Source organism: Peromyscus maniculatus, chromosome 14, assembly GCF_049852395.1.
Source record: "Peromyscus maniculatus bairdii isolate BWxNUB_F1_BW_parent chromosome 14, HU_Pman_BW_mat_3.1, whole genome shotgun sequence".
NCBI classification, from domain to species: Eukaryota; Metazoa; Chordata; class Mammalia; order Rodentia; family Cricetidae; genus Peromyscus; species Peromyscus maniculatus.
The window spans coordinates 72350167-72422255 of NC_134865.1; the positions used below are offsets into that span (position 1 = coordinate 72350167).

The window sequence follows — 72089 nt, forward strand, 5'->3', positions numbered from 1 at the left end:
AATACTGTTTTAATAAGGTGTCACATAATGCTCCTTGGGTGTTTATTTAGGTACCACCACTTACAGCTTAAACTGGTATTCCAAAGGGCATATGTTGAAAAAGGAAAGAAAGAAAAGAAACATACAATTAATACAATTTCTCTTACTCTTCACTTTTCTTTTTATTATTCAAAAGTCAAGTATTACTTTTAAATCATCCATCCTCAATTTTGATTTAATGTACCGTCATTTCTCCAAGATATGAAATTTCTGAATCTCTTTGGAATACTAATTTCATGTTTCTAGGTTTAACAAAACTGTCGAAGTTTTAAATTCCATTCTATTTCCCTGAAATCTCAAGACAGATGCTGATGCAAATTTTAATATAAAATATTTAGTCACAAAATAGTATTGCTTTTTTATGCACATAGTTGTAAGATTACTTTGCTTTTGTCAATAAAAACTATACCATCTTTCATAAAACTCTAAACAAATTAAGAACTGTGATGTAGAACACAAATTACACATGTAAAGCAGGTGCCAGCACGTTAGGCTATATTACATCAAAAATGTTTTAATGGTCCCAAATATATATATTCAACAACTAATCATACACTCAGGGGGAGAAAAACAAAACAAACAAACTGAAACAAAAAGAAAAATTATGACACAAATGACCACATCTAGAATTCCACTCAATCTTTAATCAAGTAGGGACAAATCCCCACCTTAAAAAAAAAAAAAATCTGCAGTTTGAAGGGCAAAGGGAACAGATTAAAAAAAGGATACTTTATTTTGCCCCTCCCCCACAGAGGTTTCCCAAACCTGTTGTAGCTTGACTAAAATGTTCAGAATGTACGGTTTTAAAGGCAGGTCTCTTTAAACAAAGAAACTGCTGGCATTCTTTACTAGTGAGGAACTATGGCAGAAAGACCCATTCTTCTACGTCTCAAACATGGTCCAAGAAAGCAAGTTCTGATTGTAGCAACTGACCAGTCAATCCAGAGTTCCACTGACAAAACCCCTGCCCTGTTGGCTTTTGATTTCCATTTCCTTCCCTGAGAAAAGGGCAATATGTGGTCCAAGCCGGAGAGCTCACAGGCTTATGTCTTCCCCCTAACTGCACGGCATCCCCCTCCTCCTGCTCCATTGAATTGGCACTTGATGAGCAGAAGTCCAGTGTGCTGCTGATTCATGTCAGTCACTCACAAGAGACCACTGCGCTTTGATGTGGACTTTGTAGGGGGGAGGGGTAAAGAACCAGTTTTGTCAACAGGTACTGATCACAGGCAGTTGCTAATATTAGGACTCAAATTTCGCTTTCTTTGACAGTGGTAGCGTGTCTTCCTTGTCTTCATCCTCATCATCATCTTCATCATCATCGGGATAATCTACCAGACCCACGAGTCCTCCCTGTTCAGAAAAAAACACTGCATTTTAAAATACAAGTGTTAAACCCAGAAAAAGTACAGGCCTAATGGCAGCATGCTGAAAGCCATTCTATTTTTATGTATATTTTATTTTGGTTTTTCGAGACAGGGTTTCTCTGTACAGTTTGGTGCCTGTCCTGGAGCTCTCTCTGTAGACCAGGCTGGCCTCGAACCCACAGAGATCCACCTGGCTCGGCCTCCTGAGTGCTGGGATTAAAGGCATGCGCCGCAACCACCCGGCTTATGTATATTTTAAATGTTCGTACTTTTAAGGTTCTTTTAAGCTATTAAAAATTAAAACAGTAACAACAAAAAAATTACATACTATTAGAAAACGACCCAGTTAACAGATATCACTGAAAAATGGCTTATGACTAACAGATTTTAAATGGCACTGGGGACTGAACCCAGGGCTTCATTTGTCTCAAGTCAATGGTTCTACTACTGCTACACATCCAGCCCTCATTTTTACTTTTTGAGCCAGGGTCTCACTTAAGTTGCCCAGGCAGGCCTTGAACTAGCAATCTTCTTTTCTCAGTCTCCAAAGGAGCTAGGATTATTGGCCTGCACTACAATGGCTGGCTCAAATTTACCTCAAAATAAAATCTAAAATGGTATGTATCAACATGCAGAAGACAGATCACTCAAAATGGAGGCAGATAGGAAGTAGTTCTATGATCTCTCTGTCACTCTCTTTTGGATTTCCTTTTCAGCCTACTTCTCCAACTCCTACAGTACAATCTGACTATGAAAATCCCTAGTACTCTGCTCTCAGCCTACAGCTTCATCTCAACACCTCTGACTCAGCCTTAGCCAGTGTCAATGAAATGAGACTGTGGGATGGCACAGCAGGTGAGGGGACTTTCTACCAAGCCCAATGACCTAAGCTTGACCCACATGGTGGAAGGGAGAGTTGATTCCTTCAAGTTGCCCTCTGACCCCCACATGTGCTGTGTTATGTCCACACACACAAATGTACTTTAAAAAAGAACAAAAGGGACTGGATGGCACTATGGATTTAATTAGTCTGGTCTAACTGCTATTAGTTTTATGTACATTGGGGGAAGGCATGCTTAAGTAGCAAAAGCCACCAAATGAATGCTTTTATTAAAGAGATGTTGTCTACATATTCAGTATCAGAATTTTATTCCTTCTTATATGAAATGTTAGCGATAGTAGTTAACCTAAAAAAAAACAACAAAACAAAACAAAACCAATCAAACAACAAACAGAAAACTCCTGCTTCCCCTCCCAAGTTTTGAGCTGGTTTCTAATTGGGAAAGGTAATAAAGATAGTGAACAACATCAAAGAGACTGAACTTTGCACTGGACACGCTGATGTGAGCTCAGGTAGTGGTTGTGACGAGGTCTCACCCTCTAGTCCACAGCAGTTAGCTAGTTCCAGAAGAGAGAAGCAAAGAGCAAACCCAGGTACACCGACCACTGAGAAAGCTTAAAGCATGGTAGAGAAGGGCCAGCACATGGGGAGTGAGAAGTGTACCTTTGTGGTAATAGCTGCCGTCTGAGATGTACTCTTAGGGACGGATCCAGGAGAGCCCGGAGAGCCTGGGGACCCAGGTGACCCTGGAGAGCCAGGAAGGCTTGCTGCCGACGACTGGCTGCTGAGGTTAGTCTTTGTCCCACTAGACAGGGAGAGTTTGAAACTTGGGCTCTGTCGTCCAGAAAGATTAGTTTTCAGAAGCACCTCCTTTTCTTCACTTTCTTTCACTAAAAAGGAGAGTGTAAAATAGTTGTCACTCACTGTTTTCTGAATTCCTCCAAATGAAGTGACACTAGAAAACAATTAACTAGCTTACTTCTTTGCTCAGGAGCAACTCTTGACATCCAACCTATGAACAAAGCCTATCCAAGTACTAAATGCTATTATCCAGCAAATTTGACAATGCAGAAATATGACCTTCGGTATCACATTTAGTATGTGTACCCTCCATCAAACTCTTTTCCTTACACTAGGAAAACTCAGCATACACCTTCCCATGGTCAGCAATTCAGCCATGTCCTGTAGGTCTCTGAATTGTCATCTTATGTTCTGAGTAGATACTAATCATTTTCTCAAGAAATAAAGACCTGGGCGGAGAGAGCCTCACTTTCCCTTGCCCACTGTTTCAACATACATTTCTTCCTTTCCATGAATTTACTGATTGGATCCATGATATCATCATCATTCTTAGTTTTGTCAGATGGAGACACCACAGCTTCTCCATCTTCCATGTCATCTTCATCTGTGTTAAACCACATCTCTTCTTCATCTTCTAGAGTTCTGGCATCTCGTCGATATCGATGATTCCTCAAGATGGACCGCATGCTATGAGAAAATGGAAGGCTGTAAAGGGATTGAGGTAAACAAGGTACTGGGCCTGATCCCTGACACCACCAAAGCCAAATGCCAAATCACACTGGAACAAATGCCTAAGTAAAAGACAGACTGCATCAAATCTGATATAAGCTGGTATATTCAAACTTCATATTTCTAAAATACTTTTTATAGCTCAATTATTAAACCTGTTAACATTGGGAGTTAAGTAATTATTGCACAGATTATAAATCATACTACAAAGGCTAGATAGAAATTGCACAGTAGTTAGGAGCTGTGTTCAATTCCCAGCATCCAACAGCAGCTCACAACAATTTGTATCTCTACTCCCAGGGGATCCAACACCCTCTTCTGTCCTCTGTGGCTATCAAGCATACACCTACCTGGTAGTCACACAGATATACATGCAGACAAACCATATATATATATTAAGAAAATAATGGAAGCCGGGCGGTGGTGGCGCACGCCTTTAATCCCAGCACTCGGGAGGCAGAGCCAGGCGGATCTCTGTGAGTTCGAGGCTAGCCTGGGCTACCAAGTGAGCTCCAGGAAAGGCGCAAAGCTACGCAGAGAAACCCTGTCTCAAAAAAAAAAAAAAAAAAAAACCAAAAAAAAAAAAAAAAAAAAAGAAAATAATGGGACTGGGTGGTGGTGGTGCATGCCTTTAATCCCAGGACTTGAGAGGAAGAGGCAGCAGGCGGATCTCTGTGAGTTGAGGCCAGGCTGGTCTACAAAGCAAGTTCCAGGGACTGTTACACAGAGAAGTTTGTCTTGAAAACCAAACCAAACCAAACCAAATAAACAAAACAAAATTAATGGGGGGGGGGGGGGCGGGGGGACGGAGGACGAGGGGGTACGGGACGAGATACAACAACCCACACTGTAAATGTGAATCTAGTTATTTAGGAAGGTACATGGTATTTTAAATAATCTATACTTTAAAAAAATCAATTAGTAGACAGGCCCGGCGGCAGAGACAAGCAGACGCAGGTAGGCCTGCGGCGGCGGCCCGCGGAGATAGACGGGCCCAGCAGCAGCCCGCTGAGGTAGACGGGCCCAGCGGCGGCAGCCGACAGAGATATTCAGGCCCGGCGGCGGTCCACAGAGGTAGACAGGCCCGGTGGCGAAGACAAGCAGACGCAGGTAGGCCTGTGGCGGCGGCCTGTGGAGGAAGACGGGCCCAGCGGCAGCCCGCTGAGGTAGACGTGCAGCGGCCGACAGGGACATTCAGGCCCGGTGGCGGCCCCCAGAGGCAGACAGACCCAGCGGCAGCTGACAGGGACATACAGGCCCGGCGGCGGACCGCAGACGTAAACAGGCCCAGGGACGGAGACAAGCAGACACAGCTTGGAACAGGGACGCCCCTAACCCCAACATCTGGGGAAGAAGTTATCTCCGTGGGTCAGAACCAGAACGAATCTGAACACTCCGTCTGAGGACAACCCAGGGCCCAGCTGCTGATCCTGTGAAACCCAACAACTTGGAGGTGTTGGTGAGACTACCCTGCTCAGCTGAAACCCATCTGGGAGAGGATTCAGATGCCTACAGTTTAAAGTCTGAAGAAACAAGATCAGCTGAGGAGTTGACAAATGAACAAAAAGTGACCTGAGAACACAGAAGAAGGCGCTACCCAGACACCAAACCAGATCACCATAATCATAAGTATATAATTCACCGATCGAAATCAGCTGCCCCTGAAGAAATAGGCCAAAAGCACCAATTTAACCAAGAACCCCTACTAAACCAAGACTAAAAATTAGAACAAGAGAGGCACTCTCAGACACAGACACCACCTGCACCTCACAGAGGAAGAGATGAGTAGGCGCCAGTGCAAAAATACAGGCAACAACATAAAGACCTATATGGCAACATCAGAACCTAGTGTTTCTACACCTGCAAGACCTAAACATACCATGACAGAAGAAACAGAAGAAATCAACCCTAAAAATGACATTAAGAAGATGATAGAGGCCCTTAAAGAAGAAATAAAACATTCCCTCAATGAGGAAATAAAAACTTTCCTTAAAGAGGAATTGAAAAACTACCTTAAAGAGGAAATAAAAACTTTCCTTAAAGAGGAAATAAAAAACTCCCTTAAAGAGGAAATAAAAACTTCCCTTAAAGAGGAAATGAAAAACTCCATTAAAGAGGAAATAAAAAACTCCCTTAAAGAAATGGAAGAAAAAACGAACAAAAAATGTCCTGGAGGAGGTGGGAATGGAGGGTGAGCTGGGGGTAAGGGGAGGGCGTGGGAGGGGGGAGAATAGGGGAACCCATGGCTGATATGTAGAACTGAATGGTATTGTAAAATAAAAAATATATATCACAAAAAAAAAAAAAGAATGCAGATAGCACAGAAAAAAAAAAAAGTTCACTGAGAAAAGAACCCCTGTACTCAGAAAAAAAAAAAAATCAATTAAGATAATATTCTGATCATGTAAAACCTCACTGCTGTATCAGTTTATATTGGTGTCTAAAGATCTTACTTTCAGAAACAAACAAGCAAAACTAACAGTTGCCCAGAGTAAAGGTGCGTTCTACTAAGTAGGATAAACCTGAGTTTGAGCCCCCAGAACCCACATGCTGGAAGAAGAGAACTAACTCCTACAAGTTATCCTGAAACAATCCTGTCCCGCCCCTCCCCATCACAGTATACATGTGTGTGAACACACATGCATGCATAAAAGGTGTTAAAGAAAAAGAAGACAACAGCAATTCCTCCACTCCTTGCAGTTCCTGTACATGTCTTCTCATCTTCTTTCTACAACCCAAATACTGCCAAGAAAGCCAACACCACCCAATCTACTGCTGAACCAAGAACATGTTCAAATACGTAGTAACTTACCTGTCGAGTTTGGGGTTGTCTTGCCTTTCTCTTTGTTGTTCAAACCTCAATTTTAATCCTTTAAAAGTTTGCACATAATCTACATCTTCTAGTGCTTTCCAATAATTTTCAATTACATGGGCAGTTAATGATTTTATATCTTCCTACAGAAAGAATTGTAATGAAATAAATCAGATCCAAAAATACCACTTTAACAAGATAAAATGAGGCTTTACTGTAGTAATTTCTAAGACTCACCAAAAGTTTAATTTTATAAAGTTAGCATACAATTTTAAAAACAGTCAAACAACAAAAATGGGAACAGCATATGCTTGTTATACTGGCTCCTTCAATAGTCTTTTGGGGTATCTGGGAAATGTCCACAGGTGTTCCCAGATTGTATGTCCAAGCCCCACTCTAGTGATTCTGGTTCCCCAAGACTGGACACAGAGGCACACACCTGCAATCCCAACACTTATAAGGCTTGAGGCAGGAGAATGGTCATGAGACTGAGGCCAGCCTAAACTGTAGAGCAAGACCCACCCTAATCTCAAAAACATACTAAAGAACAGAAAAAGTCAAGTTCTGGAGATGGACTTCTGTGGCAGTTGTGCAGTAACATAAACATACTACCCTTAGAGGATATATTTTATAATAATGAAAATGACAAGCATGAGAAGTTCTGTATATCTTATCACAATTCTTTTTGTTTGAGACAGGGTCTGAGGAGTACTAGGATTACACACTGAGCCTCCACAGCCAGCATATTTATCACAGCTCTATAAAGCATGCCAGATAGTTTTGCACACCTATTATTTGGAGTTTTTTATTGGTCTAAATTCAATTACTCTTATGTTTTTGGTAGTATGGTTCTTAAAGAAAATCTTTCTCACACACTCTCAAGACAAAGACAGATACTCAAGTTTCTCAATTTAAAACCAAAATCCTAATATAAGAAGACAGAACCTACCACTCTAATAAATTCAAACATTTCTATTATGGCGGAGTTCATCAGATTGTAACGAGATCCATTGTTGAGAAATGCTTTGACTACAGGTTCAAATAAAAAACTTTTCATTATGTAGCGGTTATAAAATTCATCTTTTAATCCAATGATTTTTCTCTTAAATCGGAGGGCACCTGAAACACAGAGGTATTGCTGTTTAATGTTCTACATCTTGGGAGTCAACAAACATCAGAACTTATGAACAGACACAAGTATTCTCCATTCTTAACTGTGTGCAGGTATATGAACCTGAACACAGGGATCTTAAGAGTGCTGTAAGAAAAGGCATTCTCAAACAGTGTGTGCTGGTAGGTTGTGGAAGTCATGCCTATAATTCTAACACTTCGGAGGCTGAGGTGGGAGGACTGTCTAGAGTTCAAGGCCAATGGGGGCCATGTAGTGAGATCTAGGACACCCCTCCTCCCCACAACCACCACCACCACCAACAACAACAACAAAAAGGTAGTGTATGTTATCATAGAACACAAGTCTTAGAAAGCCAGAAAAGTTCTGGTAATACATCAATCACTATTGGCCAAAATGAAGTTTATAGCTAAGGTAAGGAATGAGATTACCATATTATTTAAGGGGACAATATTTTCATCATACCACTTTGAATACATTTTAAATCACCTAAAAAAAAGAAAGAAAAGAAAGAAAAAAAAAAGGCATTTTTTTTTTTTTTTTTAAAAAAAGGGCAATCCACTGTACTGTAATTTGATTTTCAAATTTTTGGATACTCTTACTATTTCATAGAGTTCATGGATTTATAATGGTTTATTTGTAGATGTGGTTAAAAAAGGACAACAAACCACAAAAATCTGCATGCCCCGAAAATTGCCTTCCCATGGTTTAGATATAAATTTAGGTTGTTTTAAAATTCGGTCCTCTACTCTCATTGTAGCGAGTATGCTTTTTAATGTTCCCTTTAATAATTAATTAGGCTTTAACTTACAGATTAGTAGATATATATTTGCATCTTGAGGTATGGGGAGTTACTTAAGTCACCATTCATCAAGATCCAAATATACTCAGACAGCTAGACTTCAGCAAAACCCTCTTTAACCTATATGGAATTATCAGTAAGTTAATGCCCCAATTACTGTAAACAGTTCAAAAAAGCATACTCACTTCACGCAGTCACATCGTCTTCGGTTGGCAAGATTAAATATTGTGTTTGTATTTTGGTTTCTTTGGAGATCATGGAAGTGGCTCGTTAAATTGCCAATTTGTTATTAATCAAGTCCTTCATGAGCAGGTAGCCAGGCAACCATGCTGACACGGTTTCTGGGTGGGAAGGCAGAGGAGTAAAGCAGCTCAATTTTTCTTTAGTTGGCACAAAGAGGTCCACAAGTGAATGCCCAATTAGGTACAGTTGGTTAGAAACTGCCTTAACAATCCAACTTATTTAAGAGTGTATCTTCATAAAGAAACACTCTGGGCAGGGAGTTTCAAAATAGTTTAAAGAGTATTAACTGCGTTTTATTTTTAATCTACTGAAAAAATGTAAAAACATAAGTATGGTGAAGACATTTTAAGCAGTAAGAGGCATTGTTCTGTGTGGGGAGTGAAGGCTGACAAGGGTTTATTTCTAAAACAGTGAATTCTCTTGGGTTGGCTGGCAAAAGAACTTAAGTGAGACCGTTCCACTTGTTTAGACAAAAATTAACACTTAAAAAGCTCATGCTAATTTGTAAATTTTAAACTTTCAAAAAGCAAGAACTATTATTCTAAGATTTGGTAATCTAACTCTGCAGGCTTTGTGGAGACTTGTGTCCTATCAAAACATCACATTAACCCCAATGCTACATATGCAATTCCTAGGTATGGGCAAAGAATCTACCACCTTCCCAGAATCCAGTGAGGCCAGGACATGCAGATGACACCCTTAACCCCTCCCTTAAAAGCACATCTTCCCAGAAAGTGCTGATCTAGATAGAAGGTAGGTCTAGGTGGTTTATTTATTTATTTTTTGGCCTTCCTCTCTTATATCCATTTGTCCTGATTTACATCAATAATTACTTCTGTTTAAAATCACCCCTGCCTCAAAAATATCCAAATACTATTATTCTTTGCTACTGAACAGCAAGTTGTTTTCCACATTTTATCAGTCAATTCTATAAAGTCCAGTCATTCAAAGGAGATTAGAGAAAGCTCCTAGTTATGCCCAATTGGCATAACCAAAGCATTTTCAACGTAATGTGCACTCTGGTTCCACTCACAACGGCACTAATCTTCACTATAACAGGCCAGGATTCTCTTGTGTTCAGTTTTAAAGACTTTTTTTTTTGTAGTACATGACACGAGATTTCATGGAGTAAGTCTGAGACTCATTACCACACGTGGAACTAATAATAGAAGCTTTGTAGCAAAATTCTGCCTGCCCCCCTTCTATTGATGCTGAGGATTGAAGCCAGGGCCTCCTGATGTTAGCATGCCAGGTAAGCACTCTACCACTGAGCTGCCTCTGACCCTACCCTACAATAAAGCTTTAAAAGAAAATCATTCTTTTTATGGAGTTCTGTTTCTGTTCTCCATTTACTATGTGTGGGAGGGGGAATGTTCGTGCCATGGCTCATATGTGGAGATTAGACAACAGCTTTTAGGAGTTTAGTCTTCTCCCACCATTGTAGGCTCAAGGGACCAAACTTAGCAGCAAGCCGCTTCTAACTACCAATCTATCTCCCCAGCCTCAATTCAACACTTTTTAAACAACAATACCTAGTCAACATAAAAGTACCCAAAGTCTTAAAAAGGCACAGTACATAGATGAATGGAACTTGTTATCTATCTTGTACTCATTTTAGAAAGGACTGTGGGTCTTACCTACAAACTTGCTTAGTTGTATTTAAAAATGATAAATACTAATTAAAAACAAACACATAAAATATAGAATTCCTGGGGCTGGAGAGAGGGCTCAAAAGTTAAGAGCACTGGTTGCTCTTCTGGAGGTCCTGAGCTCAATTCCCAGCAACCATATGCTGGCTCACAACAATCTATAACTACTGTCTTTTCTACTTACGTGTGTATTTAACTTATAAAATTCTTTCTGAAATAGTATACCTAACTTTTTATTTCAATGCATACTTTTCTCAGAAGAACCACAAATCTTTTGTTTGGAGAAAGGGTTTCTCCGTGTAGCTTTGTGTGTTCTGGAACTCACTCTGTAGACCAGGTTGGCCTTGAACTCAGAGATCCACCTGCCTCTGCCTCCTGAGTGCTGGGATTAAAGATGTGTGCCACCAATACCCAGCTTAAAGCCAGTCTTTATAAAAGGATTATTACTGATGACTGCTATTGTCAGAGATGCTCTAATCCCGAAGTCTGGGAATAGAGGCCCGCTGTGAATAGTTAGGTTTCAAAGTAACTTGTCCCCGTTATAAAATACATACAGAATATACCTAAGATAGAATAGCAGTTTCCAGTATGATCTTCATCATGTAAATCGATTCTCTATGCAGTTCTTACTGGATTACAATACTACAAGCAAAAAAGACAAAGGGAATGCCTAAACTTTTTTCTAGGCCTTTTCTTTTAGCTTCCATGTCCTGACATTTTCCACCTGGACTAAAGTTTCCCATCTATAGCAAAACACACTGCGTTCTATACTTACCATCTTAATTGCACATTCAATTAACAATGTCACTTTCTCTTATGAACAAGACAACTCAAGTTAACACCTCTGTGAAAACTTCCTAATCTGATTGACCTAGAACAAGTTGTTATTACTATGTTGCTCTAAGTACAGTTCTTTTTTTTTTTTTTTTTTTTTTTTTTTGAGACAGGGGTTTCTCTGTGTAGCTTTGGTGCCTGTCCTAGATCTCGCTCTGTAGACCAGGCTGGCCTCGAACTCATAGAGATCCGCCTGCCTCTTCTAAGTACAGTTCTTATTAAGTTGGATTTTGATTTTCACATGACACTCTCCTAAAAACTATGAAAACAAAACTACTAATTATAAATGTCATGTCATTAACTCTAAGACTTACCTTAGTTTGAGAGGATAAATATATCAAGATGTGCATCTCAGATTCAATGAAATATAATTGTAGTTTGTGTTTAATCTCTTTTCTTTCTTTTTCCCCCCTGGAGACAGGTTCTCTTTATGTAGCTACTACTAGCCTTGAATTCACAGACATATTCTGTCTTTGGAATACCAGAGCTACAGGTGGAGTCACCATATCTGGCTATTTTCTTTGTTGAAATAAAACTATTTAAACTTATCTGTTTCATTTCCCAAACTCTTTTCCCCACATATATACAAAACTCTTTATGGTGACTTGAAAGAACTTGGCCTTGGTATTATCACCTCTCCTATGGTAAGTATATGGAGAAATGTTTTTATGTGTACTATGTTCTGCCTACATGTATGCCTATATACCATGTGTGTGCCTGGTACCCGGAGGCCAGAAGAGGGCATCAGATTGCCTCCTAACTGGAGAAAAGACAGTAATGAATTGTCACATGGGTGCTGGGAATCAAACTCGGGTTCTCTGGAAGACCATCCAGTGTTCTTAACCAGTGAGTCATCTTTCTAATCCCTTAAAGCCCTTCTTTGTATGTGCCAAGCTCACTGGTGGAAGATGATTTATTTGCTATAGTCTCATTAGTAATACAGAAGCTATAACTAAAGTAAAATTTAGTATTCTAAATTAGTGCAAAATGAATCCAATATTCTCTTCAGGTTGTAAAAAGACATATTCCAAACTCATGTATATATTACAAATGTGTCAAGTAAAGAAACATGACAAGTGGAAACTTAAATGAAACATGAAGCCTTAAAACAACAAAACCCAACTTACCTTTAAAAGCCAATTGGCAAGTTACTTGGCAGTAAGCATCTCAGCCACCAGTATCTCTAAATTTGGTCAGTCAACTGACCAATAACTACAGTTTAGATATGCAAACTCATTGCCTAAGAAGTCTGGCTACAAGATAAGATTTATTTATGTACTTTTTGTATATGAGTACTCTGTATGTATGTATGCACATCAGAAGAGGGCATCAGATTCCATTACAGATGGTTATGAGCCACCATGTGGGTGCTGGGAATTGAACTCAGGACCTCTGGAAGAGCATTCGGTGATCTTAACTGCTGAGCCATCTCTTAGGTCCAATAAATACCCCCCCCACACAGGTTTTCTCTGTAACAGCTCTGGCTGTCCTGGAATTGATTTGTAGATCGGTCTGGCCTTGAACTCACAGAGATCCTGCTATCTGCCTGTGATTAAAGGTATATACCACCACCGCCCAGATTAACCTACTTTTAATTTAAAAGTATGTTTTACTATAACAAAATGAGGTCTTAACACTGAATGTCAGCTTTAAAAAAAAAAAAAAAGTATAGGGGGGCTGGAGAGATGGCTCAGATGTTAAGAGCACTGACTGTTCTTCCAGAGGTCCTGAGTTCAATTCCCAGCAACCACATGGTGGCTCACAACCATCTATAATGAGATCTGGTGCCCTCTTCTGACGGGCAGGCAGAACATAATAAATAAACAAACAAACAAACAAACAAACGAAAGTATAACTAAGACTAATCTTAAAAAAAAAGAAGAATCTTGTTAAAACTTCCCTGCTTTTGGGCTAGGGATGTAGTGTAGTGGTCAAGGTATTGGGCTCAATTTCTAGCACCATGCACACAAACAAAAATTTCTATGTGTAAAGCTAGGAATGGTAGCTTACACCTGTAACCTCAGCACTCAGCTGAGGCATGAGGATTGCTGTGAGCTTAAAGCCAGTTTGGGTTGCAGAATGACTATTGATAAAAGAGATAAAACAATAAAAAACAAAACAAAAACCACACAGAAAGTAAAGAAAATTATCTGTAGCTATGAAACAGTTCCCTAACTTTCTCCATAAAGATCCACATGTACATATTTCAGGCTCTGTGAAATATATATAGTCTCTGTAGTATTGTCTGTTTAGTTTTTATTAAATCATCTTTCAGTTTGTTAAGTTGCACAAAAGATAGGCTGCTGGTAGTCTGGTTAAACTTACCACTTGAACTAGCAGATACCTTCTAGCCACTCCACTTTGTGTGAACACCTGCCAAACTACATCACAGGGAGCAGAGCTTGTATTAAGATCCTAGGTCCCCAACAACCCCCACCCCCAAGTCAGTATTATTCTCAGCAATGAGCTTTAAAGCTACGAACAGGATAATATAGAAAGATAATAAATAATTCTTTAAGAAGCACTTACATAATGCCAAGAAAGCATGCTTGGAGGCCATAAGAACTAGTACTCTGCGAAGGATGTCCTTGTTGATAATATAGTTCTTTATGTGGTAGGTATGGTGCTCCACACAAAATGTTAGCAACTCCAATACAAGTGCCAGTAACTGTGCAGTTTGAAAGTCATCTAGAATAAGCAAAGCATGATCAGATGTATGTCGAACAGACAATAAACAGTCTAAGAAATGACACCACACACCTTTCACCCTCGGTGTCACCTGTCTTCTTCCACTACTTCACTGGGCTCTGGGCTTTCTTCACTACTCACAGTGCACTCCTAACACAATTATCATTTCTGATAAATCCTTACTCTTTAAAGTCAGCAAGTCTCTCCTAAGTATTTTATTTTTCATTCCTATCACTTAGCCCCCTCAGAATATGGCATAATCCCTTCTACAAGGTCTTAGTAAATGCTGGGTGGCTTGAACGTGTGAATTTGGAAGCAGACCTCAAATTTTACCAAATACAAAGAAATATAGAAAGAAGCAAAAGGACATTTCAAAATTTGATTTCTAAGGTCACACAAGAGTTTATCTAAACACACCTTTAATCCTAGCACTGGAGAGGCAGAGGCCAGTGGATGTCTGTATGTTCAAGGCCAGCCTGGTCTACACAGTGAGTCAGGGCTATGTAAAAAAACTTTCTCAAGAAGAAAAAAAAGGTAAAAAGAACAAACATTTATTTAGTACATCAACACTACTACAGTTTCTACTAATGCCATGAATTATACTTACTATTAATAGAGTATGCTTTAAAATAAACATACTACATTGTGAATTTATAAGGGAAAATAAAGTATGGATTCCTAGATAGAGCTTCAATGGCAATTTCCCAAGGATGACTCTGAAACTACCCCTTAAATACACACACTTAAGCGCAAATTCTAAGGAATAAATTTTAATAGTTTGCCACGTACCATGGCACACACCTGTGACCCCAGTATTGCAGAGGCCAAAAAAGGAAGGTTCTAAGCTTGAGGCCAGCATAGATCCCATAGCATAAACAAAATCCAACATGAAAACAAATACTTTCTTTTTTTTTTTTGTTTTGTTTTTTGGTTTTTCAAGACAGGGTTTCTCTGTGTAGCTTTGCGCCTTTCCTGGAACTCACTTGGTAGCTCAGGCTGGCCTCGAACTCACAGGGATCTGCCTGCCTCTGCCTCCCGAGTGCTGGGATTAAAGGCATGCGCCACCACTGCTACAAATACTTTCTTTTATATGTTTTTGTTAACTGTGATTATCGTGCTCTTAAACAAATTTCACCTCAAAAATCTTTTGAAAATACATGGTTAAATCTCAAGCTACTAAAGATTGTTACTTCCTTCTTAGGGTGTATCCTGCTGCCCCTGCTTCTGTTCCTTCCTTCATAGACTTTCATTCACTTTATGTGCATTAGGGTGTTTTTTTGTTTGTTTGTTTTGTTTTTTTGCCTGCAAATAATTTTATGCACCATGCATGTGCAGTGCCCATGGGGGCCAGGAGAGAGTGGTAATGCCCTGGGACTGAGCCGCAGTGTGGGTCCTCTGGAAGAGCAGCCAGTGCTCTTAAGAGCTCAGTTCTCTCTCTAGCCCCAATATTTTAAATCTAGACTCTACTCAACACCAGCTTTTTGAGTTTGACAATTCAAGAAAGCTACGAACCTGTATTATCTTACCTTTACTAGGCTTGTCTTCTGTTGTATTTGCTAGTAAGGGAGCAGTGAGAACATGCATACAGTGCTTGTAGAAGAAACCCAGAAATTCAGTCTTTTCTGTTTTCTAAGGAATCAAAAATACTTAGATGAACTTAAACTGTACTGGTTTCTACCAGCAATAGAAAACATACTGCTATGAGAAAGAAGCAATAGCCATGGCTTACATTGGCAGTGGCTAGCATGTTCTCTGGGTCAACTAAAGTTCGAAGCAGGCCCATAAGTTGGACTGCTCCTCCAAGCTCAGGATCTGTATCACAAATCATATGTTCTATAATGAGGTTGATGAGCAAAATATCCTGGTGATAAAAATACACATAATACAGATTACTAAGACACATTATAGCATTACAACTAAATCTAGTTGTCTTGTTAACGTCAAACAAACTAGAATGACTATTCTATTTAACAGGGTAGATGGAAATGTTTCTTTCCCCTAAGGGATGGTACAGACATTAAATAGTACCAAACAACAACAACAACAACATAATTAAGTTTCTTTTCCTATTATTTCTTTTTTCTCTTTTAAGACAGGGTCTCACTATGTAGCTCTGGCTGCCCTGGAACTCACAGGCTGCTACCCACTCTCCAACTCAGAGAACTGCCTCCCAAGTGCATTTACCTCCCAAGTGCTGGGATTAAAGGCGTGTGCCACTACCTCTGGACTTTTCTATTATCTTTAAACTTGTCTGATTAAAGGAAAAAAAATCATAAAGGTCAGACGGTGTTAAAACATGTTTTGCTTCTCTAATAACTTCATCTACTATCTGCAGAAAGCTCATGGACTTTACACTCATGTCTTCAAACTAAGAATACTTGGAATTTATAAAGCTGCTTTGCTTTCATTGCATTTACTTTTAGTTTTCTTTTATGTTTGACATAATAGCAGTTTTCCATTTGTGGAAATGATAAATTGAGTAAAGTAGAGACTGGAGTGTACACAACAGTAATATATTATGTGGATTTCAAATGTCCAAGAAAACCAAAATTCTGGTTTTCCTAAGGACCTTTTAGGGCTGCTGTTTTTGGCCCAGAGGATAAATAAAAACTGAGGGATACAGTGAGCAAACTCCTTCTGCTTGTCTATGTATGCAGTGGTAAGACAGACAAGGACAAAGAAAATGCAGACACTACATGGAAATGATTGGCAAGTGAAATCCAGAGGCCTAATGCATGTTCATGGAGTGTGAAGATGCACAGGCATATCTGCTCACCAGTGGTTACAGGGCCTACAAGAACAGCCTTTAGTTTTAATTACTCAAGATATTCAGGTTCTCAAGATAGGACTATTTCATAGAAGAAAAATGTGATTATGATTCAATAATTCATGGTACATTTCTGCACGTAATCTAGCAAGATAATTTTAAAAACAAACCACAAATAAAGACATTACTAGGGATTTAACTTCAAACTAGGAGTATATTTTTTTAAAAGTAACAAAAACTATGTTTCATTTTGTAACACTGCAAGCTGAAATTCTGCAAATTCCCCTCACCCAAAGGAGACATAAATTTCCTCTTCTCAAGGAATTCAAGATAGCTTATCTTTTTTTTTTGTTTGTTTGTCTTTCAAGACAGGGTTTCTCTGTGTAGTTTTGGTGCCTGTCCTGGGTCTCGATCTGTAGATCTCACAGAGATCCGACTAGGATTAAAGGTTTGTGCCACAGCCGCCTGGTGGCTTATCTATTCTTATGTAAAAAGTGGCTTCCAAAAAATTAGGAGAAAGGAGAAACAAAACAAAACAAAACAAAACAAAACAAAACAAAACCAGAACCATTGCTTTAGTAAAACAAAGTAGAAGAGTACATACAATCAGGGCTTCTATACACATTGTGTACCACAAAATTCAATCTACACCACCAAGACAGTCTAAGATTTTTTTGAAGTCCGTTTGCCTATTCTAATTTCTAATTAAATACCAGCACAGTTTCTCTAAGTGTCCAGGACAATAACTTGTTTTTACTGTTATAAGGAAACACTTCCTACTACATGTCAGGGGCTATATTTTATCTTTATTCTTGATTCTGAGAACCACCTATAGCAGTGTAAGTGCTTTCCAATGCAAGTTAGTCACAGTTCTACAGACAGACGGGTCAACTGATTTCAGGGTTTAAATAAGACAATATAGCCACGTCAGCTTCATAATTTAAAAAGTTGACATCAAATACAATAAATTTATAAACTAAGGCAGGAGCAAATTAAGGGGAAGAATGTGAGCCATTTGACACTGGCTACACTTCCCCAAGAGCAGTAGTTTAAATCTTAAAAATATATAACCCCAGCTATAGGCTCCTATGCATAAATACTTACTATTAGTGTAAATAATATTTACCTTGCTGGTTATTTTTTGCTCTGTTAACTTCTTACTTACATCATCATTCTGTTGTGCCTCCTGCATGACAAACTCTCGTACCATGGATGGATTATATTCAACCAAGTATGAGAATATATCAGTAGCAGCACTTCGCACCTGTGTATCATCCATACCCTACAGAGAAAAAGTACCATTCTCTTACAATCATAAAAATGTGGAACTTCATCAATGAAATTATCTAAAACCTGACAAAAGAAATTGTCATAAAGCACTGCAACATAAAAGAAACATCAAAATGGTTGCTGGGGGGAGCTATTTTCCTGGTGGTATAGCCTCTGAAAAGTCGTTCAATGCTCCAGCAAACAACAACTTATCTACACTCACTTACATAAGCAACCCTAATTAAAAAGGAAGGAAAGAAGAAGGGAGGGAGGGATGGAGGGAGGGAGACATGAAAATAAGAGAGATAGTAGTAGGTTAGTGGTGATGCACTCATTTAATCCTGGCACTATGGAGGAAGAAGCAAGCAGGTAGATCTGAGTTTGAGGCCAGCCTGGGCTACAGAGTGAGGTTCAGGAAAGGCAGAAAGCTACAGAGACACCCTGTCTCAAAAACCAAAAAGGATGGGGGACCATGATCACAATACACTGTATAAAATAATCAGATTTTTAACAATTTATCTAAGGGCTAGGGAGATTGCTCAGTGGATAGAGCACTTACCAAAAAAGCCTAAAAACCTGAGTTTAAATCCCAAGAGGAACCCATGCAAAGCCAGGGATGATAGTGTCCACATGTGTTACCCCAATGTTTCTATGGCAAGATGAGAGATGAAGACAGGAGAATCTATGAAAGCACCTAACCTAGCTAACATGCAGTATATAACAACAAAAAAAAGCAAGAGACCCTCAATCAAACAGAATGGAAGGCAAGGATTGATACCCAAGTAGTGCAATGACCTCTACATGCTCAGTGGCTTGTGACCATACTTACCGCCACAAACCAACTTCATGAAGGAAGGCAGCACACACAGTAATGTCAAAGGACAAATCTTAGAGGAGGCAAGGTCTTCCTTGTGTCTGCAGCAGTGCTGCATACTCAGGCTAGCTGTCCTGAGAGTTTCTGGACACATCTGTCTCAGACTCCAACCTTACCATGAGTTCTAGTATTACAGAATTCTCTCACCCTTCCTCCATAATATAAAAATGATACCACATTCAGCTTTTGACACGGGTATCATTTTTACCAGCTGACCCACTCCCCAGTCTCCTTAAGACATATTTAAAAACTTTTTTGGGGTGTGTGTATGTTTGGTTTTTTTTTGTGTGTGTAACAGGGTTTCTCTGTATAGCTCTGGCTGTACTGGAACTCACTCTGTAGATTAGGCTGGCCTCCCCTGTCTCTCTAGTGCTGGGATTAATTTTATATTATTTGAGTGTGTGTGTATACATATAAAAAATAATATTATTAATATTAACAACAACAACAATATATAATTTTAAGACAGGCAATCTTTGTGTAGCCCTGGGGAACTTTTTTGTTTTTAAAAAATTAAAAAACAAAAAAAAAAGCTGGGTGGTGGTGGTAGTGGCGGCAGTGGCGCCTTTAATCTCAGCACTCGGGAGGCAGGTGGGTCTCTGTGAGTTTGAGGCCAGCCTGCTCTACAAAATTCCAGACAGCCAAGGCTACATAAAAAAAAGGGGGGGTGGGGGAAGGAGGGAGGGAGGAGGAAAGGGGGGGAGAGAGGGGGAGAGGGAGAGGGAGAAGGAGGGAGAGAGAGGGAGAGAGAGAGAGAGAGAGAGAGAGAGAGAGAGAGAGAGAGAGAGAGAGAGAGAGAGAGAGAGAGAGAGAGACTGAGAAAGAATAAGCGGGTACCTGGGAAGGAGGAAAGGGAAAAGTGATATAATTGCAAACACTAAAATTGTCCAACACCACATCCAGTTTTGATCTGGTTTCATATGGGTAGTTCAGAATGGAGAGAAGCAAACTTACAAGGATGACTTCTAAAGCTGGTAATATGCCCATGTTTGACAAAGTCTTGAAAAAAGCATCTCTGTTTTGGGGTTGTAGCGTTTGAGAAAATGCACAAAATTCTTTTAAAAAGTTAACCTAAAGTCCGGAAAAAGAACAAATATTAAAAAGGTAATCTCAAATTAGAAAAGCTGTAAGTGAGTGTAAAAGGTTGTTTTACTTCTTTGCCCTCCTAGTATTTGATTTCTTACCAATTCTTGTCTTTTTTCCTCATCTGTTGCCTCATCTGTTAGTTGTGCAAACAAATCTGTCAGAAATTTTTCATCTTCCTATGAAATAAAAAATTTAGGCATCTTACTGAAGACTGTATAAAATATAATTTCAGCATTCTATAAACTAGCTTGATGAAAGATGTCAAAAAAATTTTAAAAAAGAAAAAAAACCCAAACTATTGAAAGACACACAAAGACACACACACAGCCAAACGTGGGGGGCCAAATGTGGGGGGCACACATCTTTATTCCCAGAACTAGGAAGGCAGAGGCAGGTGGATCTCTGAGTTCTTGGCCAGCCTGGTCTACAGAGTGAGACCATAACAAAATAAAACAAAGACAAACTGGAGAGACTTCTATCAGAAAGATTACTTTTGTGTTTTGACAACACTCTTTTCCTAACCCCACTTTAGGGCCAGGAAGTAAGTGTTTCAACTCTGCAGGCCAGTGGTTTCCCATGTTCTACTACTGCAGGAGAGCGGTCAGACAGTATGTCAATGAATATAGCTGTGCTGCACTGAAACTTAATAAACACAAGAACAGCCAAGTCTGGCCTAGTGGTCAATGCTAAAAAATCACAACAATGGGGAGGCAAAGGGAGAAGGGTGGAGAGTTAGAGCCAGAGTTTGCCAAGCTCAGTTTACATGAACTAACGGTAGAAATTAAGGTTCTACAACCTCTCTCCAGTAAGGATAAAAACGAAACATTCTTCAGGCTTCAAAGGTATAGAAAAAGGATTCGAGTTTTTAAAATATTAAAATTAGAGATCTTAAAGAACTATCTATTATTTGAAGATACCCATTACATAAATACTCCTTAACACACTAAATTATTTTGAAATAATTATTTAACACATTAATTTTGAAAAGGCCTCAAAGGATTCTATCACAGAATCAGTGAGTAAGTAACAAGCCATATAGATCCTTCCTGGTACCCACTGAATTTTCTTCATTATAATTTCTCAACAAGATTTTGTTAATAATTTCAATCTATTTACTTAGGTAGGTAAAGTGTAAATTCATGCAGACTACAGTGTAAGTTTTTAAGAAATTACATTTATCTATATATTAGGAATGAGGGGAGCAGTGTGCCACAGAACACATATGAAGGTCAGAAAATAACTTTTTGGAAGTTGGTTCTCTCCTTCTAACATTGAGCCATCTTAATGGTCCTATGAAGTAAGCTTTATATGGTGTGTGTGTGTGGGGGGGGTAGGTGTTTAGGAAACATTTTCTATACAACACTCAATTATAATGCTGGTTATTTCTTCTAAAATGTATAAAGAGGCATAAATACATATGATTCTGACATTTTCTTTTTTAAAAAATTAATGGCATCCAATTTCAACATACATCCCAGATTAGTATAAGAGCATTTAATAATTTTACAGAGGAACCAGTCAATGATATAAAGTGTGTAATTTTGTATGTGTACATGTAAAAGGTTGGTAGGGAAAATATACCATAGGGGCTGGAGGAAAGCTAAGTGTTTAAGAGAGCTTACTGTGCAACCATGAGAACAGTTCAGATCCCAGCACCTAGAGAACAAGCTGGGCATGGTCCCATATACACCATCAGCATCCACTGAGTGGGGTTGGAAACAGGGAAAAACAAGGACACATGGCAACGTATAAGTCTAGATAGAAGCTCTGCCTCAAAAGAATAAGGCAGCAAGTAACAGGGCACCCCGAGTCCTCCACTGGCCTTTATGTGTACAAAAGGTGTCTGTACCTGAAAACACAGATACAGATATCACACCCACACAAAACAGAAAAATTCTATTTCAGTTAGAACAGACTAACATTTTGTCAAACACTATGTAGCATAGTTCACATTCAAATCAAGCATTAATAGACTAACATTTTGTCAAATACTATGTAGCATAGTTCAATTTCCAATCCAGCATTAATAGACATTCCTTTTGAAAGCTCCTAAGTTTTACCAAACGTTCAACACTTCAGTGTATGGTTTCACTTGCTCTTCACACTTCATAGTATCCTATGATATTAATGATTCCTCAGATTCAAATCACATAGTAGCTATTAAATAACCAAGTAAAGCCTAAACTCAATACTCTCAACTACTTCAAAAACATCCTTTTGGAAGGTACACATGCAGATGTGGTTACAGGTACGTGATGTGGGTACCAGGACCAAATGCCAGTTCTCTGGAAGAACAGCACATGCTCTTATGTCTGTCTCCAGCTCCATCGATTACTTTATTAGTGTTATTCACCTAAAGTTGTTCTTCTTAGACACCACCCATTCCCTTTGCAATTTGTGAGATCTGAGACTAAGTCTAGACCTCCATCATGCTAACCAAGTGCCATCACTCTTGCCATCCCCACCCAGAATGCAACAACCTTCAGGTATCAAGAGCATTATTTATCATAATATAAATTAATATCAAAATATTTACCATATCACAAGATCAAGTTCCAATGTAAGGATTTAAAAAATTATTATTTTTGCTTACAGCAATTAGCATTTTAAATGTTATCAATCAAGCTGGCACCTTTTATAAGTTGGGGGCAGGACGGATGGGGACAAGGGATGGAGAATGACCTAACTTACCTGTAACATACCAACAATTTCTACTTTGTTGAAGAAGATAAAGGAGTGAAGTGTTGATAACATGTTTTCTTCAAAGACTGAAGGGGTAGGGAGAACCATATCTTGTATATACTGAACTCTGTATGTCTGATGAATTTTTTGTTTCAGCTCAGGATCTGATATGGGAATCACTTCTTTAAACTTGGCTGTTTTTGTTAAAAACTCCCTGTGTTTTCGTGGTTGTGATAAAGTTGGGTCATATTCCAAGCATCCAATGACGTCCATTATACATTCCTCAGAGAACATAACCTCAAAAAGAGCAGTTCGGTTCAAGAGGAAGATCCCTTTGATAATCTCATATAAGTGGTGCAGTCCTTCAATATTTTCCAAATCTTCACACACATGAAAAAGCTCTAAAAGCTTTTTAATATAACCCTCATTTTCCAATGCTAGTGCGAGTTTCTCACGGCGAAGCGGGGATGGTAAAGATGATGCCACAAGCTCTGCAATTTCCTCCAGTCGACTTAATTCACAAGATGGCAATTCTAAACCCGGTGAGGACATATCATCAAACCGCTCCTCTTCAGATTCATCTACCAGGTCCTGAGTGATGTCCACTGAAGGGTCCTTTCCTTGAACCTGTAAAAAAAGATTTTGTGGTAGCTGACAAAATTCAAACAGCAAATCTCAACTATAGCCTTAGATGGAGAAGGGGAAAAAAAAAGATGTAATGACAAATACCAAGTTTTAAGACTCTTGTCAAACTTGAGACAACTGTCTACCATGCTGTAACTATCCAAATGATGTTTCCAGGTTTATGCAAACTAATCAAAAGTTGAGGAACTGAGTAAACACTCTTCTGAAGTACAAGTGTCAGGAGCAACTCCCTAGGACAGTCTAAACAGACTGTCAAGAGTCACTTCAAGACCTACAATGCAGAGGACCAAATACATCAGTCTTCTGTCCATGACCATCTTTTCTAACCAGGGAAAGTCCACAGAAAAATTTCTAGAACTGTGTCATATATTGGATAGTACCAAGCTCTTCAATATTTAATAAGATTCAAATGAATATCAAATATCATAATGCTACTATGGTCATAATGAATACACATAATTCTAAGACCAAAAGGAAAAACATCTAATGTCAATCAATCCCAAAGACGAAGGGCAAACTAGCTTTGAACCAAAGTGGATCAATGGTCTGTTATAAATGCTCAGTAGTATAGTCCTATGATTAAGAAAAGTTAATCAGGCCGGGTGGTGGTGGTGCACGCCTTTAATCCCAGCACTCGGGAGGCAGAGCCAGGTGGATCTCTGTGAGTTTGAGGCCAGCCTGGACTACCAAGTGAGTCCCAGGAAAGGCGCAAAGCTACACAGAGAAACCCTGTCTCGAAAAAACGAGAAGGAAAAAAAAAAAAAAAAAAAAGAAAAGAAAAGAAAGAAAAGTTAATCAGGATAAAGTGTACCTATATAACAAAGCTACATATACAAGAAGTGAAATCTTTAATTTATGTGGAGAACTGTCCACAAGAGTATCTGCTGAAAGTTAAAAAAGCAAGCAATGAAAACATTTTCTTTTCCATACATACAAATTTGCAGCCTTCATAATTCTCCAGAAGCCCTTCTGCTTTTTTTTTTTTTTTTTTTTTTGGTTTTTTGAGACAGGGTTTCTCTGTGTAGCTTTGCGCCTTTCCTGGGACTCACTTGGTAGCCCAGGCTGGCCTCGAACTCAGAGATCTGCCTGCCTCTGTTATTTTATTTTATTTTTTTTGGTTGCCCTTCTGCTTTTAATAAACCAAAATTTTATGTCACTGCTGAGTTTAAAAAACAAAACAAACTGACTTAAAAACTAAAGCTGGATGGTGTTGGTGCACACCTTTAATTCCAGCACTCAAAAGGCAGAAGCAGAAGGATCTCTGTGAATTCGAGGCCAGCCTGGTCTATAGGAGATCCAGGGCAGCCAGAGCTGTTACACAGAGAAACTCTTGTCTCAAAAAACCAAAACCAAACAAACAAGAAAACTAGACGTTAAGACCCTACTGCTGAAGACACCACAAGCCTGTGTTGCAGGACACAGAACCTGGTGGTAGTGGTAGTGGCATGAGGATAGGACAGACACACAGACTGAAACTGAAACTGACAGATTTTGCAAGGCTGGTGGTCTTGAAATATACTATAAGGTGACATGATCTTGACTTTAAGCCAGTGGGCTGCACTACTGAAAGAATGCTACACATAATCAATTTCTATCAAGAATAGTCTTAAGTTGGTTCTGTGTTGTTCATTATACAAGTTTTCTTAAAGCTTTCAGATCATAAATCAAATTAAAGATAAAAATATATCTTGAGTTCAGATCTAGTAACTGCTAGCAAGAAGGATACTTAAAAATGGGAACATATTTAGCTGTTTTTATATCAAAAAAGGTGAAAGACTTAAGAGCTCTAGAATTCCTATCAATTGTCTTGCCTAGGCCACCAAGTGCTAGGATTACAGGTGTGAGCCACCATGTCCAGCAAGAAATGATATGAAGCTGGATAGGAAAACTAAGAAAAATGAACACCTAGGTAAGTTCTTATTAGAGAAAGCAGACATGCATTATCTGTGTCACAAATGAACATAGGTAAAAAACACATGGCATCAAAGACTAGGGAAGCTGGATATGGTGGTACATGCTTCTAATCCCAGCACCCAGGATTAAGGTCAGAAGTACCTGCTTAGCAAGTTCAAAGTTTAGCTGGGTTATTATCAGTCTCAATAACAAACAAACAAAAACCAAGACAAAAAAGCAATAAGCTGGAGAGATGGTTCAGCAGTTACCTGTGCTTGCTGCTCTATCGTAAGGGCCCTGGTTCAGATCCAAGCAACCAGGTTTGAGAGCTCACAAATGCCTGTAACTCAAGTTCCAAAGGGATCCAATACCCTCTTGGCCAGACACTAGCATATTCACATATACCACAGATACAGTCTTAAAAACACAACAACATAATGAAGACTTGGGAATAGGCTCAGAATGTAACTCAGATGGAAGAGTACTTGCTTAGCATACATGAGATCCTGAGTTCAATCTCTAACACATAGTAAAAATCAGATATGGTAGTTAGTTTACAACTGTCTTTGCAACACTCAGGAGGTAGAGGAAGGTATCCACTTTTTGGATCATTAATCTGAAAACACCCTCAGCTACATAGGCAAGCTCAGGTCCAGCCTGGGCTACATGGCACCCTGTTTTAAACAGACTAATGAGAGGGACAGTAAAGATGAGACAATATTAAAGGAGAGCCAAGCAGGATAGATACAAACTGAGCAGAGACTTACTTTAAATATTAGCCCAATAGAAGACTATATCTCAGGGTGAGAGCATTCAACCAGAAAAACAAAGGACAAGATACCCAGGGGGTTGTTAGTGGATGCTTTTATACATATATCAACACACAGACCTCACCTTTTTCTATGAAAGAACTCGACAGGCAATAGCCATGCTATGAAAACAACTGCTGGACAGAAAACAAAAACTCAACAGAGAGAAGCCACTCCAAAGTAAGTCCTTTTCTTTCCACTGCCCAGCTTTTTTTTTTTTTTTTTTAAATTAAAAACAAAACAAAACTTTTTTTGAGATAGGTCTACATTGGCCTTGAACTTGTGATCCTCTTACCTCATGTCTTAAGTGCTGGAATTACAGAAGACTGCACCATTTCTGGCTTTATAAAATCCTTTAGTTTGAGCTTTTCACTGACAGCAGAGAATTTAAGAAATCTATCTGAATTTTATTTAAAATTTTAGGCATTAGTTGAAAGCATTAAAAAACCCAAATGCTCAACATTAACTCCTCATCCTCATAAGATAGGCAGTTGACTAAAACCCTTCCTACTCTACAGACTGTCTCTCCATTCTGACTGCTTCCTTTGCTGTTCAAACATTTTTAAATTGGAAGTCTCAGAATGACCTTGTTTACGCTGTATCTCTAACACATTTTACCTCTGGCAGTTTCAGGTCTTAAGGTCTTTGATCCAACTGGAACTGAACTTTGTACAGGGTGAAAAACAGAAGTCTAGTTTTCACTCCTCAAAAAAAAACCAATAAATGTACAAATTAACTGAACAAGACAGACAGTTCACAAAAGAACATAGCCAATAAATGGAAAAAAAATAAAGTTAAACATGCTCTACAACTGAGTGTTAAAAGAAGGAAACTATGCCATTTACAATAACATGGGTGAACCCAGAGAAAGTCAAGCTAAATAAAACAAGCCAAGTATAGGAAGACAGATACCACAGGATCTCCTCTATATGGAGAACCCAGAAAAGATGAGGCTTGGACACGGAGTAGAATTAAGGCTATCAGGAGCTAGGTGTGAGTTGTTTAGGAATGGGGGAATGTTGTTGGTTTGAAGATACAAAGCTGCAGGTGGACAAGAGGAATGGACTCCTCGATGTCTTGAGGTCTAGTAAGGAAATGATGACTGTAGTTGATAACAATGTGTTTTAAAAGTTGTAAGGGGATTCTCCCCACAAAAATGGTGAGAAATACAGGTTAATTGGTTTAATTTAGCCATGACATAGTGCACACACTACACTGTATACCATAACTATGCACAACTTTTTTTTAATTTTATTTATTTTATTTTACAATACCATTCAGTTCTACATATCAGCCACGGGTTCCCCTATTCTCCCCCCTCCCACCCCCTCCCCTTATCCCCAGGCTACCCCCCATTCCCACCTCCTCCAGGGCAAATCCTCCCCCCGAGGACTGCGATCAACCTGGCAGACTCAGTCCAGGCAGGTCCAGTCCGTTCCTCCCAGCCTGAGCCAAGTGTCCCTGCATAAGCTCCAGGTTTCAAACAGCCAACTCACGCATGCACAATTTTATTTGTGAGTTAAATAAACGAATAAAAACGTTAAACCCCCTTAACCAAGAAAATATAAACCAAAATTACAAGATTTTATCTTGTCTCAATCAGAGTGCCCATCATGAAGAAAACAAATGACAGCACATGATGGCAAAGATGTACAGAAAACATTGCTGGTGGGGACATAAACTAATACAGTCACTATGGAAATTAGTATAGAGGTTCTTTTTCTGTTTTGCTTTTTTTTAGGAAGTACAGAGGTTCTTTAAAAAAATAAATACAATTAAAATTAGAACTACCACATGATGGGAGTTTTAACACTCCTGAATAAACATTTGAAGGAATTTAAGCCAATATACTCCAGATACTTGCATGTCCATGTTTACATTATTTAAAACAGCCAAGATAAGGAACCAGCCCAGAAGCACACCATCAACAAGTGGATGGACAAAGCAAATATGGTATATATACACAATGGAGTTTTACTCAGTTGTAAAGAATGAAATGTCATTTGCAGGAAAAAAAAAATAGAACAAGGCCAGACAGAGAAGTATGCTTCTTCTTATGCAGAGAATTTAGATTTAAGCAGACCATGAAAGTAGAATAGGGTCTTTATGGGGTGAAGGTTTTTGTTTGTTTGTTTTTTCAAGACAGAGTTTCATTTGACAAATTCAGAGAAAATAATTCCATTATCTATCCTATTGTTGCAAGACCAAAATGTACCTGATTCACTTTCTATCCTAATTTGTATTACTAACATAACTATTTTATAATGTCTTTCAAATTTATACACTTACACCTCTTTAGTGAGTTTCTTTTCTAAAAATGTCTAGTCCATTAACATTTGACAGATTCAGACAAAAAAAAAAACTTCATTATATATATTAACAATGCCCAGTCCAGTAATATTTGATAAATTCAGACAAAAATTACTTATCCTATGTAAAACAAGTAGTTCCTTTTTGAAAGTAGATTCAATAATTGACCTTTTAAATCTTATCATATCCATATTCTCTCTTTTCATAATAGAGTCAATAATCTACCTTTTGTCATTTTTCTATCTTCCCTTTTCTTTTTATTTTAGAGTAGATTCAATGATCTACCCATTTATCCTATTATTTCTTTATCTTTTTCTCAGAGTAGATTCAATGATGTACCTCATATCTATATTCTTTTCTTTCAAACAAAAACTCTGAATCTAATCTCCTTGTTCAGCTTTTTTCCTGACCATTAACAATTAACAACTTGTATCCAACCATCATAAACAATGACAATATCCATAACTCATTAAACAACCAAAAAACCTCCCATCCCACCTCTTGGGAATGTGGGCGTTGTTTTTCCTGACTTTAAAGCCACACTGGAAACAGCCAGGCATGGTGACTCACGCCTTTAATCCCAGAAAGTGATGTCAGAAAGCAGAAAGGTATATAAGGTGTGAAAACCAGGAACTGGGCTGGTTAAGCTTTTAGGTTTTTGAGCAGCACAGTTCAGCTGAGAGGCATCCAGTCTAAGGGAAACAGGATCAGCTGAGAGCAAGGTGAGGTGGCTGTGGCTTGTTCTGCTTCTCTGATCTTCCAGCGTTCACACACACACCCGCTAAAAAAAGACAGAGTTTCTCTGTATAGCCTTGGCTGTTTCTGACTTAGAGATGTATGTGCCTGCCTCTACCTCCCAGAGTGCTGGGGTTAGAGGCGTGCACCATCATGCCAAGCCAGACTGCTCTTCTTATAACTGTTTGCAGCTCAGGTGACAACTCCATCCTTCCTTTTTGCTTAGGTCAAAACCTGAGTCATGAGTCACCTTTAGCTCCCTCCTTGCCTTCTGCACCATGTCAGATCATCTGCAGACTGTGCTGTCCCTGCCCCCAGGATCCACTGAGCTTAGCTTGTCTCTCAGTGCCCCAAGTCTCTCAACTGGGTAACTCCCTTTTGCCCCAGTTTATCCTCAGCACAGGAGCTGCTATAGTTTGGATAAGTGTATCCTGGAAGAAGGAGATCTTAAGGGGGAAACAAAAGTTAGGTAATGGAAAAGAAGATAAACTACATGTTTTCTTTCACAGACAGACTCTAGACTTCAAACATGACAAAAGCAGGACTACTTGAAGAAAATGGGGACCAGGAGAAAAGAGACAAGGGACAGTAATGGGGGTATGAACAATGCATAACAATGTTATTAGTATTTAAATATTATTATGAAACCCATTATTTTTGTATGCTGAGTGAAAAATTATTAAAGAGTGTGTCATTTCTCAATTCTTAAAATTACCTGACAGATTTTCTCCCAAATTTCATCGCATCCAGCTTTTTCTTGAAAGCTAAGGGCCAAGTCATAATTTTCTGCTTCAGACCATACAATCAGAGTGTCCTTTGGGTTAAAAAAAAAAGTCTGAATGACTACATTTGTTATCACAAAATCATTAAGGTATATAGCAAATGAACAGAGCAACAAGGCAACAGGAATTAAGAACACTATTTTTCACATCCTGGGATTAAAGGTGTGAGTAATTATCAGTACTTTGTTACACTTCATTCTGGCCAAATCTATACAAGTGAAACAATATTTTAAAAATAGAAGTTTGGTCAATATATGAAAAACAATGTAAAATGCATACATAATACCTATATTCTAAAAAGAAAATACAAGCCATTGTACCAAGACCATCTTCACACATTACGTTTAAAAAAAAAAGGTTTATGTGTATTTTTTCTCTGCATGTATGTCTGTGCACATGTGTGCAACACCTATGGAGGTCAGAAAAGGGCACTGAATCCCCTGGAGCTGGAGTTACAGATGGTTATGAGTTGCCATATAGATGCTGGGTCCTTTGGAAGTAAGTGCAGCCACTGATCTTAACTGCTGAGCCTTCTTTCCAGCCACCACTGTATTTTATAATCTCATTAAAATGTCTACAAAGAAGTTTAAATAATGGATTAACAAACAAAATCCATGCCTCCCCTCAGCTGGCAACAGCTGTTCTTTACCTGTGGCTTATTTAGACTCTGAAATTATTGGCTAAATCAGGCATGAATGAGCCATGCCTCTAATCTAACACTTAGGGGGCTGAGGTAGGATGACTGCCTTCCTTGAGCCTCAAGCTAGCATGAGTGGCTCTAGCTGCTAGGCTCCACGTAAAGGAGGAGCATTCAATGTGGGTTCTTAAGGATACTAAGTGGCAATTCTGTCAGAGCACCAGCAAGGAGCACTGACCAGTTTCTAGAGCTAAGCTGAAGATCTTGGACCTGTCTTGCCCTTGGAGCAAGAGTCTACCAGATACATTTCCATATAGAAAGGCTTGAGTAGTAGGCTCCTTCTACCTAGCCCCTGGGAAGTCTTCTTCATGAGCCCAGCCTCTCCTGTGTCTCTCATGCAGCACCAAGGAGAGTGCCTGGCTCCTATTAGCTAAAGCCTGGACTCAGAAGTCCTATATTCTTGGCCAGCCTCTACCCAGAGGCTGAGTTCTTCCCAGAGATCCATGGAGATCCCTTAAACCCTAGAAGCCCTCAAGGCTTAGATCCGGAAGGACGGGATTCAAATGAGTACTTGAGCTTGCTAATTTCTGCCTCCTGCATGCAGTTGCCCTAACCTGCTAGAGGTAGACATTTGCAAGTCTCACTAAGCCCACAGTCCCCAGATCCTCCTGCTCAGGTACATTTCTGCAAGTTTCCCATCTAAAGGTGGGATTGGGGCTAATGGGTGTATTTCCTTCAGTGGTTGCTACCTTTGAACTCTCTAAAGCACCTACCTGCCCTTTCCAATACTTTTCAATGTAAAAATTCATGGTGTTTATGTTTGAAACAGGATCTTACCTACCCAGGCTTGCCTGCCTCAGCCTCCTGAGTACTGTGTTACAGGTATGTACCACCAGCATATTTATTCTATGCCCCACAGTAGTTATGTTTGTCTGTTTTGTTTTTCTTTGTCAAGGCCCTAAACTTTATAGCTAAGGCTTCTGATCCTCTTATCTCCCCAACCCCCCAAAATGCTGGAATCATAGGCATGTGCTACCACACCCAGCCCTACCAATACTAACGTCTGTCTGGTTTTATTTTAATTATATTTTATTTTATTTTAATTAATTTTTTCATGCTTGTACCTTTAGGGCAATAAAGCAATTTCTTTATTTCAATGGCTTTGTGGAGCACATTTTATTTGTGTATGCAAAATACTTGATAATAACAGTATATACTATATGAAGAATTTACGTTTAGGTATTTTTTTTTTTTTTGGTTTTTTTTTTTTTTTTTTTTTTTTTTTTTTGGTTTTTCGAGACAGGGTTTCTCTGTGTAGTTTTGCGCCTTTCCTGGAGCTCACTTGGTAGCCCAGGCTGGCCTCGAACTCACAGCGATCCGCCTGGCTCTGCCTCCCGAGTGCTGGGATTAAAGGCGTGCGCCACCACCGCCCGGCTACGTTTAGGTATTTTTATTTACATGCTAGAAGGAAGATTACAGATTCAGATCAGCACTCTAAGACCCTACACTGAGGCTATATAAGAAATCAGACTCCCATCTATAAAATGCTGTTTTAGAGGACATTCTAACATTCTATCTGCAGAAGCACAATAGGAACTTCAACCATTTGGCTGTGTTAGTACTTGATTATGACAGCAATGGTCACTTCTTCCTTCAGGTAAAAACAAAGAAACTTCTACTTTAACTTTAGAGAGCCATGTTTTGCTAGAATATCTGGAATATGAACTCAACTTAAGATAGCTTTTTTAAATTTTTTATTTAAAATTGTGGCTGAGAACTGAGGAGATAGGGTAAGTGGGTAAAAGCACTTAATTTGCAAGCCTGACAATGCCCCTAGGGCCCAAGGCAAAAAAAGCAAACTGACTCCCGAGGAATCCAGTTTAGCTCCCAGCAGTGCTGTAAGGCATCTCACAAACACCCGTAACTCCAAGAGATCCAACACTATCTTCTGGCTCTACAGGTACCTGTACACATGCAACATGCAAATGCAAACACACACACACACACACACACACACACACACACACACACACACACACACGTGGCTGACGGTATAGTTGAGTGAGTACATGCTTGTCAGCCTGCGAGAGGCATGGAGTTCTTTCATTAGCATAAAAAAAGTAAACCAAAGCTAGAGAGATGGCTCAGTGGTTGAGAATACTTGCTGCTTTTGCAGAAGACCAGAGTTCAGTTCCCAGCACACACATGGCAGCTCACAACTACTCCTAACTCCAAGTTCAGGGGAACTGATACACTCTTCTGACTGATACCCAAATTCTAAGGGCACCAAGTCATGCATGTGGAGCACAGACATACATATAGGTAAAATCCTCATACACATAAACAAAACAAAAAACACCTTTTATCCATATACAGACAGACTGGCAGAAATCGTGTTTTAGAAATTAGACTGGGCATGCAAAATGGCTCAGGATATAAAGATGGCTGCCATCAAGCTTGACAACCCAAGTCTGAGGCCCAGAATCCACATCATGGAGAGAAATCAACTCCCTCAAATTGTTCTCTGACCTCCACAGGTCACACACAAACACAATGTAATAAAATATTTTTTTAGCAATCAGACTGGCAAAATGTTATAATCTGTTCGGATTTTCTTATTGTAAGGAATCCAATGGTAAACTTATTTAATCACCAAACTAAATAGATAATGCATAATACACAACAGCTTCACTTTTTTTTTTTTTTACCTGTTGCTTCTGGTATGCAGTGTTAGGATTTATTTTGGACTCTAGAAGAAGAGAACCTATAAAACAGGAAAAAAAAACCTGTTACTGCAAAACAGAAAAATTAATTTCCTTTATATACATATGCTTATTTTCTCAGTCAGCTGGATGTATACCTTCAGTTAAGGAACAAGTTTTTAAGAAATGTAACTTAGGGCTAGCCAGATGATGGCTCAGCAGGTAAATTTGTTCTCTCCCCAAGAGCCTGATGACTTGCCTTTGGTACGGGAACCCACTGTGGAAGAGAACCAATCCCAAAGGCTATCCGCTGACTTCCACATGCCCACTTTGGCACATACAGCTATTTCACATACACAAACAAAACAATGAACAAAAAAACTTGTAAATATAATAACTTATAGCTTAAGAAACATGCTTACTGTTTTGGGTGTTTTATTTTTGGTGGGGTCCAAGTCTCAAACATGCTGCACAAGTATAGACAGAACTGTACCTCCCAGTCAAATATACTTCTGGTTTGTTTGTTTGTACAAGACAGACAGGACAATATGAAGAGTGAAGACTGAGAAGCAGTAAAAAAAATCTAACAATTTGGCTGGGTGTGGTAGTACACACCTTTAATCCCAGCACTCAGGAGGTGATGGTAGGAGGCAACCCGGTCTATAGAATGAGTTTCTAGGACAGCCAGGGCTACACAGAGTACCCTTGTCTGAACCCACCCCCCCTCAAAAAAACTCCCAACCTAACAATTTATTAGAGAGCACAAGGCAGCAAAAACAGCAGTGTGAAGCCAGATATTATAACTTTACATTAACTGCAAATATTTATGGAACCATGTTAATGTGGTACATGCATATAATGGATAACAAGCAAACCATTTGATAAGTAACAAATGTACATATTTACATAATATGATGGTATTTTAATAAAAATAACATGTACTGATCTCAAGCAGGTTAATAGACATTTCTGAAATCCTCAGATAACCTGGGATTAATAATGTTCCATATGCTGTGTATTTTACAGAATACTTTTAAAATAAGCAAATAAGGCTCTCAATACAATATGATCAATGTCATGTACAAAGAATGTTTTTTTCGTGATGGAATGAGTTCACATCAAGAATAAGTAACTACACAGGCAAAACTTAAAGCACATGAAACAGAGATTGATTTACATGTCACCATCAGAAGCCTCAATTTTCTTCTATTTTCCTGTCCTTTCTGTTTTTCTTTTAAGACAGTGTTCTTACTATGTAACACAGACATCAAAATTATAATTCTCCTACCTTAGTCTCTTGAATAGCTCAGACTATAAGCATGCATCATTATGCTCATCCACTATTTCTACTTCCTCTGTCCTCTATACATTTTAAGAATGAAACCTGGGGGCTGGAGAGATGGCTCAATGGTTAAGAGCACTGGCTCTTAGAGCACTTCCAGAGGTCCTGAGTTCAATTCCCAGCAACCACATAGTGACTCACAACCACCTATAATGGGATCTGATGCCCTCTTCTGGAAAAAAAATTGGGGGCTGGAGAGATGGCTCAGCGGTTAAGTAAGAGCACTGGCTGCTCTTCCAGAGGACCCAGGTTCAATTCCCAGCACTCAAGGCAATCCCAGTTACAGGGAACCTGGCACCCTCACACATACATGCAAGCAAAACACCAATGCATAAAAAAAAAAAAAAAAAAAGAATGAAATTCTACCTATCCTCTCTCAACCAGTTCTAGTTTATCTGGAGACAGAATAACTAAAAACAAGTTTTGGATTACGAGAAAAAAAAAACTTTCTCTGCAGCTGTCCTTCCTTCTCTCATACAGTACTTTCCTCCCTTTTCATGTTACACTTTACAGTTGCTTCACACACTCCAAATAGTAGCTAGACAACTGACAAAGAGCCAATGCTTACTCTTTCCAAATTCACTTTGTCCTTACATTAAATGTACTTAGTAAGTGTAAGTACATTTCACAACCATTCACTATTTGCTCAGGAGTGCCAAATGAGACCAGTCATACACTAGCATTCACCAACTTGTGACGGCTCCATTTAAAACTTCTTGTCCTTGCAAAGTTTAAGGTCATTCTCTGTAAGACGACTCGACTCATACCCACCAAATCCTATTTCTTTAGTCTTCTCTCCTTTGTATCTCTCCCTACTTCTGGCTTACTGAGGTTCAGATAAATCTCAATTTAGGGGGAAAATGTTTTAATCACCTTCCTTTCCTCCAATTTTTTCAAAATTAATCATAAAAAATCATAGAAAAACTATTGAAAAATGAACAGAATGCAAGCAAAGTAACAGAATGTTTCGAACTTTTGAAAATCGTTCAGAGGAAAAGGACAGGGCTTGGTGGTACTGTGTATTCTCAGCATGTACAGGGCTGAGTTCAACTCCAGTACTGGGAAAACAAACAGACTGCCCCAACTCAACTATCTTATTTAGCATTTTCCCAATTTGTTTACCAGAAAAAAATTGCATTCTATTATTTTCTACTAAAATAATGTTCAGGCCATGTACTTAAAGGTTGAATTTATTTTTTAAAGATTAATGAGGGCATATATGTAATTACATTTAAAATATTTTTATGGGAAAATATAGGGGAGCTAGAGATGGCTCAGCAGAGTTTGTGTTGCCCTTCCAAAAGACCTGAGTTCAAATCCCAGCACCCACCTCAAGCAGCTCACAGCCACCTGCAACTCCAGTTCTAGGCCTCTGCCAGTAGCTGCTCTCCTGTGCACACACCATCCCCACATACCCATGAAAAATAAATCTTAAAAAAAAAAAAATTCAACTTTGGGGGGGGGGGGAAATCACATGAGAATTACAATCCCCAAACAACCAAAAGCACAACAACCTGGGTATCTTTTTAAAATAAAGTTTATTTTAGGGCCAAAGATACAGTTTATTGGCAATGCATGCCTAGCAGGTAAGGCTCTAGGTTCAACCCTCAGTACCACAGAAGTTTTACTTTAAAAGATGCACGACATCGAAAGGCAAAGAGATGACCTAAGAAAAATGCTCTAAAATTAGATTGTGGTAATGGCTACAAAATTGGGGTACCCTATGGTTTTATTACATATTTACTGAGTTATTAAACATGTAGAAGCTGCTTTAAAATGTTATAGTGGCCCGGGCATGGTGTTGCATGCTTTTAATCCCAGCACTCAGGAGGCAGAGGCAGGCAGATCTCTGTGAGTTCTAGGCCAGTCTGGAAGTTTGAGGCCAGCTAGGACTGTTACACAGAGAAACTCTGTCTTGAGGTAAAGGGAAAAAAAAAAAAAAAAAAAAAAAAGCTAAAGCGGATGGATGCTAGAGAGCAGTTAAGGACCCAAGTTCAATTCCCATCACCTACATGGCTGTTCACAACCACTTCCAGGGGATCTGACAACCTCTTCTGGCCTCCAAGGGCACTACAAGCACATAGTATGTAATCATATATTTGTAAAATAATTTTTAAAAATTACACCCCCAAAAGTGGAAGGTTATTGGATTTATAGAGAGGAACTGCCAAACTTTAGATAAATGTTGTTAGGACATGAGATTTTCCTACAGAGAAAAAAGACATATGTATGCCACAATTATCACTGACAATTCTGAGATCACAGATGAATGTTAATGGAAAAACAAAGCTACTGAAATCTGTTCTTTCTGTAAAAGATGAGTGCCTTTCCACTGGACAATGGGATTCTAAATAAATCACATGGTGTGACTGCTAAGCAAACTTCACCAAAAGAAGTTGTGGCAGGACCTGTACTTTCACTCAAGACCTAAGGGATTTCCTGGATAAGCTAATATCTCTGTGTTCATATCATCAACTGTCATCAATCAGGCATTAAAGAAGTTTGTCAAGTTGGTGTTTATCACCCAAATGGGATGTTCCAAGTCTTAAAAGGAAAACTAATTCATACACTTTAACAAACACGATAATGTCTTGAAGAATACAGAATATTTCAATCAACTATAAAACATCAGTAGTTGGGATCTGGTGATGCACACCCCATAATTCAAGCACTCGGGAGGCCAAGGCAGAAGGATTACTGTGAAAGTATGGCCAGCCTAGGCTACATAGTAAACACTTGTTTAAAAAAAAAAAAAAGGTGTATGGACTTTGATTGGCACTGTTTTAGTAAAACGAATCACTGGTGGTAGCCAACTCTGTAGATTTTTGGTTGGTTGGTTTCTTGAGTTAAGGCCTCATTATGGTGCTCTGTTTGGCTTTGAAATCATGTATTATGCAAGCCTCCACAAAGTCCTGATTCTTCTGCCTCAGCCTCCCAAATGCTGGAATTTCAGGTGTATGCCATCATGCTTTGCTTACAGAAAAATCTATAAGCAAATATTCTGCTGAAGATATTCTGATTTAATTACATTTTTTTTCTGAAAATTTCCCAACTCAAGTAGGAAAGATGGCTTAGTCAATAAAGTAGTTGCACACAACCATGAAAAACTGAATTCAATTCCAAACACCCATGTAAAAACTCTGGCATAGTAGCACACTTCCGTAATCCCATAACTGGAAGAGTGGAGACACGAATCTTTGGTGTTTGCTTGCTAGCCAGCACAAGGCCCAGGCTGATGAACAAAGAGATCCTGTCTCAAAAATATTGGCACTTGAGTGTTTGAAAAACTGTTTCTAGCTATTACTAAATGTTCTATATTGAAGACTAGTAATAAACATAAAAAGAAAGGTCAGGAGGCGCTGCTCAGTGATAAATGTTGTTAGCTTAGCATGTGCAAGTACCTGGCTGTGATACCCAGCACTGAAGGGGAGGAAAAATAAAGACACATACACCTGACTTGGCAGCTGTTAAAATGAACAAATGCAAAACAGCATGGTAAGACACTGCTAGCCATCTAATAATCCCTACTAACAATTATTTTTCAGATACCAGGTCCTTTTGCATTTTCTTTCCGATTTTCTCAGTAATGTCACAGAACAGAACAACAGAAAGGGGAGAAAACTGCCCATTCAAAGATGAAGCATTTCACTCTCATTCCCCAAAAGCCTGGATAAAATAAGAATATTTAGACCAGTGGTTCTCAATCTGTGCGTCACAACCTCTTTGGCAAACCTCTATCTCCAAAAATATTTACATTGTGATTCATACAATTCATAACAGTAGCAAAATTACAATTACGAAGTAGCAACAAAAATAATTTTATGGTTGGTGGTCACAACATGAGGAACCGTATTAAAGGGCTGCAGCCCTAAGAAGGCTGAGAACCACTGATTTAGAATGTTCGTGGTATCTGAGATGTTAGGGGAAGCACCTTCCCTGAAATCTATTTCTCCCATATACCTTGGCCTTATCTAAGACACCACTTTAGAAGTCCAGCTCTGGGCCCTGTTGTTGAAGGTGTGGGTGACCCAGCCCCAATGTTAGGGGGTGGGGGGAAGAAGGCTGTCCCCATTACTCATCTGACATATGGTGGCATGGGTGGAAGAGAGGGCCCTGATGTGTAGGTGTGGGAGAGCCAACTCTGAGGGTGTGAATGCAGGAGAACTGGCCCTGCCCCTCACTCACTCACTCACTGCTACAAGGGGTGGGGGTAGGGGACCAGTGCTAGAGAGCTCACCCTGGTGGGAAGGACAGGGGAGAACTGGCAGGCTGACCAACCCTGCAGCTGCCCAGGCCCAGAACCAGGGTTATGACTTGGTCCACCCCATCTATGATCTGCTGGAGTATGTGAAGGGGCCTGACCCGAAGACCCAAAGCTGCAGGATCTCCACAACATAGGGCAACAACAGAATATTATCCAAGAAGAGTTCCAGTGAGGGCCCAGCATCATTAGTGTAGTAGCAACTAGAGGACTCAAACTAGACTCTTTGCAATTAACACGTGCAAGTAAAGATATATGGACAAAGGGGTTTACTGCATGACTCAATGTGTCACACTGAGCTTCCATGAGCTTTTTAGTATTTTCCTTTTTTTTCCTCTTAAATTTTGTTTTATTGGGGGGAGGGTTGCAGGGGTGGAGGGCAGATGCAAAGTGATGGGAAAATGAATGGGATCAAGATGCATGATGTGAAAGACACACAGAAAAGAAGTCCAGCTCTGATCTCCAATGCCTTATTCCCCAGATAGTACATAGGTTAAACTTGGGAAACAGTTCTTCAGTGTTGGGGTTAAACAAAATAAAGCCCTATATTTACAGTTTATTTATGCCAGTCTATCTAATTGGATGGATCTGCCATTTAATGGTTTTTACAGGGTCAAGTTATGAACACTTGTCCAGCCTACTGAATCCCAGCACTCAGGAGACAGTGGCAGGTAGACCTACAGAATTTCAGGACAGCTAGAGCTACACAGGGAAACCCTGTCTCAAAAGGAAAAAAAAAAGAGCAAGCTCCAATTATGCAGTGTTAATGTCAGTTAGCTACAGACCCTAAACAGTAATTCTATCATAATGTATGGGTGTAGAGGCTGACGAAGAGTTCAATTTTAGGTGAGAGGGAGGCATTTGCTACTTCAACAGGAGAAAAGTAAGTATGATTCTGAGACTGGAGAGATGGCCCAGTGTTTAAGACAGTTGTCACTTGAGTGGTAGCTAACAACCATCTATAACTCCAGTTCCAGGGGATCTGACACCCTCTTCTGGCTTCCACAGGCAACAGGCACGCACATGGTACACTTAATTCCATACTGGCAAAACATCCATACATCTAAAATAATGATAATAAAATCATTATAATGATCCTTTCCTTAGCAAGACACTTCAGTAACATTAATGAAGAGGTAGAGAAGGCTTCATTAAAAGCAACACATGCTTCTGGAGAAAGTAACTTAATAACTGCAGTAAACATTTAGGATAATCCTTCCCCACTCCAACTCATTAAAAAACAAAAACAAAAACAAAAAAAATCTAGGGCCAGGCATGGTAGCACATGTCTTTAATCACAGTATTTGGGAGGCAGAGGCAAGTGGATCTCAGGTCTACATAGTGAGTTCCAGGACAGGCAGAGCTACGTAATACAGAGACCCTATCTCAAAAAAGAAAACAATCTAACCATTATTTTGTTAATGCGTAATATCAAACTTTTTTGTTGAGACAGGGTTTCTCTGTGGCTTTGGAGCCTGTCCTGGAACTCACTCTGTAGACCAGGATGGCCTTGAACTCACAGAGATCCACCTGTCTCTGCCTTCTGGATGCTGGAATTAAAGACGTGCACCATCACTACCCAGCCAAACATTATTTTTAAGTGAATAAATATCCAAGTCTCAGTTTAGTTTCCAATATGGTAAATATTAATGGATGAAACCCAAATAAATTGTATGGGATACTCAAAGCAAGAACAATGGTATTCTAAGTAAAATCTCAAGAAATGCCACCAAAAGAGAATAGTGAGTTTTTGAGAGTTGTAGCTCAAAGTTTTTCTGGTCCCGCCTGGCTCCCGCTGCCCCACAGCCACTCAGATCTAAATGAACACACAGAGGCTTATATTAATTACAAACTGTACAGCCTACTGGCACAGGCTTCTCACTAGCTAGATCTTACATCTTAAATTAACCCATTTCTATAAATCTATACTTTGCCATATGGCTTGTGGCTTACCTGTATCTGTACATCTTGCTTCTCTTGGCAGCAGCTGGCAGCGTCTCCTCTGCTCTGCCTTTCTCCTTCCCCCTCTCTAGTTAGAATATCCCACCTAACCCTATTCTGTCTCACTATTGGCCAAACAGCTTTATTTACCAACCAATCAGAGGAACACATATTCACAGCATACAAAACAACATCACCCATTAGAGAGTTTTGTATAACCTGACACAGATAACCAAAATATACTAATATACCAATAATGGATAAGCACCAGGTCAACATGGTTGCTCCTATAAAATAGGAAGGGTCTTCTTGTGATTTGTTGTCATGCCCCACTTAGATGGGTTGGGAATAAAGGTGAGTCACTAACTAGTATTATTCAGGAAGGTATCATAGAAAGTCTCAGAGAACTCGAAACTAATGGGTACACACAATTTAAAAGTTTTGTACTGTTTTGTTTTTCTCTTAAGGTCCAGCAAGTTCCAAGCCTGACAATCTGAGTTAAGATCTCTAGGTCCGAGCTGGGTGGTGGTGGCACACGCCTTTAATCCCAGCACTTGGGAGGCAGAGCCAGGCGGATCTTTGAGTTCAAGGCCAGCCTGGTCTACAGAGTGAGTTCCAGGACAGCCAGGACTGTTTCAAAGAGAAACCCTGTCTCAGGAAAACAAACCAAAACAAAACAAAAAACCCAAACAAACAAAAAAAGATCTCTAGGACCTACATAATGGAAGAACTGACTCCTATGGGTTGCCCAATCTCTTCCTGAGCCTGTGTGAGCACACATAGACACACAATAAATAAAATGAAAAAAAAAAAAAAAAAACCAACAATGACAAAACATTTTTTTTTAATCTAAGAAAAACAGGCAAGAGATACTGAAAAACCTACATAAGGATAAGTAAGGGTAAGATCTAAGACTGTTTGGCTCTCAAGTTCATAGTTTTAACCACTTTTGGTTCAGTATTTTTATAGCAGAGATTTGATAATAGAATTTAAGAAAATCTTTCAAGCCTAGTCTGGTGACAACAGGCTACTTGGAAGCTAAGGCAGAAAGAGGGCAAATCCAAGGCCTCCATAAGCAAGTGAGAGAAACTCATTTCAAAATATAGAGTCAAAAGAATGGCTGAGAGATGACTCAGTAGTTAAGAACATGCACTGCTCCTACAGAGGAGTAGAGTTAGATTTCCAGCATATAGCTACCTGTACTTCCAGCTTCAGGGGATCTGATTCCTCTGGCACCAGAATTCACCTGCACAGATCCACGCACATACACATAACTAAAATGTTGGGCTGGGGGGAGGTAAACAAAAAAGGCTCTTGTGTAGCTCAATAATATAGTGCTTGTCTTTGTTGTGCAAGGACCCAAGTTCAATTCCTAGTACCTCAAAGAGCCAGTACTGAAAAAAGGAAAAGAACCCCCCCCACCATTTCTTGTTAAGTACAGGGGGAAAAACACTCATTGAAAAACTATCCAAAGAATCAAAATATTAGAACTTATGGTTAAGAAAAACAATGCTATGAGTATTCACTGAAAATTTATGTGAATGGCCTAACCCCAATATCTCCAATATCTAGTACACAATCAGCACTTAATAACTTGGATTTTTAACTGACAACCACATGCAACAGGAAGTGGAGCTTTGACAATGTTATCCAGCTGTATATTACAAGCACAAGGTTCATGATACTGCTTAGTCAACGTTCCATGCAAACTGTCATCACTTCTAGTATATATTCTTAGTTGGAAAACTTATATGGACTCACACCCCTTCACCAGAGATTCACATCGATTTAGCATGAGAGTTCTTGGGCTAGGGATATTGTAGGTTAGTAGAAGAGAACCTGTCTAAGATGCATGCACAGGGCAGCACTGGAGCTGAAAACTTGAGTGTTCTTGTACAACCTTCAGCATCAACCAATAAATTAGATTCAGGTGGATGTGAATGCTGGGTTTGGTCTTGGTCTTAGTTTCACAACAAACACTAAAAGATAGCTCCTCCCTCACTTCACTGCCTCAACACCACACAGTTTTTCCAGAATACTGTTTTCACTAGCATCACACTTTCAGTATTCACAAGCAGGAAGAAAAGCATCATCAAAAATGAGTTAATGGCTAGGTGGTATGGCTCATGCCTACAAACCTATCATATGGAAACTGAGGAAGAAGGATGTAGACTTGAGGGCAGCCTGGGCTATACAACAAAGACTCTGGTTTTAAAACACCCAGGAGGGTTAAGAGCACTGGCTGCTCTTCCAGAGGACTCAGGTTGAATACCAGCACGGTGGCTATCAATCATTCCAACACCAGTACAAGGGGATCCAATGCCTTCTTTTGGCCTCTCAGGACACTGTTCGCATGTGTCAGCACAGAAAAGCACACTGGCAAAACATCCATACACATAAAAACTTAAGCTATTAACATTAAAACAGTTTATCATGGAGGCCAGAGAAAAGAAAGGCTCAGTGGTTAAGAGTGCCTGCTGTCTTAAAATTTTTTCTTAATTTCTATGTATGGGTGTTTTGCCCCCACTGTGCACCACCACTGTACACCTGGTGCCCAGAGGTCAGGAGAGAGCACTGGATCCACTGAAACTGGAGTTACAATGGTTGTTAGCCACCATGTGGGTACTAGAAATCTTCTCCAGGTCCTCTCAAAGAGCCGCCAGCACTCTTAACCTATCTCTCCAGCCCATTGTTTACTATTCTTCCAGATCAGCAGTTCTCAACCTCTGGGTCATGACCTCTTTGGGGACCACATGCACATATCCTGCTTATCAGATTTACATTACAATTCATAACAGTAGCAAAATTACAGCTATGAAGTAGCAACAAAATAATTTTATGGTTGGGAGTCACCACACATGAGGAACTGTATTAAAGGGTCACAGCATTAAGGTTGAGAACCACTGCTTTAGATGATCCAAGTTTGGTTCCCAACACCTTCATCAGGTAGCTCACAATTGCTAGTAACTCTAGCTCCAGATTATCCAACATCCTAGTCTAGCCTCCATGAGTACCACACTCTTCCTCCCCGTGATAAAAAAAAAAAAAAAAAAAAAAAAGCCGGGCGGTGGTGGCGCACGCCTTTAATCCCAGCACTCGGGAGGCAGAGCCAGGCGGATCTCTGTGAGTTCGAGGCCAGCCCGGGCTACCAAGTGAGCTCCAGGAAAGGCGCAAAGCTACACAGAGAAACCCTGTCTCGAAAAAAACCAAAAAAAAAAAAAAAAAAAAAAAAAAAAAAAATTCAAGTATTTAGATCAGCCCTAAAACACTCAGATCCCTTCAACTATTCCCACCATTGGCTGATGGTCCTCAAACTTGCATAAGTTATCACTTTCAGATATTAAAGTTTTGATTAATCCACCACTCACTCTTAAGTCTTCTACAAAGCTGTTGTACTCAAATTTAAAAATGTACTTCTCTTCAAAGTGTACTCCAAGTACTGACACTGAGCTCTGGATAACTAAATAAATATATAGCCCAAACCCTTACTGTACATTAAGATTCTATACTAATATTGACTTAGGAGAACAGCCATGAAAACACACAAGATACTATGCCTCTGTTTCCCTTACCAGAACAGCCCAAAATGAAAACAACAAAAAACAGAAGGGAAACCTTTCCCACCACAAATGTCTTTTTTCTAATTATAGTGCAGGTAGAGACAGACTATACAACCAAGATAGAGTTCTACAACCATGAGGCTGAGCACTGAATTTAAGTCTCAGAATTCTGTCAGTGAGCAGTGCAACTTGAATATGTCCCTATAGCTCCTTTCCTTCATGCCTCAATTAACAGAATCCAATCTGTTTTAACTTTTACACAAGCAACTCAGATGATATATATGCTTTTCAAGACAGGGTTTTTCTCTGTGTAGTTTTGCGCCTTTCCTGGAACTCACTTTGTAGACTAAGCTGGCCTCGAACTCACAGAGATCCACCTGCCTCCCGAGTGCTGGGATTAAAGGTGAGATAAAATTACTTTTAAGTGTAAAAATACTTCATAAAACTTAAAGTAGGTTGGTGAGATGGCTATGCTGGCTGTCAAGTCTAATGACCTGAGTTCAGTAGGGAACCACATATCTGGAGACCCTTCTGACCCCCACGTGTGCAAGCACACACATTACAAATGTAATACTAATAACCTTAAGTAGAAACCGAACCGAAGAACCCTATTTTTGAAGCCAAGTAGTTCAGATACGTAAAGGTTGAGGGAGAGGAATCAATCACTTGAGTTCAGGGAGGAAGGGGAAAAACATTTTTGGTGGCTGAGGTGGAAGGGGTTGAGACAATTCTCAGTAAAGACCAGGGAAGTCTCAAACTGTGAGCCATTCTCCTGCCTCAGCTCTCTAAATACTGTGATTACAGAAGTGCACCACCATGACCACTCAAAACAATATTGTTGATGCTGTCCAAGCAACCCAGGATAAGAACATGGATATGATTTTATGAGAAGAGGCCATCTTTTTTTGGGGGGTGGGGGTGGGGTTCCAAGACAGGGTTTCTCTCTGTAGTTTTGGTGCCTGTCCTGGATCTTGCTCTGTAGATCCGCCTGGCTCTGCCTCCCAAGTGCTAGGATTAAAGCTATGTATGTGCCACCACCGCCCAGCGAGGCCATCTTTTAAAGTTAAGTATAGTGTAGCTCAGTGTAGAACATTTATTTGCCTGGCATGTGTAAGGAAGTCATCCTTTGTATGGAGAAATGCCAACCCAACTTTATCAATTCTAAAACTGGCTAGGTTGACATTATTCTTCAGCAAGTTAATAGGGAAATGAAGCACAACACTAAAATTTTGCTGATACACAAAACTTTACACAGACCTACCATAAAACTGCGAGGGGTAAAAAAAAGTAACTTATCTTTAGTAACTAAAGAAAAGGGTATGTTTGGGCTGGAGAGATGGCTTGGCAGTTAAGGGCCCTTACTGCTTTCCACAGAGGACCTGAGTTCAATTCCCAGCATCCATTTGTAACTCCAGTTCCAGAGGATCTGATGCCCTCCTCTGACCTTTTGTGGCATCCATAAGCACACACATGATTCATATACATACATGCATGCACGTTTCTCTGTGTAGCTTTGGAGCCTGTCCTGGATCTCACTTTGTAGACCAGTCTGGACTTGAACTCACAAAGATTCACCTGGCTCTGCCTCCTGAGTGCTGGGATTAAAGGCGTGAACCACCACTGCCCGGCTCCACAATAACTTTTTAAGTTTCCTTTTCTTCTTTTTGAGAAAGGGTCTCTCATGAAGCTTAAGATACTCTAAAAGTAGGAATATTCCTGCTTCAGCCTCCCACTCAGATTACAAGGAAGTGTTAGGATTATAAATGTGAGCATCACACCCATCTGTAACTTTAATTTTCTACTGGACAATGAGCCCCTTTATGGAAGATCACAAACACTTCCCACTTGCCAGGCATGGTGGCAGACACTATGTCTGCAGTCCTTGCCCTTGGGAAATGAAGGCAGAGGGACAGGTACTCAAGGCCAGTCTCTGCTACAAGAGACCCCGTCTGAAAACAAAACAAACAAAAGAAATTCTGGGCTAGAGAGAGAGATGGTTCAATGGTTAAGACCACTAGTTGCTCTTGTTTTCAGAATCCACATGGTAGCTCAAAGTCTAACTCCAGGTCCTGGGAATCCTTTTGACCTTCAAAGGAACCAGGTATACATGTGATACACATACTTATATGCAGGCAAAACACCCACATACACAAAATACAAAAAAAACTTAAAAAAAAAAATACCTTCATTGTTCATTACAATGAAAAAAAAAAGAATTCTCAATTACATGTAACAGAATGGAGAAAGAAGCACACAATAATGGGTGATCCAAACTTGTAGCAGACACAATTTTAAGCAGTCAGGGCTACATAGTAGGTAGGATCCTACCTCAATCAATCAATGAAATCAAACTATCTAGGGCTGAGGCCATGGCTCAATTGGTGCTTATCTAGCACTCATGAAAGCCCAGGGTTTGATCTCCAGCACCACATAAAGCATAAAGGCTGAACATAACTGTAACTTCAACATGAGGAAATGGAGGCAGGGTCAGAAACTGAAGGTCATCCTCACTACATAGCAAATATAAGTCCAGCCCAGGATACATGAAATGTTGCTTATAACAAAATTAATTATCTGTAGAGTAAAACTAAAATTTCTTTGAAATAATCCCCGAGGCCAAGAATAAAACAGCACACAAATAGACCACAGTAGAAGAGATCACATTCATCATAAGTAGCTATAAGTGCTTTAAGCTGTAGGCTAGATTTCTCACTAAAATACAGACCACCATCTTAGGCTGAACTTGCACCAACCTATAATTATTATCTTAGACTCTAAATTATCTATAAAACATGGCTAATTATAGTACCCACATTTGAGAACAGTTTTAAGAATTATGTCTGTAAACACAAGTGAATTGCTTAAAGAGGCCCTGGCACATTGGAGGTACTCAATAAACTTCTACTACTACTGATCTTATTTGGAATTTATCTGTAAGGGGAAAAAAAGCTCTAGTAATAAAACTATAGATTTCTTCACAAGTATCCCACAATTTTTAAAAGTCCACTTTTCCTTTGTTGTTTAGTGAGGAAGTTTTACTGTGTAGGCCCTGAATTGGAGATCCTCTTGCCTTGCTTCCTGAATGGTGGAATAAGGAAGGTATCACACTCAGCTTAAATTCTTTCTTTGGAATTAGTTTCCTCATAACATAACTTACATGGGCAGATCATTTTGTTTAGCTCTTTTCCCACTTGGGCAAAAATAAAAATCATTTTACCTGTTCTATAAATTAGAACTTCAAAACTCCAAAAGAAGAAAGGGGCTTAGAGGTTATTTCCTAAGTGATAAAAATATAAAAGGGCATAGAAACACCAGACTTTTACAAAACCTTGTTAGGAAAAGAGATTCTCCAAGACAGTATGGCATTAAGTCTTCATGCTGATCCTTTCAAAATGTCTTTGTAAACTGGCTGCTGTGGTAGCTCATTGCCAGTAATCCCAACATGAGGATCTGAAGCAGGAGATACAGAGAACAGCTACAGAGAACGGCTCTAAAACAAAACAAAGAGGTTGGATGAGGTAGTATACCTTTAATCCCAGGATGTGGGGAAGTAGAGACAGGAGGACCAGGACTACCAGAGTTTTGGCAACATACCATGTTTGATTCCAGCCTGGTACTACAGGAGACTATTTCCCAAAAACCAACAAAAGGGTCTTTGTATAATCAAATAAAACACACACATTGGGGTGAAGAAATTCAAAGAACTGGTCTAAAGCCTACACAGAGTTAAACTGAAAATCTAACTGGGTGTATGCTGGAGGTAGTTCAGTGGTAGCCTAGCATGCTCAAGACCCTGGATTCTTTTTTTTTGGGGGGGGTGGGGGGAGGTCGAGACAGGGTTTCTCTGTAGCTTTGGAGCCTGTCCTGGACTAGCTCTGTAGACCAGGCTGGCCTTGAACTCAGAGATCCACCTGCCTCTGCCTCCCGAGTGCTGGGATTACAGGCGTGTGCCACCAAGGCCAGGCGACCCTGGATTCTTTTCCAGTTATCCCACCCTCAAAACAAGCAGCTAACTTAACCTTAAAACCCGTGTTTCCAATTTACTATAAGGAAAGTTTTCACATACACAAAAATGTAGAGGTAGAGGTTATTATGTGACAGTCATCTACACATTCAACTTCTATTCCACCCCGCCTCCTTTCGTGTTTTTTTTTTTTTTTTTTCCTTCGAGACAGGGTTTCTCTGTGTAGCTTTGGAGCCTGTCGTGGAACTCAATCTATATACTAGGCTGGCCTTGAACTCAGAGATCTGCCTGGCTCTGCCTCCCTGAGTGCTGGGATTAAAGGCGTGTGCCACCACAAACCGGCATCAGTCAACTTATTTTAATGCCAAATAAAGACCCAGCTCTGAAAAACAGACATACTGTAATCAGAAACTTTTTTTCAGACCAAGTCTCACTATGTAACCCTGGCTGGCCTAGAACTTTATGTAGACTCTGGCTGGTCTCTAAGTCACCTAGAACTGCCTGCCTCTCTGTTAGAAACTTTAAGAATGCCTGTAGAGGTAACTTTTTACCACTGTTAACTTATTTGGGGTATTTGTATGAAGATAACCTGTGGGCACTATACTCCAAATTACCATTTTCCAATTCAAATTAATGTGTCTACAATCTTCAATTACAACCAGGACGTCCTTGTTTTTCATGTAATGAGTTCTGGGTATAGTCCAAAGAATAAAAACCTTCTTTGAAATAAATTTGTAATAATCAGATATGAAACAACTACAAACATACTAAACTGACCAGTCCCTCAGAATAATGCAACAAGCTTACTATAATTATACTCCAAAGAAACAATTTGAAAAGTTTTGCCCAACATGTATATTTTCTTTCATTAAGTGAAATTCAGAATGTAACCAAGGAAAATGGCAAACCCTGAAGAAACTAATAATTTAAAATGAGAAACAGAGCCGGGTGGTTGTGGCACACACCTTTAATCCCAGCACTTGGGAGGCAGAGGCAGGAGGATCTCTGAATTTGAGGCCAGTCTGGTCTACAGAGACAGTTCCAGGACAGCCAGGGCTACACAGAAACCCTGTCGAAAACAAAACGAAAAAACGTGAAACTTTGAACAACTTGGTCTTTGGACCCTGAAGACTGTTTCAATAGACCTGAAGGGAAAGCAGGAGGGCAGATTCAAGTTTTAAAAATACTTCTCCCCACCTGTTAAGTTGAACCAAATGAGGACCACACGCTTAATCAATCAGAAAATCTTGCAATAAAATGTTCCAAAGGGCTGGGCAGTGGTGGTGCACACCTTTAATCCCAGCACTCGGGAGGCAGAGCCAGGCGGATCTTTGTTGAGTTCAAGGCCACCCTGGTCTACAGAGCGAGATCCAGGACAGGCAACAAAACTACATGGAGAAACCCTGTGGGGGGGGGGGACAAAACAAAACAAAAAACAAAAACAAACAAGGTTCCAAAGGTCCAGAAGTTCCCACAGTAGAATTACAGTCTTTCTTTCCTGGCCAGGCGTAGTGGTGCACTTTAATCCCAGCACTCGGGAGGCAGAGGCAGGTGAGTTCGAGGCCAGCCTGGTCTACAGAGCTAGTTCCAGAGCAACACAAAAAAAAATCCTGTCTCAAAACAACAATAACAAACTTCCTTTCTTATGAAAACGACAAGCAACACCGGACAAGTCCAACGTATCCTCACAAAGCAAAGCAGCGTTTTCTCTCTAGTGGAGCTGCCAGCATCGCCGACCCCTAAGATCAGAAAGAGGTAGTGGAAAACGTCCAGAACTTTCTCCCAAAGTGTGCAACAGCTATGAACTTTATGAGCTCCAAGCAAGGTCTTGTGTCTGTTTCACAGATGGGTGAACTAAGGGCAGATCGTATCCGTTCCGTGCCTTTCTCAAGGTCACACTGGTGCAAAACCCACGCCAGGCTCCGGATCCCAGGTCCCCGACCTTTCCCCATGAAAAGGCGGCACAGCGCAGCGTGCTCCGCTCTGCTCCAACTCTCCCCACCACAGGGTCCCCGGTTAAGGAAACACCCCGAAGGCTCTCCAGCGAGCTCCACGGGACTTGGGGACCCATGGCGTTCCCGCCTAGACCCCCGCATTCCCAGGCCGAGTGCCACTGTTTCCCCAGGAGCCGGCGGGGTCTGCTTACCGTCGCTCTCGGCCCGGACGAGCAGGGACATGCCCTTGAGCCGCTCCACGTAGCCCGAGGACACATGGCCAGTGCCCCGGTCGTCCCACTGCCGGTCCTCGTTGAGCGTGTAGACCTTCACCCGCCGTCGGGTGTCGGTCATCGTGCCGGCCGGGCGCCCCGCCCGAGTGGCCCGGGGACGGTGTCCAGGAAAGGCGGGCGGCCGCCAACGGGAAACTCCGGGCCCTCAGTGCCGCCGCTGGCCGCCCCGGAGCCGCGCCGCCGCTCGCATGGCCCGCTCCCGGGTCCGAGCCCAGGGCCGCCGCCGCCGCCTCTCGCCGCCCGCTCCTCGGCGCTATTGTCCAGGCCGGGTGAGCGCGGCCGCCCAGCAGCCCCGACGGGAACGCGCAGCTCTGCCCAGCCGACCGGGCCGCCGTTCCAACAAGGGGCAGCTCGGTTCACAGCCCTGCTCCCGCCGCCGCCATGACCTCCGCAGAGCCGCTTCCCGCGCCGCCGCCGCCGCCTCCTCAGGCCGCCGCCGCCGCCATGTTTTCCTCCCTTGTACCCGGCCCTGCCGCTGCAGCCGGAGCCTCCGCTCCGCTCCTCGCGCTTAAAGCATCCGAGGCCGACGAGCTAACGCTACCCGGGAGACTCTGAACGTCCCTGGCGACCCGACAACCCCTAACTCTTCTTAGAAGTCGCCTTCCCCAACCCACCGCCTCTTCCGTCTTCCTCACAGAGCCAAAGCCGCCGCCATCTTGACTCGCCCCTCAAAAGCGGCGCGCGGGGCCACCTAGGCAGCAGCGGCAGGGGCGGCCCGCAGGCCCCACCACTTAAAGAGACAGGGCCGGGGCCAGCAGCCTGGCTGCGGCGGCGGCGGCCTCGCACCGAGGCGGACCCGGAGCTGCGGGGGTGGCGGCGCGGAGGAGGCGGGACGCGAGTCGCGCCGGTGTCGGACCGGGACTCCCTCGCGCTGCCCTGCACGTACTGTCGTGCGAGCGCGGGCTGCGTGTGCGTCCGTCGCACCCTGAGTTCGTCATCAGCCCCTGGAAGGGGTGTGGAGTCGGTTGGCGGCCTGCGAGCCCGTCTGGGTGTTGGACTCTGATCTCGTAACTCACCCTTGTCCTTGTGTGTTTTCTCCCGCCGTTTGCCGGCAGCAGGGCCTGAGCAGTCGGTCCCGGGGCCCCGGCTTCTGGCCTCCTCCCCAGGCCTGAAATTGAGAAGCTGCTGGGGGGAAAAACCGTTTGAGCTGCGGTGGGCCACGCACTGGTCTGGCGAGTCCACTTGGCGCGTTGGTCATTGCGTGGCACGGAACGTTCTGAGCACTTACCTCACAATACAGCGGTTACCTTCCTTTCTCTGCCGATTATCAGAGCTGATGTTCTATATGAAAATAGCTATTAAACTAAGCTGGCTATTCTGAAATTCTGAGAAGCACAAATCCTGGTTGGGCCTGATTCCAAGTCCCTAAAATGCACTTTTGTGTGTGTGTGTGGGGGGGGGGGGTGCGTGAGAGAGGGAGAACCAGAGTATAGCAATTTAGACAATTTAGAATACAAATATTTTAGAGGTGAATGGCTCCAGAAGACACAGATTGTAAATAATGTCCGTCATCATAATAAACCGGAAGACAAATACTATAATTCTGGCTAGTTGTGCTTTATTCCAGTTTTTTCCTCCCAGCAAAAGTTTCTTCTTTGATGGGTTAAGAATTAAGGCAGATAAGGAACTATTCAGTGTTCAGCCTCTTCTGGCTGATCTCCAAGTCCGTTTAAGGCAGAGGTTCTCAACTTGTTGGTCACAACCCCTTCAGGGTTACATAGTAGATATCCTGCATATCAGATATTTACATTATGATTCATAGCAGTAGCAAAATTGCAGTTAGTAAGCAGCAACAAAATAATATTATGATTGGGGTCACCACAGCATGAGGAACTGTATTTAAAGGTCACAGCATTAGGAAACGTGAGAACCACTGCTTTAAAATAATCTACACACCAGTGTGCCATACCGATTAATAATCTCGTCTACATAATAGTCCATGAGCTCCCTCTAGATGCTTGAAACTATTGTATTCCAGTCCTTAGAAACAGCAACTGCTTTGTTCTTCCATACTTCTCAATTTTGTTTGCAAACACTTTCAGACATGTCTTTCACTTGTCTCTGAAGTTGTGGGTGAGGAAGGTCCCAGCTTCTCACATATGTTGCTTTGGTCAGTCAGAGCAACATAGTGAGAGCCTGTTTCAAAAAAAAAAAAAATTCATGTTGATCATACAGTGCTGCATTTATCACAGAGGCTTATTCTTAATTATAAATGCCCAGCCTTAGCTTGGCTTATTTCTTGCTAGCTTTCATTAACTTTAAATACCTTTTGCCTCTGGGCTTTTCCGGTCCTCTTCTGTAAATCTTACTCTTACTCTGTGGCTTGCTGTATAGCTGGGTGCCTGGCCCCTGGAGTCCTCCTCCATTTCTGGCTACTTCTTTTTTTCTCCTCCCAGATTCCTTCCTTCCTTCCTTCCTTCCTTCCTTCCTTCCTTCCTTCCTTCCTTCCTTCCTTCCTTCCTTTCTCTCTCTCTCTCTCTCCCTCCCTCCCTCCCTCCCTCCCTCCCTCCCTCCCTCCCTCCCTCTCTCTTTCTTTCTTTCTTTCTTTCTTTCTTTCTTTCTTTCGAGGCAGGGTTTCTCTGTGTAGCTTTGCACCTTTCCTGGATCTTGCTCTGTAGACCAGGCTGGCCTCGAACTCACAGAGATCCACCTGGATCTGCCTCCCGAGTGCTGGGATTAAAGGCATTTGCCACCACCACCCGGCAAGATTTCTTCTTCTATATATTCTCTCTGCCTGCCAGCCCTGCCTATCCTTTCTCCTACCTTGCTATTGGCCGTTCAGTTCTTTATTAGACCATCAGGTGTTTTAGATAGGCACAGTAACACAGCTTCACAGAGTTAAACAAATGCAACATAAACAAAAGTAACACACCTTAAAATAATATTCTACTACACTTGCTTCTCAGCTGGTGGGAAGCTTCAGTCACTCTGTGGTGTGGGACTTTGTTGACATCAAACTGTGTCCTACTCTAAGTTACTGCATAGTTTATGAAACAGTTTAGGCTGTATCTTGCCCTAGGAGACACCATTTTACACACAGCTCTTGATTCCATTTTGAGGGAGAAAGATGGCTAGCCATTTTACCATCTGTCAGGTACCATCATCTATCTAGCACAGACTGATAAATTACATTCCTGGGAGTAAAAAGAAAACTACCCTATGAATTGAGACTGTAGAAGGACATGGGTCTATTAAAATATCAGGGGTGTTTATGTTACTTTTCAATTGCTGTGACAAAACACCATGATACAGCCACAATGCTGAAGCAATAGCTAAGAGCTCATATTTTGGGACAACAACCATGAGGCAGAGAAAGCTAACTGGGAATGGCATGGGCTTTTGAAACCTTGAAGCTAGCCCCCAGTGACACACCTCCTCCAACAAGGCCACACCTCCTAATCCTTCCCAAACAGTTCCACCAACTGGGGACCAAGCATTCAAATATATGTGATGAGTGATGTTGCTCTGTATGCTGTGAATATGTTGCTCTGATTGGTTGATAAATAAAAGCTGATTGGTCAGTAGCCAGGCAGGAAGTATAGGCAGGGTAAACAGACAGGGAGAATTCTGGGAAGAGGAAGGCTGAGTCAGACCAGCCTACCATCCAGGGAGCAGCATGTAATGGCACACACGTAAAGCCACAGAACACATGGTGACATATAGATTAATGAAAATGGGTTGAGTTTAAGTGTAAGAGCTAGTTAGCGGTAGGCCTGAGCTAATGGCTGAGCAGTTTTAATTAATATAAGCTTCTGAGTGATTATTTTATAAGTGAGGCTTGGTGGGACCTGGAGAAACTTCCAACTATATATATGAGCCTATGGCACCATTCTCATCCAAACCATCACGAAGCAGGCTGGAGAGATGGCTCAGCATTAAGAGTGCTGGCTGCTCTTCCACAGGAATCAGCTTTGAGTCCCAACAACCAAACAATGGCTAGCAACCATCTGTAACTCAGGTTCTAGGGGATCCGATGCCCTCATGTGGCCTCCACAAGCTCCACATGGTACATAAGTGTAGGTATGACACCCATGCACATAAAAATAAATCTTTAAAAAAATCAGGGAAACAAAGCCCAAGAACATATAGTACATGCCAGACTAAGGAAAAGCAGTAATACCCAGGCCCCACAAAGAAAGGGATACCAAATACTGTGAAGGCATGGGCCACACAAAGCTATCATCTGATACTTGGTTTGTTTGGCAAGGACTAATAATCAGAGAACTCCATGACCCTGGAACTGAGGCTTTGCTTGTGTCTCCTGGTCTGCTTGACCATCCACCCGTTGACCCATCTGTGGACCTGAACCCACTGTTTTTCACTCTTGGATCCAGATTTGGCTTTCACCTCCCACTGAATTCTAGATCTTTATTCTCAAACTGTAGCTGCAGTAGCAGCTTCTTTCTGGCCCTGGTCTGCTTTGTTATTTTATCAATACAGACTCCATCCCTTTCTGAAATCTCCTGCTCTGCTGCAGATTTTTAAACTGGCATTCCTTCTGTAAAGCTCATATATGCATATAGACATATATTTACTGTGTGGTGTGTGGTAAAATTTAATGTTAATTCTGGTGGTTTAAATGAAAATGACCCCCATAAGCTCATGGGAAGTGGCGCTATTGAGAGGTGTGGCCTTGTTGAGGAAGTGTGTCATTAGGGTGGGCCTTGAGGTTTCAGATGCTGGAGCCAGGGCTAGTGTCACCCTTTCTTCCTTCTGCCTGCCAATCCAGATGTAGAACTCTCAGCTACCCCTCCAGCACCATGTCTACCTGCATGCCATCATTCTTCCCACCGTGATGACAATGGACTAAACCTTTGATCTGGAATCCAGCCCCGATTAAACATTTTCCATTATAAGAGTTGCCATGGTCATGGTGTCTATTCACAGCAATAGAAACCCTAACTAAGAAATTAATAAGATTGGAATAAAAGAACCTATATTCATTCACCTTAGCTACCAAGGTAGGTGGTAACAAATGACAAAAGCTGTCATTAAAACAGCTAAACCCTGCAAATGTACTGTTGTTTAATAAATTCTGACATTGTGGGAAGATATAAATTAATTTATGCTTCTGGCATATTAAGTTCACTAAAGGTTCCCTTCTTTTACCATGTCCCCATAATTTCCCCTGTCTTTCTGTCCTGCCTCAGACTCAATGACAAAAACCTTCAGAGAGAAAAGTTACAATTTTCCTGGGAGTGTGTGTGAGAAATCTTCCTTCTTTCTCTTTAATTTTGAAGCACTTGGGGATTGAACCTAGAGCCTCATGTAAAATAGACAGGGACATTTTCTTTTCTTTTAATTTTGACACAGACTCTCACTAAATTGCCCAGTTTGGAGTTGAATTTGCTCTGTAGATCACACAGACCTTGAATTTGTGACCTTCCTACCTCAGCTTCTTGAATAGCTGGGATTACAACAGGCCCCACTTATTTTTTTTCCACATTTGGAGTGTGTGTGTGTGTGTGTGTGTGTGTGTGTGTGTGTGTGTGTGGTAGGTGTATCTTTCCATTATTTGGGTCCTGGGGACAGCTCTTGGGTCATCAGGCTTGGTAATAAGTGCCTTTATCTGCTGAGCCATCTAACTGGCCTTCAATTTTGTCTATTTTTTATGCAATGGAAAATTAAATTTAGACATGTTAATTAACTTTTACATATACAAATCAAAACATGCAGTAATTTATAGAAAAATAATACTTATGAGCTGGGGCGGCTGTATAAGCATGAGAACCCGAGTTCAGATTGTAGCACCCACGTGAAAAGAAAAAGCTGGGTGTGTATGAGGTTAACTTGTCTCAAAACTATAAGAACAAAAATAACCTACAATTACAAAGTTGATAAACATCAATTTTAGGGGCATACACATCAGAATCACAATGAGATATCACTTAATACCTATGGGTATTAAGTTTCTACTTTAATCCGTAAAGTAGAAAATAGTGGGTATTTTCCAGGATCTGGAAATGTTGGGCTCCCTGAGCACTGCCAGTGGAGAAACACTGGGGTATAGCTGGAAACAGGAAGTTTTATTTAAAACACACACACACACACACACACACACACACACACACACACACACAATTGGTTTTGTTTTTTGTTTTGCTTTATTTTGAGACAGACTCTCATTATACAGCCTTGGCTGGCCTGGAAGACACTACGTAGACCAGATTAGTATTTTACGGAGATCTGCCTGCCTCTACCTCCTGAGTGGTGGGATTAAAGGCATGCACCACCATGCCCTGCCCCAAACAGAACTGTGTTGAATGACTCAGCAATTTTGCTTGTAGATATAGATCCAAAAGAACTAAAACCAAGATATTTGTACCCCTATGTTCATAGATGCATCATTCATAACAGCCAAAAGATGAAAAAAAAAACCCACAAAGGCCTATGGATAAACAAAATACTGGAAATCAGCACAAATAATAAGTGCACATACAATATAATGTTATTTGGTTGTAGAAAACAATGAGGGTAAGTTGGTTTGAAAGAAAGTGGTCTCCAGCCAGGCGGTGGTAGTGCACGCCTTTAATCCCAGCACTCGGGAGGCAGAGGCAAGCAGATCTCTGTAAGTTCGAGGCCAGCCTGGGCTACCAAGTGAGTTCCAGGAAAGGCGCAAAGCTACACAGAGAAACCCTGTCTTGAAAAACCAAAAAAAAAAAAAAAAAAAAAAAAAAAGTGGTCTCCAAAGGGAGTGGCACTATTGGGAGGTGTGGCTTTATGACCTTGTTGAAAGAAGTATGTTACAGTAGAGGCAGGCTTTGAGGTCTCATATATGCTCAAGCCATGTCCAGTATCTCAGTTTACTTCCTGTTGCCTGCTGATCAAGATGTAGTACTCTCAACTCCAGCACCATGTCTGCCTGCACGCTGCCATGTGCCACCATGATAATAATTGACTGAACCTCTGAACTGTAAGCCAGCCCCAATTAAATATTTTCTTTTACAAGAGTTGCTGTGCTCATGGTGTCTCTTCCTAGCAATAGAAACCCTAAGACAGAAGGTTAAGAGTATGGTTCAATTATAGAATCTACCATGCACAAGGCCTTAGTTTTAATCTCAGCACCTAGGTTAAAAAGGAATGAGATTCTGATACATGCTACATTATCGACGAACCTTGAAATGTAATGCTAAGTAAAATAAAACAGACACAAAGAGAATATTCCAGATGTCAAGAATAGTCACATTTATAGAGACAGAGAGTAGAACTGTAGTTATCAACTAGGGACTGGGAAAAGGGATGGTCAAGAGTTAGAGCTGTGCTTGCCACAGAGCAGATAATGAGTAACTATGTGCGCTAATGGGCATGTTAATTTGCGTTACCATCTTAACCATTTTGCTGTATATATGTGTGTATCTTATGACATCCAACTGGATACCTTCAGTATATACAAAAATAGTTATTTTTAAAAATTGATTTTTATGGGCTGGAGAGATGGCTCAGAGGTTAAGAGCACTAACTGCTCTTCCCAGAGGTCCTGAGTTCAATTCCCAGCAACCACATGGTGGCTCACAACCAACTCTATGAGATCTAGTGCCCCCTTCTGGCCTACAGGCACACATGCTTTATAATAATAAATAAATAAATCTTTTAAAAATTGATTTTTTATTATTATTTGTGTGTGTGTGTGTGTGTGTGTGTGTGTGTGTGTGTGTGTGTGTGTGTGTTTCGGAGTGAATACATGCAAGTGCCCATGGAGGCCAGAAGAATGCATTAGATCCTTTGCAGCTGGAGTTGCAGCAGTTGTTGGTCACCAGATGTGGGTGCTGTGAACCAGATGTGGGTCCTCTGAAGAAACAGACAACTCCTATATACCTATAACAGCTGAGGGGGCGGGGCTCAGTGGGTAGAGGTGCTTGCCATTGAGCCTAGTAGTCTCACCCTGATCCTTGGGACATGGAGGGACACTAGCTGGCCTGAGCATGGCAAACGAGGCTCTGCCAGGCCTTGCCCTTTTCCCTCATTCCCTCCACTTTTCTAAAAACTGATAGATCACATTCCTAAAGCCAGCCATCAAGGTCTATTCCCTTATTTGGCCACTTTCTCCTCTTGAGGTTAGCTACCAAGGTCCAGCTATTCAAGTAATGAAGTCCAGCAATCAAAGCCCCCTTTGGCCACCTTAATTAACATACCTGTCAAAAGAAACCAACTCATCCTAACACAGATTTCCCCTTTTACCTTTAGAAACTGCCTGTGCCTATGGGCCACATCTATCTCCTCTTCATCCAGAGGCAGTCATTTGCACCCCACACCGCCTAGAACAAATACCCATTCCCCTTCTCCCTTGTTCCCTCCCCCATTCTCCCTCATCCTCTACCTCCTGTCTTGGTCTCTTATTCCCTGACCTCTGTCCCTCTGTGGCAAACAAATCTCCTTTGTACTGAGAACTTGGTCTCAGGGTGTCTTGAGCCAATACTGCTCCCTTCAGGACACACATAACAGAAAGAGAGAATTAACTCTATATGTGGGTGTATACACACATGTGCACATATAAATTAAAGTTATTTTAAAAGTTAAAAATAAAAACATTGTTAAAATAACTAAAAGCCTTCATCTCCAAATTATTGAAATGATAAATTTCATTATACACACACACACACACACACACACACACACACACACACACACACAGCCACTATTATAAATAGAATAAATATAAATTGAAGTGGAATTCTGGAAGTATTATTGAAGATGGGTGGGAGAAGGAAAACTACTTGTTATGAATTATGCATGCATGGGAAACCCCCAGCTGGCCCGCCAGGGTGTCCCATGCGTGCAGGGGACCATGCTGGTATACTGCGGTGGATGCAGCGGTCAGCCTGGGGGGGGTGTGTGTGATCACTCCATGCAGGCGTGGTGGTGCGGCTGTAGGTGGACATTCATAACCAGATGCTATATCCACGTGGAAATGGTTTATTATAATAGAGATATGAAGAGACGATGGGAAAGAGGGAGAGAAGAGAGAAAGAGAGAGAGAGGTCAAGGGGTGCACACCTTGTGGCAGTGGAGGGAGAGAGTGATAAAAGGGTGTTTTTCCTTAAGAAGAGGCTTCTACATCAGGACACAGGGTGGCACCAAGGGGCAGGTCACACAATATTAACACTAATGGTGTGTGGGAGACTCTCATAAAAACTGTGAAATAGCCAGTTAGAGGCTGTCAGTAATAACTAAAGTGGAGTTTTGAAAAGAGAGGAACTGACAAAAAAAGCTATTTTAGGATTTTAGGTACACAGTCAAAAGGCATATACATCAATTAAACACTGAGAAGGGAGGAATCATGGGTAACTAAAGTTTTTAAGTCACATGACAGTTTGGGGATGGGAAATAGTTCACAGGAGATAATTTGGCAGTAATGTGAATATTTTACTCTCGAATATTATTATACACCAGCCTTAATAATATTCTTGCCCGGGCCTCAGAAGAGAGGCTTCGAATGGCGAGAATTACTTTTGGGAAATAAATCTAAGTACACCAAGCTCTTTGTCCATCTACTTTATTCTTCTGGGATAAAATCCTATTTACACAACTTCATTTCTGTTCTTGTGCCTAACTCCTTTCTTGCCTGATTTCTCTCTGTCTTTATCTGCTGTCCCTTCTAAGTTCTATCTTAATTCTTTCATCTTAATTCTGCCTCATCTAGGTTCTTGTCATCTCATTCTTACCTATCTAGTACTTCCCCATCTGGCTCTTCCTCATCCTCCATCTTCAAGTTCTCTAGTCAAAATCTTCCTCTAAGTCTCTTTATACCTCTCAGTTCTCCCCAAGTCTCTGAGGTATTCTGTTACAAACCCAAGCAATAGCAATCCTCCCTCTCCAGCCAGGTCACCAGGCTTGAATTCTTACAGGGTCATAAAGGCAGACCAGATATTTCCTCAGGTAGTGACTATGAGACTTTATTTTTTATTTATTATTTTTTGCCTTTTCTACTTTTATTTGTTTTGGCCAGGTATAATAGCACATGCCTTTTCATATGGTCACTTGAGAGGTAGAGGGAAGAAAGTTTAGGAATTTCAGGATAGCCTCTACTACCTAGTGAGTTGGAGGCCAGCCTGGGCTATATCAGACCTTGTCTCCAAAAAAAAAAAAAAGAAAGGAAAGAAAAGAAAAAGTAAACAAACAAAATACTGTAATACACACTGCTGGAACGACGGCTGGATGTGGTGGCGCACACCTTTAGTCCTAGCACTCAGGAGACAGAGGCAGGCAGATCTCTGTGAGTTCAAGGCCAGCCTGGTCTACAGAGTGAGTTCCAGGACAGCCAGAACTATACAGAGAAACCCTGTCTTGAAAGAAAGAAGGAAAACACAAACTATAGAAATGTGTACAAAAAGCCGGGCGGTAGTGGCACACGCCTTTAATCCCAGCACTCGGGAGGCAGAGCCAGGCGGATCTCTGTGAGTTCGAGGCCAGCCTGGGCTACCAAGTGAGCTCCAGGAAAGGCGCAAAGCTACGCAGAGAAACCCTGTCTCGAAAAACCAAAAAAAAAAAAAAAAAAAAAAAAAAGAAATGTGTACAAAAGAAAATTAGGTCACCCATATACCCCAACACCAGGGTCAGCAATGCTAACATTTTGAGTTGGTGAGACTTTATTTTACAACCCAAAAAGGGATTGGTAAAGGAGGAGGTCAACTGAGAGCTAAAATCGGTTAATATATCAAAAAAAAAAAAAAAAAAAAAAAAAGGGAATTTATATGCTCAAACTACATTCCTAAAAGTGGTTAAGTAAAAATGTTAGGAGTCTATAATGTTAGTAAGGCTATATAAGAAAGGAGCATCATGCTGGGCGGTGGTGGCGCATGCCTTTAATCCCAGCACCCGGGAGGCAGAGGCAGGTGGATCTCTGTGAGTTCGAGGCCAGCCTGGTCTCCAAAGCGAGTTCCAGGAAAGGCACAAAGCTACACAGAGAAAGCCTGTCTTGAAAAATAACAAAACAAAACAAAACAAAAAAACAAAAAAACAAAAAAAAAGAAAGAAAGAAAGAAGGAAGGATCTTAGCTTAAATTGCACAAGAAATAAAGCTATCAGCTTTACCTAGGAGACAGGCGTTGTTTCCATAAGTGTGTTACTTAGTTCAGGAGATGGGTTGGCCTTGGATGCTTGATAGGTATTTTAGATAAATATACTGTTAGGAGTTCTTGGAAGCACATATAGCATACAAGAAAATCATTGTAGGAACTAGCTAATATATCACCAATATATATAAAAGCTAAAATATCACCAAGACTTGTCATGGCTTGACCTTTGGAAAAGTCCTTGACCTCTCCAAGTAGTAGCTTTTGTGATAGCAGCTGAATTTCATTACATTTTCCTGTGACTTGCAGCAATTTACAAAGTTAAAAATACATTCTAAAGTTGGTGTGGTGGGCACACACCTTTAATCCCAGCACTTAGGAGGCAGAGGCAGGAAGATCTCTCTGAGTTCAAGGCAAGTCTGATCTACATATCAAGTTCCAGGCCAGCCAAAGTTACATGGTGAAACCCTGGCTCAAAAACAAAATAAAACCAACACAAAACTATATTCTGTTTTCCTTTCTGTTGCTGTGAAAACAGTATCAAAGATAACAACAAACCCAATCAAACAAAAACGAACTCTGATTAAAAGCAACTTAGGCCGGGCAGTGGTGGCGCACGCCTTTAATCCCAGCACTCGGGAGGCAGAGCCAGGAGGATCTCTGTGAGTTCGAGGCCACAGAAAAACCCTGTCTCAAAAAACCAAAAAAAAATAAAAAAAATAAAAAAATCCCGTTTTATTAAAAAAAACTAATAAACAAAAAACAAAAGCAACTTAGAAGAGAAAATGGTTTATTTGGCTTATACTTCTAGGTTACAGTCTATTGTTGAGGGAAATCAGGACAGGAACTCAAAGCAGGAACTTGAAGCAGAACCCTTGGAGAAATTCTGCTTGTTGGCTTGTTTCCTCATGCTTGGCTTTCTTATAAAGCCCAGGACGATCTACTCAGGGAATGTTGCCGCCTATTGTGGGCTGTGTGCTCCTACATCAACTGTCAATCAATACAGACAGACATCAATCCCCACAGACATGCCTGCAGGGCAGTCTGAGCTCTTCAGTTCCTCCATGGAGTGTTTCCTCCCAGATGACTGTAGGCTGTATCAAGTTGACAATTAAAGCTAAGTGGGGCATGTGAGATGTTTGATTAGAGGAATGTGAAGCAATCTTTTGCCTTCCATCCTGGTGCACACAGTCAACTCTTCCTCCTCTAGATTATTTGCAGTACCAAGTTCACCTGTGGGGTAAAAAGCAAAGTTCCAGATGCAGACTGTGGTTGGCTGGCTTGCCACATTTTGTTCTTTTTAATTGCAAGTTTCCTGTCATCAAGAGATAAGTCTATCTGAGCAGTCTAAAGCCTATCTGCTAAGTATTAGATATACACAAAAATATGGGAATATGTTGTTCAGTTTATTGAATAATAATAAAATTGACATGTACGACAGGCCACTACCTGTATTTTCTGAGTATTAATATCTATTTATCTTTTTCTCTTTCTTCTTCTTCTTTTTTTATTTGAAACAGGGTTTCTCTGTGTAGCCTTGGCTGTCCTGGAACTTGATCTTTAGACTAGGCTGGCCTTGAACTCAGAGATCCACTTACCTCTGCCTCTCAAGTGTTTTTTTTTTTTTTTATGATGTTGGGGTTCCATTGCAAGGCCTTGTGCATACTAGACAAGCACTCTGCTACTGAGCTATATCTCCAGCCTCCCCCCACCTTTTTTGTTGTTGTTCTTTTTTAATTTTTTTTGAGACAGGGTTTCTCTGTGTAGCTTCACACCTTTCCTGGAACTCGCTTTGGAGACCAGGCTGGCCTCGAACTCACAGAGATCCACCTGCCTCTGCCTCCTGAGTGCTGGGATTAAAGGCGTGCGCCACCACCGCCCGGCTCCCCCCATCTTTTTTAATCCTCTCCTTCCTCCCTTCCTCCTTTCTTTCTGCTCCCTTCTCCTTCTCGGACAGGTCTCACATACCCCAGGTTAGTGACTAACTTGGAACTCATTCAGGCAATAGATAAGTTTCTAAACAATCCATTCTTTAGATTTGAAAAACTTGATATCTAATCCCAGTACTTCAGAGGTGAAAGCAGGAAGATCGAAAGTACAAGGTCATCTCTGGTTACGTAGTAAGTTTGATCCCTGAAAAAAAGTAAATAAAGTTTGCATCTGCTCAAGTTTTGAGAAGGCCTTAATCAGCAAAAATGCTCATATATCTTTCTTTCTTTCTTTTAGAGATTTATTTATTTGTTATGTATACAACATTCTGCCTCCATGTATGTCTGCAGGCCAGAAGAGGGCACCAGATCTCATTATAGATGGCTATGAGCCATCATGTGGTTGCTGGGAATTGAACTCAGGACCTCTGGAAGAACAGCCAGTGTTCTTAACCTCTGAGCCATCTCTCCAGCCCCTCATATATCTTTCTTGCTTCCATGGGGAGAACTGGATCCTTTCCAGGTCATGTCAAATCTCTACTTTCTTTTTTTTGGGGGGGGGGATTTCGAGACAGGGTTTCTCTGTGTAGCTCTGGAGCCTATGGAACTCACTCTGTAGACCAGGCTGGCCTTGAACTCACAGAAATCCACCTGCCTCTGCCTCCCAAGTGCTGAGATTAAAGGCGTGTGCCACCACAGCCTGGCTAAATCTCAACTTTCTTTTATGTCTAGCACTTTACTATTCTCCCAATCCTGTTGTATTCAGTTTAACATCTTTGCTTTACAGATGACAGAGAACTTATTTTGAAGTATTACTTTGTGGTGGGTTATTATTATTATTATTGACAAAGAGAAAAATAAGTTGTATATTTTTTTTTTGAGTATACAAGTGTCTGTGCACTCATTTCTCTTCCCTGATTTGAGACAGGATCTGATGCAGTCCAGGATGGCTTCAAACTCACTATGTAGTCAAGAATAACCTTGAATTCCTGGTCCTCCTATCTCTACTTCCAGAGTACTAGTATTACAGGCCTGTGCTACCACACCTGGCTTCTTTTCCACCTTTGATAATCCAAAGTGGCAAGGATGGTGGATATGAAAGTACTGATTTTTTAAAAAACAAATCAACATGTTCTTGCTATGTAGACCAGGCCATCCTGGAATCTCCATTTTTCTGCCTCTGCCTCCTGACTGCAGGAATGCACCATCACTATACTGTAGACCATTTTTATTTAGCTGTCTCTAAATGACCTACTGATTGTGACCTGGTTGTTGTAATTCCAAATACTCTTGCTGATTTTTTTTTGGGGGGGGGGCTAATATGATGCTCTTTAAACAAATGAAGAATCCAGTACCTCAGTATCTGGTCACAGGCTGTAGAGATGGCTCAGTGGTTAAGAGCATTGACTGCTCTCCCAGAGGACCTGGGTTCAATTCCTAGCACCCACATGGCAGCTCACAACTGTCTGTAACTCCGGTTCCAGGGGACCTGACACCCATGGCAAAACACCAATGCACATAAAATAAAAATAAAAAAGTTTAAAAAAAAAATCTGGTCACAGTGGCTAGGGTTGCACTTGACAGAAGTCAGGCCAGATATAGAGATGACATTTCTCTGACTGTTACTGAGGGAAAGGGGCAGGATGTGCATATCATGTGCACTCACAACTCCATCCTTGATGTAAATAAATGTCTACACCCTTAAGAAGAAAGTAGAACATTCTGTGGGGGCTCAGGTTATCTCTCATACCAGAGCAGTTCCTTCCTGTGGTCTGTTAGTGAGCTGGATTTCTCCTTCCTATCTCTACCCTGAAATTTATCTTGCTTCACCTCCTACTTCTGAAATTTATCTTGCTTCACTGCATGCAGGTGCAACCTTTCCTCTAACAATCACATGAATAAACACCTAAAAGGATTTTTTTTTTTCAAGACGGGGTTTCTCTGTGTAGTTTTGGTATCTGTCCTGGATCTTGCTCTGTAGACCAGGCTGGCCTTGAACTCACAGAGATCCACCTGGCTCTGCCTCCAGAGTGCTGGCATTAAAGGAGTGTGCCACTACTGCCTGGCTAAGAGGATTTTTTTTTTTTTGAAAAGAAGATTTATTTTAATGTGTTTGTCTGCAAGTATATATGTGCACCGTGTGTGTGCCTGATGTTCTTGGAGGCCAGAAGAGAGAGTTAGAGCACCTGTAACTGGAATTACAGGCAGCTGTGAGCCGCCATGTTGTGATGAAACAAATCTGGTTCCTTTCCAAGAGAAATGCGTGCTCATAATCGCTGAGCTGTCTCTCTAGTTCCAAACACCTAAGATGATTTTGAAATTACGCCCAAAGGGTCTTGAGATGTCTTAGTGGGGACAGGCACTTGTTGCTAAGCCCAGTGACCCGAGTTTGGTCCTTGAAACCCACGTGATGGAAGGAGAGAACCGATTCCCTCAAATTGTTCTCTGACAGCCACACACCCCCTCCCCCTCCCACAGAAACAAAATAAATGTTAAAAAAAAAAGTTACTTTCATGTTCTTTGACATTTTTCAAGGGCTCCAAGACATTTTCCAAAGACTCCAAAAGTGGAGTCTCTGCTGGTTGTGATAGTGCATGGCTTTGTTCCAAGCCCTCAGGAGGCAGAGGCAGATGGATTTCTGTGGGTTAATGGACTCTTGGTTGGGGCTGGAGAGAGAGCGCTGCAGAGCACTTGCCGCTCTGCAGAGAACACACATTCTGTTGTCAGCATCCACACTGAGCAGCTCACAATCCTGTATCTTCAGTTACAGGTGATGTAACACCCTCTTCTGGCCTCTATGGGCATCTGTACAAAGATGGTATATATATATATAATGTTCATTCACACTCAGGCACACACACATAAAATAAATAAATCTTTTTTTTTTTAATGGAGTCTTGGAGCCGGGAGTGATGGCCAATGCCTTTGACCCCAGCACTTAGGAGGCAGAGATAGGAGGATTTCCGAGTTCAAGGACAGCCTGGTCTACAGAGTGAGTTCTAGGACAGCCAGGGCTACACAGAGAAACCTTGTCTCCAAAAATCAAAATACAAACAAACAAATAAATGGAGTCTTGGAAGTGAATATGTAGCTTAGTTGACAGAATGCTTGCTTAGCATGAACAAAAACCTGGATTTAATCCCAAACACTCGTAGACTAGGCATGGTGGAGTATGCCTGTAATCCTCAGCGCTTGGGAGTTGAAGAAAAAAACATCCAATATTTAACATCATCCTTGGCTTCACAGCAAGTATGGGTCCTCCTATGCCTTATTAGAACCTCTCCCAACAACACATTAGTCTCCAGACAGCACATGCCTCCCAGCATTTTGCAGGCAGAGGCAGCAGGATCATGAATTTGCCGACATCAAGGACTACATAGTGAGTTTGAGGCCAGCAGGAGCTCAATAATGAGACCCTGTCTCTGTAGCCCAGGCAGGCCTTGAACTTTCTAAAACCTATCTTCCCAAACCACCCAACAAATTAAAGCAAACAAAAGCAACGACACCACCAGCCTTGCTCCTCAAACCTGGCAGATCCCCCACCCCCCCAACTTGTTTGTGTGTGCCCAGCCAAGTGAAGCAGGATTGATTCTGTTGACATCTGTGGGGAAGCCAGTCACCATGTAAGGATTCAACAAGTGCCCCACCAGAAAGGCCTCCTGTGCCTGCATTGGTGTAGGGAGCCCTGGCTGAGCTCCAGATGACAGCTATCAGCAGTTGTCGCCATAAGTGTTTCATTAGAGAACTGTGCAGCTGGCATTTATTTCACTGTAACTGAGGAGAGGCCTCAGGCCAGGGACTGCCCAGGCAAGCCTTTCCCGTTCCTGATCCATAAAGTCCAAAGCACATTAAAACAGCTGCTCCCAGAGCACTGATTTTGGAGGTAATGTACAACACAGCAACAGGAAGCAGACTGTTATTTGTATAATCAGGTCTACTTTTTTGTCTTTTTTGGTTTTTCGAGACAGGGTTTCTCTGTGTAGCCTTGGCTGTCCTGGAACTCCCTTTGTAGACCAGATTGTCCTCAAACTCAGAGATCCACCTGCCTCTGCCTATGGAGTGCTGGGATTAAAGGTGTGCACAACCACACCCAGGTGATCTCCTTTCAAAGAGGGTAGAAATACATTTTTTCAGGACTGAATAAATGGGATCTAAACAGTTTGTGTTTTATTTATTCTTTTGTGGTACTAGAGCTCTAACCCATGGATGGTGCATGCTAGCCAGTTACCGTGAGCTGCCCTCCCAGTTTTATTTGTAAAATGCCTGCTGAGAAAGCATGAGGACCTGAGTTTGGATTCCTGGCACCCATCCTTTTAAAAGACAAGTGTAGTGGTTTATACATGTGTTCCCAGTACAGAGGGACTGGAGATAGATTCTTGGAGCCAGCTGGCCAGCCAGTGTAGCCAGTTAGTGAGCTCTGGGTTCAGCGACAGATTCCAAAAGGGACTGGAAAGACAGCTCAGCAGGAGTGATTGCTTCTATCATGGGGACCCAAATTTGGATCTTAGCATCCACATTGGGCAGCTCACAAATACCTGTAACTCCAGCTCCAGGGAATTTGATAACCTCTTCTGACTTTCATGGGCATCTGCATACCTGTATACACACACACACACACACTCACACACACACATAAAATAAAAAATAAACTAAGATAGAGAGTGATTGAAGAAGATACCCAATGTTGACTTCTGGCATCCACATGTATGCTATGCACTTGCATGTACAGATACACATATATACACCACACACACACACACACATGCACACATGACAAAAAACTGCTGGTAATATATACAGTGCTTTTATGCAATGGATTTTCTTCCTTTGTTAGTAATGGGGATTGAACTGAGGGCTTTTCCCATGCTAGTCTAGCAATCTACCACTAAGCCATATTCTCAGTCTTTTGTTTGTTTATTTATTTAACATATTGTGTGTATGATATGTATACATCCATGTGGCACATACAATACATGTCTGTGGAGTTTAGAGGACAACTTTCAGAAGATGGTTCTCCTTTCCCATCTTGGGTTCCAGGGACTGAATTTAAGTTGTCTGGTTTATATCGTAGCAAACACTTTTTCTTGCTGAGACATTTTGCTTAGCCATATTCTCAGTCTTTAATTTTTAAAAAATTTTTATTTATTTTTCTTTTATTTTAAGAAAAGGCTGCTGAGGTTGGCTACAGACTTATTATTTATGATATGTTTTCCTTGAATTTGCCATTCTCCTGCCTAAGTCTCCAGAGTTCCTGGAGTCACAGACCTGCACAACCTGGCTATGAAATGGACTTTGATTTGGTAGAAAGCAGGTCTCATCATACCAACTTTATGGTAATTGTTCAGCTATGCCGACTGTACACAACAAATACAGATATTTGTACTAAAGAGCTGTGCTAGGTTTGTTTTTGTTTTTATGTGACTGACCTTTAAATTTTAATATAATTGGATTTAACTTTCTTTTTTTGCAGGTAGGGAGACCAGTCTGAGACAGGGCTTCATGTCACTCAGACTGGCTTTGAACTTGCTGTAAACTTCCTGCTTCGGCTTCCTGAGTGCTGGGCCTGCACTAAGTGGGTGGCAAGGCAGTGGAATTTATCTTTTACTTATATTATTTGTACTTGAAGTTGGATCAAAGGAAAATATGAAGAATTGGTGATAAAGATTGGGCATTGGGCAAGATACTCAGCAGTAATTCCAGCACTTGGGAGGCTGAGATACGAGGATTGAAAATTCAAGGCCAGCCTGGGCTATGCAGTCAGACACTACCTTTATTAGAGGTTTGTTTCATTTTTATGTGTAAGTGAGTATGTATGTGTATATATATATATATATATGTGTGTGTGTGTGTGTGTGTGTGTGTGTGTGTGTGTGTGTGTGTGTGTATGTGTATGTGTGTGTAGGGCCCAGAAGAGGTTGTCTGATCCTTTGGAGCTGGAGTTATAGGTGGTTGTGAGCATCTCAGTGTTGGAGTTGTGAACTAAACTCCAGCCTTCCACAAGAGAAGCCAGTGCTCTTAACCACTGAGTCATCTCTCCAGCTCCCAGGCACAGCTGTTTTTTTTTTTTTTTTTAAATCAATACAAATTTAAAAAGATCAAGTATAGAATCTTCCTGTTTAACCCTGACAAAATGGGAACACTGTTTTCTCGGAACACTAGTTAAAGGTCAATGTCATTTCTCAGCCTCCAATTAAACTGAGCTAATTAAACTGAGAATGAACACTTGTAAGATTTGTGTGGGAAGAGAGAGGTCATGGTCTAAGAATCTGTTTCTTAGTAAAGTCTGATCTTAGGAGGTCGTGCAGAATTCTAGAGCTGAGCAGAGTGCTAAACCACCAGCTGAGAGAGCACAGAGAAGAGCTAGGCAGCCAGAGAAAGGAAAAGAGCAGCTTTGTAATGTCATATAACAAGGCCAGGGGCCAGCTTTTCTATCAACTTGTGTCTTCTACAGGACAGCTCTCCTTCCAATGCTTTCCCCCATTAATCATGGTGAGACATATGTGACATAGGATTCCAGATCCATCTGTGAACCATTTTACCCCTTTGCCTTTAGTTATTGATGGCAACTTGGTACTGTACAATGGCAGTTTTAGTTTTCTCTGCTCTGAGTATGTGTAAGATAAAATGGTGAGAAGAAAGTATGGGGGGAAGTGACATGGGGTGTAGCTGGAGAGATCGTTCAGTGGTAAAGAGCACTAACTCCTATTCCAGAGGACCCACATTCCCATTCCCAGGGGATCTGATGCCCTTCTCTGGCCTCCATAGGCACACATATTGTATATAGACACATATATATGCAAAATACTCATAAAAGTAAATGAATAATATTTTTTTTAAAAGAAAAAGAAAGTACAGGCTTCCCCCTGACCCTCAGAAATCTCAGGTATGCTGCATGGCTCTGGGAAGCTGAGGCAGGAAGATCTCTGTCAGTTCAAGGCCATCCTAATCTACATAGCAAGCTCCCGGCCAGCTAGGTCTGCATAGTGAGAAACTGTCTCAAAAATACAAAAGAGATATAGAGACAGACAGACAACAGAGAGAGATGATAGATAGATAGGTAGGTAGATAGATAGATAGATAGATAGATAGATAGATGAGAGATTGATAGATAGAGGATAGATAGATGATAGACAGACAGATAATAGAAAGATAGATAGATGATAGATAGATAAATAGATAGATAGACAGAAAGACAGACAGACAGATAGATTGGTAGATAGATAGATAGATAGATAGATAGATAGATAGATAGATAGATAGACAGATAGATTGGTAGACAGACATATAGATAGATAGATAGATAGATAGACAGATAGATTGGTAGACAGACATATAGATAGATAGATGATTCCAGGAGCAAAAGAGAAAGAATGACATGGCCTCTCTCCTAGCCCTTGGGGCACTAGAAATTAAAACCAGGGAAACGTGAATGCTAGGAAATGCCCACCCCAGCATTAGTTCCTTTTAAAAAAATTCTTTATTTTATGTGCATGGGTGTTTTGCCTACATTTATGTCTGTGCATCACCTGTGTGCAGTGATTTTAGAGGCCAGAAGAAGGCTTCAGATCTTCTGGAGCTGGAGTTACAAACAGCTGTGAGCTGCCATATGGGTACTGGGAATTGAACCTGGATCCTCTGTGAGAACAACCAGTGCTCTTGACCTCTGAGCCATCTGTCCAGCCCAAAACTAGTTCTTTTAAATCTACTGTGAGAACAATGATGTAAGTAAAACATTTGATCTAGTGATAAGTATTTAGACATTCAAGGTAAACTAGGAGAGAAATAATGTCTAATGCATTTATTTCTAGCACGTTTGAACTTGACATTGACTATATAAGCCACTAACAGAAGAACTAATGAGCTGGACTTTATAAGGATTTAAGATTTCCTCTGTGGAATATCTTGTTACTAGTATAAAAGGATATGCTAAATACTGGGACATTATGTTTGCAAAATCATATATCTGATAAACTGTTTTCTAGAATATATGAAGAATGCTAAACATTCAGCAATGAAAATCAGACAATCCAATCAGGGAAAGACACAAACCAATATGTTACGAGAATGATTGTTGCAGAATATTTGATTATACTGTAAACCCCGAGATTGCATTATTTACTGGAAAAACCTGTTTCTAGTTGTGGTGAGACTCAGCCCTAGCACTCACATTTAGTCTGTAAGACAAAGTGCTAAACGGTCTTATTAATAAAAAAATATGGAACCAGATATTGGGGTTAAAACCCAGAGATCAGAAAAGCAGAAAGAGCCAGCTACGTTCTCACCATTTGGAGATCCTCAGCCAAAGAGAGCTACTTCCTGTATACCCACGCCCATATGCCTTTCTGTTCTGCCATCTCATTTCCTCTCTCTGTCCAACTACATCACTTCCTCTTCCTGCCCAGTGCTGTCACTTCCTGTCTGTCTGTACAGACCTCCAGACCTTTATGGTTAGTGCTGGGATTAAAGGTATGTACCACCATGCCTGGCCCTGTTCCCAGTGTGGCCTTGAACTCACAGAGATCCAGAGGATCTCTGCCTTCTGAGTGATAGGATTAAAGGTGTGTGCTAACATTTCCTGACCTCTATGTTTACTATAGTGGCTGGCTTTTTCTTCTGATCCTCAGATAAACTATTAGGGTGCACAATATTGGGGGATACAATACATCACCACATCAATCCAAGAGCTTTCTTTTTGAATATTGTAAACAGGATTAAATAAAGTCAACCAT

General features: G+C 40.9%; 1 protein-coding gene across 6 annotated transcripts; it reads right to left on the bottom strand.

Moving 5' to 3' along the window:
* Positions 1–533: 533 nt before the first annotated feature.
* Positions 534–51628, bottom strand: Ppp4r3a (protein phosphatase 4 regulatory subunit 3A). Of its 6 annotated transcripts, none has more exons than XM_076551250.1 (16): positions 51437–51599; positions 47558–47719; positions 33132–33187; positions 29720–29818; positions 22622–23239; positions 20029–20106; positions 19799–19915; positions 17867–17983; positions 15664–15795; positions 15461–15563; positions 13776–13934; positions 7539–7708; positions 6590–6732; positions 3545–3735; positions 2911–3137; positions 534–1392 (listed from the first exon to the last, which is right to left on the bottom strand). In XM_076551250.1, the coding sequence occupies exons 5-16, from the start codon at positions 23162–23164 to the stop codon at positions 1282–1284; spliced, it is 2091 nt and encodes a 696-aa protein (XP_076407365.1). In that variant the 5' UTR covers positions 23165–23239; positions 29720–29818; positions 33132–33187; positions 47558–47719; positions 51437–51599; the 3' UTR covers positions 534–1281. The 6 variants fall into 6 exon arrangements, with proteins under 6 accessions (XP_076407365.1, XP_076407363.1, XP_076407364.1 ...); XM_076551248.1 differs by having other exon boundaries at positions 17828–17983; positions 51437–51591; XM_076551249.1 differs by lacking the exon at positions 47558–47719 and having other exon boundaries at positions 51437–51628.
* Between the last annotated feature and the right edge of the window lie 20461 nt (positions 51629–72089).

Bases quoted from the DNA above. Each gene is read 5' to 3' on its own strand.
- Ppp4r3a (XM_006991798.3), bottom strand. From the start codon at position 50,481: ATGACCGACACCCGACGGCGGGTGAAGGTCTACACGCTCAACGAGGAC. The intron at 33,188-50,339 runs GTAAGCAGACCC...CCTGTTTTATAG, and splicing joins CGTCCGGGCCGAGAGCGACG to GTTCTCTTCTTCTAGAGTCC. The intron at 13,935-15,460 runs GTAAGATAATAC...TGCTTATTCTAG, and splicing joins AGAAGACAAGCCTAGTAAAG to ATGACTTTCAAACTGCACAG.